At 41.3% G+C, this 54,309-nt stretch overlaps 4 protein-coding genes across 4 annotated transcripts; 1 reads left to right on the forward strand and 3 right to left on the reverse strand.

Moving 5' to 3' along the window:
* Nucleotides 1-12,978: 12,978 nt before the first annotated feature.
* On the reverse strand, nucleotides 12,979-20,810 carry gja1b (gap junction protein alpha 1b). The gene is made up of 2 exons (XM_041958250.1): nucleotides 20,714-20,810; nucleotides 12,979-17,692 (listed from the first exon to the last, which is right to left on the reverse strand). The coding sequence occupies exon 2, from the start codon at nucleotides 17,674-17,676 to the stop codon at nucleotides 16,510-16,512; it is 1,167 nt and encodes a 388-aa protein (XP_041814184.1). The 5' UTR covers nucleotides 17,677-17,692; nucleotides 20,714-20,810; the 3' UTR covers nucleotides 12,979-16,509.
* A 3,487-nt stretch (nucleotides 20,811-24,297) lies between these two features.
* On the reverse strand, nucleotides 24,298-26,557 carry LOC121621772 (gap junction Cx32.2 protein-like). Its single transcript, XM_041958390.1, has 2 exons — nucleotides 26,428-26,557; nucleotides 24,298-25,457 (listed from the first exon to the last, which is right to left on the reverse strand). The coding sequence occupies exon 2, from the start codon at nucleotides 25,439-25,441 to the stop codon at nucleotides 24,572-24,574; it is 870 nt and encodes a 289-aa protein (XP_041814324.1). The 5' UTR covers nucleotides 25,442-25,457; nucleotides 26,428-26,557; the 3' UTR covers nucleotides 24,298-24,571.
* Nucleotides 26,558-27,855: 1,298 nt separating this feature from the next.
* LOC121621725 (gap junction Cx32.2 protein-like) lies at nucleotides 27,856-29,641 on the forward strand. Its single transcript, XM_041958311.1, has 2 exons — nucleotides 27,856-27,887; nucleotides 28,702-29,641. The coding sequence occupies exon 2, from the start codon at nucleotides 28,711-28,713 to the stop codon at nucleotides 29,467-29,469; it is 759 nt and encodes a 252-aa protein (XP_041814245.1). The 5' UTR covers nucleotides 27,856-27,887; nucleotides 28,702-28,710; the 3' UTR covers nucleotides 29,470-29,641.
* Nucleotides 29,642-33,079: 3,438 nt separating this feature from the next.
* mcm9 (minichromosome maintenance 9 homologous recombination repair factor) lies at nucleotides 33,080-47,613 on the reverse strand. The gene is made up of 15 exons (XM_041958751.1): nucleotides 47,568-47,613; nucleotides 46,375-46,568; nucleotides 45,923-46,088; nucleotides 45,288-45,394; nucleotides 44,276-44,482; nucleotides 44,037-44,118; nucleotides 43,485-43,685; nucleotides 43,252-43,377; nucleotides 42,519-42,638; nucleotides 42,147-42,321; nucleotides 40,187-40,389; nucleotides 39,558-39,761; nucleotides 36,645-36,727; nucleotides 36,233-36,378; nucleotides 33,080-35,693 (listed from the first exon to the last, which is right to left on the reverse strand). The coding sequence occupies exons 2-15, from the start codon at nucleotides 46,537-46,539 to the stop codon at nucleotides 33,731-33,733; spliced, it is 3,948 nt and encodes a 1,315-aa protein (XP_041814685.1). The 5' UTR covers nucleotides 46,540-46,568; nucleotides 47,568-47,613; the 3' UTR covers nucleotides 33,080-33,730.
* Nucleotides 47,614-54,309: the final 6,696 nt, after the last annotated feature.

A 54,309-nucleotide genomic window follows, 5' to 3' on the forward strand; every position in this document is an offset into this window, starting at 1 on the left:
GTTGGAGTGAAGGACCTGTAGTAGTGTTACATTAGATGCAGCAGTCTGTTAATGAAAGAGCTGCTGAGAGCCCCCACTGTCTCATGCAGCGGGTGAGAGAGGTTGTCCATGATTGATGTCATCTGGGTAACATCCTACTGTTACCCACCTCCTTGATGGTCTCCAGAGGCCAGTCCAGGACAGAGCCAGCTCTCCTGACCAGTTGTTCAGTCTCTTTCTGTCCCTCTCAGAGCTTCTGCAGCCCCAGCAGACCACTGTGTAGAGGATTGCAGTTGCAACCACAGAGTCAGAAAATGTTCTTAACAGTCTCCTGCACACTCCAAAGGACCTCAGTCTTCTGTGCAGATGGAGTCAACTTTGGCCCTTCCTGTACAGGATATCTGTGTTGGTATTCCAGTCCAGTTTGTGGTTGAGGTGAACACTGAGGTATTTGTGGGAGGATGCAGGTTGTTAAACTGTTGATGTCCTCCCCGTGTGGACTGCATAATACTTCCCAGTCAGTGGTGTCAAAGCAGTGCCTACGTGATGGTTAGCACTGTTAGCTCTTCCATCGCTGATACAGCAGAGGCTGTTGTTCCGACGGTAAACAAACCGACCTCTTAAGCTGTTGTAGAGTCCTTCCTGCCCACATCTACTGCTGCTGTTGCTCTTCTACTCTCTTTATATTTTACATTGGCTTCATCATAATCTGCCTCCTGTAACACTATGATTTTCTCATCTGTCCTGGTGACCAGCTCTAGTCTCCACTATCTTGCCTTCTCATAGGAGACACTAACCAAGTCACAAGATTCAAGGAAAATGACATGGCTACTTCATGAAAACTACTGTATACATCCATGTCAATGCTCATTTAGTAGGGATATGATACAATAGCTGAACAACAACAAATCTGTATCAGGTAGCTAGTTTCTATGCTGCTTCTCATCTAGCTACACGCCCACAAAGGGCTACATGCTATAAGACATGTTCCCAAAGGCTGACAAAAGTCTAATTTGATTTCCAAATTGAATGATTCTGAAAAACAATATTAGTCTTAGTGAAGCTACTTGGTAGGTTCAAGCTTGCTGAATGTATCAAAGTGACAAACGATGGGGAGACATTGAAACTGCTGTCACATCCTACTAACATTTGCTAGTTTTTCGCAACATTTTAAGGTTAGCCAGCCAACAAGCTACAAGCCGGCGGTGACTTGTGTCACAACGATTAGTGTCAGCACCACTGCCAACTAAACCACTAGCACCACAAACATTGCCTGGCATAAATGGGTGTTCATTTGCAGCTAGGAACTGGCCAGGCACAGAAAAGGATCATATAAAAATGGTTTTGAGGCTGCACTGGTGATACTGAATGTTTGGGGATGGTAACTGAGGAGGCAGTATGTAGGAGGCCTCTGGGACTCCTGCTGCTCACTGTTCTTTCTCTGATAAATGTTTGAGCCTCTTGCTGGGTGCAGCCTTGTATTTCATGAGGAAGTTTGTTCAATTGAAACACTAGCACTCACTGATTTAAAGCCACATAAATATTTCACCAGAGACTTAATAAGGCTCAGCTTCAAAACACAAGGCAAGGTTGAAGGTCTCTCACTGTCTCTCTCTCTCTCTCTCTCTCCCTGTTCTTTACACCCCTAGAGTGATTTAGATATTTCATCATGTTTTCTAGCAATGATGTTGGGCATCCTGAGCTGCTGGAGAGATTTATAAGAATGTAAATACATAAATGTCCCTAGTCAGTGTCAATCAAAAAGCTTAAAACAAGTATCAACTAATGAGATGTGTGTGTGTGTGTGTGTGCGTGCGTGCATGCGTGCGTGCGTGCTTGCGTGCGTGCGTGCGTGCATGTGTTTGTGTGTTTATGTGTGTGTGGCACAAGGAAAGCACAATCGTGCACTATTTCCAGAGATTCTGGGAATGGGACAGTGAAGTATCCCTCACTGCAGTGTGCAATTTGGGGCAGTGTTCAGGATGATCACAGTCAAATTCCATCCATTTCCCTCCTGTCTTTTGGAGGTTGACATTGCACTTTACAAGAAGAAGATCACACACTGATTATAAATATAGTTATATTTTTGAAGATAGTAACAAACAATAACTTAAGTGGTACCAGCATAATAATGCTTCAACATTAATTTGGTGGTTGTTTCTTCTGTGCATCTCAAACATTAACACAAGCAACTCATATTGCAATCTCAGACAGAATCTGGGATGTAGGTTAACTTGATTTTATTTCTGACATTTGCAGAACAAACAAACAAAAGCGTCAAAGTACTGAAACTCATTCAAGGTTTCAAAAGTTTTGACTCCAGCTACTGTGCTATCTCTATGAATTCTCTATGAAAAACCATAGCTTATTATGTTTGCAGATACAAAAAAAAATATTTCAATGATTTCTGTGGATAATGATTAACATCGGAAAGGCCAATGTCTCACTGGCATTGTCAGTTCCAATTTACAGTTGCCCCACCACTGGAGGAAAATGCCATTTTTCCCACCATCCATAACTTTTCCTAAATATCAGTTTGTCATTTGAATGAAAAAAGTCACTTAGGAAATAGATAGAGGCACCCCCTCTTGTGCTTCAGTAAGTCTGGCTTGTTGATAAATGAAAACCTGTTGAAACTAATTTCCCACAGACAACATGTCTTGCTCACTGTGCAAAGATTGACAGTAAACTTGGCAGTTTTCTCTATTGCAGTGTCAGGAGGACAAATGTGCTCTGAATACTTTGTGGCTTCCAAAATCACAGAGGCTTTTCTTTTTTGCAGGATTAGCCATTCTTACTGACAGTAGGTGACTGGAGGGTCATTTTTATAGTCATTTCTATAGTAATTTATAGGAGGAGCAAAGGTGGGGTTAGTTGTTCGTGCACAGTTTAATGCATGTAGAGATTTCTGGGCAAATGTTCTTTTCAAATTTTGTGAGTATGGCATCTTTTATTTATATGTATAAAGCAGCACCACATATTATTCGCAGTCTGTCCCTGAAATCTTTACAAAGTACCACAGAGCTGAGCATAAATATAACTGAGTTCAAAGACAGGCCTGGCTGCTGTAAACAAATGAAGAGCCAAAATGGACTTCCTGTCACAGGACATGTGCACTCTGCCACCTGACCTCAGACAGAAGCTCCGTCAGAGTGTTCACTCTCTTTGAGTTGGGAAAAAGCTGATATAGAAACACAAAAAGTCTGAAACTTATAGATGTATCTAAGCAAGTCCTTCCAGCTGACAAACGGATACTTCTGGTATGTTAAAAAAGTTTATTAAATCCCTAGACTATTAAAAAGAACAATCAAGAATTATTTTTCGTGTTCATCCAGACAACTGCTGCATGTGTACTTTTATTCAAGTATAATGTTAACTTAAGGCTACAGTCAAACAAAAATAAACACATGGAAATGCAGAAATCACGTAACTATGAGGAGCTCATGAATTATATCACCGTGTTCAACAGTGTGAGCTCATTGGTTTCTTGTGTGCGCACCATGTGCACACTAACAGGCTGCTTCATAATGAGGAACATTAATAATGATCTGTGATTGCTGTATTAATAGGAAACAATAAAGCAAATGGAATACATACTTCTGGGCTGGGAGGGTGTTTGTTTTAGAACCTCCATAAAAGCATCCAGTGTTGGCATGCACTTTAAGTATGTGTCAAGGTCTTTGTTGGCTTCAAACACAGAGCCCGGCAGGCCAAAAGAAGGGTGGAGGAATGGAGGGCGAGGAGGAAGACATAAGATGTAAGGAAGAAGGAAATTAATTTTGTTATGTGAGAGAGAGGAGCCTTTTGAGCCTTGATATGGAAGAGAAGTCTTACTTGAAAATAAGACAATCAATTTTTCTACAACTTGTAGAAATGTTGTGTCACGAATGGGAAGCTGACAAAGCTTGTCACTGAACATCCATTCATCCATCCATCCATCTTCTTCCGCTTATCTGGGGCCAGGTTGCAGGGGCAGCAGTCTAAGCAGGGACCAGACTTCCCTCTCCCCAGACACTTCCTTCAGCTCTTCCGGGGGGACCCCGAGGTGTTCCCAGCCCAGCCGAACACATAGTCCCTCCAGCATGTCCTGGGTCTTCCCAGGGGCATCTTCCTGGTGGGGTATGTCCAGAAACCCTCCCAGGAAGGCGTCCAGGGGTCATCCGATATAGATGCCTCAGCCACCTCAGCTGGCTCCTCTCGACGTGGAGAAGCAGCGGCTCTACTCGGACCTCCTCCCGAGTGACAGAGCTCCTCACTCTATGAGAGCACCCGCGCCACCCTGCGGAGGAAACCCATTTCAGCCGCTTGTATCCAAGATCTTGTTCTTTCGGTCATGATCATAGGTGAGGGTAGGAACGTAGATTGACTCACGCTCCATCCTTTCCTCACTCCTGAACAAGACCCCAAGATACTTGAACTCCTACACTTGAGGCAGGAGCTCTCCTACAACCCAGAGGGGGCAAGCTACCTTTTTCCAGTCGAGAACCATGGCCTCGGACTTGGAAGTGCTGATTCTCATCCAAGCCACTTTGCACTCGGCTGCAAACTGCCCCAACACATGCTGAAGGTCCTGGTTCGAAGGAGCTGACAGGACAACATCATCCGCAAAAAGCAGAGATGAGATCCGACCCTTGGCTGTGCCTAGAAATTCTGTCCATAAAAATGATGAACAGAACCAGTGACAAAGGGCAGCCCTGCCGGAGTAACATGCACTGGGAACAGCTCTGACTACGACACCGGCCGTACAGAAGCCGAACAGCCCGAAGTAGAAGGCCCCGGACTCTATACTCCTGAAGCACCTGACACAGAATGCCACGAGGGACACGGTCGAATGCCCGAAAGTTCACAAAACACAAACCCTCGAGCACCCTGCGGAGGGTGTAGAGCTGGTCCAGTGTTCCACGACCAGGACGAAAACTGCATTGTTGCTCCTGAATCCGAGGTTCAACTATCGGCCGAATTCTCCTCACCAGTACCCTGGAACAGACTTTACCAGGGAGGCTGAGGAGTGTGATCCTCCTATAGTATACTAAATAGGGGGACTACCACCCCGGTCTGCCAGTCCAGGGGCACTGTCCCCAACTGCCACGCAATGTTGCAGAGGCGTGTCAGCCAAGACAGCCCTACAACATCCAGAGACTTGAGCTACTCAGGGCAGATCTCATCCACCCCCGGTGCCTTGCCACCGAGGAGCTTCCAAACTACCTTGTCACTGAACATTGCTGAGTAAAAAATCCACAGATGTGCAAAAGTCCTAACTTTACCCAATATATGAATCAATGCACATGTGGTTTTAGCAAATGCTTTGCAAACTAGATTACAGAAATGAGAAAATCCTAAACCACTGTAAAATTAACATTGTACTGATTAAGTTACAGTTATAGGTTCCAGATACATGATGACATGAATACAACAGCACAGCTCTTACAAGTGTATTCTGTATACATTAGTTGATTTTCTACAACTAATCTGACTGGTGAATCAAGGCAGCCCAGACCTTCTTTACTTTCTTCCTTTTAGCACTTCCATGGGGATTGAAAGATGTTTCAATGCAATGATCCCTCAAGGGGGATTTGAGTCTCCTTACAGTTTTACATACCTGGTCCTGGTAAACTTCCATACGGGGCAGCCAGGAAGCATCCTAATCAGATGCCCAAACTACCTTAACTGAATTCTAGTCAAACTTATTCAGCATGTCTGAGCTTCTCACAATATTCTCATTCTTTCAATCATTACCTAAAGGTCATGACCGTAGGTTAGGACTTTAGCAAACAGGTCAACTGCTTGATCTTTACCACGACAGTGTGGTATAATGCCTGCATCATGGAACCCTGATTCAATGTGAATGGGGATGTAAGTGGGGAAATTAGGAAGTGGGAGAGTGTTTTGATATTTTTCCGTGGGTTCCATATTGCTAAACAAGTTGCCAAAAAACAGCAAGACAAGTGCATGGCCTGTGTGCAGGACAGGGGTGAAGTACAAGACCTCAGGCGGATGGCCAGGGGGCAGTTGCAATTGATGGTCACATCCCACTCTAGTGTTGAATGTCAGAGACCCACCTGGGGACTGTGCTCTGCCCCCTCCTATTCACACTGTACACCCACAACTGCTACCCCCATCATGGAGAGAGCTGTTGATGACACCATCATCACAGGCCAGATACAATCAACTAAGAGTTCATATCAGGAGGAGATCAATAATATTGCAGATATGCTCACAGAGACAACATACTGCTGATTTTAGAAAAAAAGGACATGAAGAGACACACCCATGTTTACATCATGGAAACTGAAACATTGATTTATAAATCGGAAGATTTTGTCATCAGAATAGTCATGTGGTGGATGAAAAAACTTCAACAATTCATTAAAAATATTCTAAATGTAATGAATATCAAGGAATTTGAAGCAATAATGATATTACTTTTTTTATCAAACTGATATTCTGCAAGACAGCTTCCATAAGTAGCTTAAACACAAGTGGTAAGTGAGTCTGATGGAAGCTACTCACATTTGCACAATGCTTCACATTGTTCACAATACTTGACCAGAAATGGATGTCGCATATTAGTTTTGTGATACAAAGTATCAGTAAGTTCAGTGTCAGTGTCAGTGTATTTCTTCAGAGGATGGGCACTGTAGGACTACTCAATTTAATTAAATTAAAATGACAATAAATAAAAACTACTATGGACCCTACGGCCAGTGCAACAAGCAATATTTGGCTCAACCCACACAACATTATGTTGCTAGGCAACAGTGGATGTATTCACCTGTCTGGACTTGTGCACCACAAAGTACTCAATCAATCAATCCATTCTCGGTTCCACTTCTATATTTGACCATTTTCAATTAATCATATTACCAGTCCTCTAAGCCAGTCTGGCTCAACTCATCCCATTCTCCCCTAGCTTGCTATCACAATACGGCAGAAACATTCCTGCAACCTATAAAGTTGGCGTAATCCTTGCAATACATTAATACAATAAATGTTCATTAAGAATTATAATTAATAATTAATAATACCAGGGCACCAGCCTGAGATCAGGGCTCAATAGACAAACCATGGGCCGTTCACTTAAAATGCCAAAGTGTAAAATACCATTTTACATTTATCAGGTGAACAGTAAAAGGTTGACCCTCAGAACCAGCTGTTACCACAACACATATGCGCAAATATTCGCAGACATTGGCTCTTTCAATGAACAATAGTGTTTATTTAACTTCAGCAGTACCGATCTACAATCAATAATCCTTCAATCATCTATTGTCCAGCTACAACTACAACACAAGCAGCTATAACACGAGCAACAGCACCAAGAGGTACAAAAGCAGTAAGCAAGCGTGTGCATGTGGGAATGCGCATGTGTGTGTGCGAGTGTGTGTGTGTGTGTGAGAGAGAGAGAGAGAGAGAGAGAGAGAGAGAATGTGAGAGAGTGTGTGAGGGGCAGAGGGAGGAGAGCGAGAGAGAGAAGGTAAGATGGTGGACGTGACCACGTCTGTGGTTACATCACAGACTGTGAGACTTGACAAAAAGATATGACAAGCACAATGAGGATGTGTTTGCACGTCTTTGATAACGAGATGGCGGTGAGCAAAGCTGATATTATACTACCACAATGTGCACTCAGAATAGTCCCAAGCGTGAAGCTATGGAGAAGTACATTCAGGATTCTGGCTGTAGGTATTATAAAACCTTCTTCTTCTCCAGTGGGTGCTGGAGAAGAAGAAAGATGTACCTTTGAGACCATACATTGATTTTCATGGACCCAACAACATGAGAGTGAAAAACAAATATCCCTTGCCACTAATCAGCTCTACGTTTGTGCCTCTCCGTGGAGCCACAGTCATCACCAAACTGGACCTTCTGAACACCAATCATCTCGTCCACATCAGAGAGGGGGGGCGAGTGATAAACAGCATACAACACACCATTAGGCCACTTTGAGTAGCTGGTAATGCCATTTGGTCTCACTAACGCCCCTACTTAGTGAATGATTTCTTAAGGGATATGACTGAATGTTATGTGTGTGACTATGTGAATGACATCCTGGTCTTCTACAAGGACCCAGAGGTGCACCAGCAACACATGTGCCAAGCTCTCCAATGGATGTTACATGATGTTTGTAAAAGCAGAAAATTACTGAATATCATGCTTCACCTGTGTCCTTTTTTATCCCTCACTGGACCTCAGCACCAGTCCTAATTCCATTTCATTGTGGAGGCGGATGCTTCCGACACTGAGGTTGGTGCTGGGCTTTCTTAATGTTCCCCTCTGATCAAACGCTCCATGGATGTGCATTCTTTTCTTGCAAACTATCTTCCACAGAGCAAAACTACTACAACATAACATAAATTGTGTCACTGGCTGAAAGGTACTCCCCTATATCCAGACAACCAAATAGTCTGGTTAATGATTAATGTTAGCTGTAGTGAACACAGGTGATGATGTTCCCTTAACAGCAATGCTAATATAAGCAATGTTTTTTGGTTTATGTGCACAACTGCACAAAGTGGTCATTGTATGGTCACATATAGATGGTATAAAAATGTTACATGTAGTGACTGTTGTGCTTCTCAGACATGCAGAAATGCAACCTTTCAGTGGTTCACCAGGTGAACATGATAAGGAGCTAAAGCTGACAGCCAGGTAAACAGTTCCCATTCATTCTCCAAGTTACAAGAGATGGTAAAGGGACACTCTGATATGTAAGCACTGTGAGACTATAATAAAGACTCTGATATTGCGTTCTCACACAGGATTACACTGTTCAACCTGTTTTTGACCCATTCATGCCAGACTGCTGGCACTGGTTAATTCCTGGTTAAGAGTTGGGTCTGTAACTGTAGGTCTGTGCACATAACTGGTAAACTGTGGAATTATACAAGAGCTTACAGCAGAACAAGAAAAAGATACAGGCCCCATATCTAATTTAGGGCATGGGGGAAGAGGAATAAAATACTCCTACTGCAGTTCATCATCTTTGGACACACATACACACACTCATACAATTGGCATTGGCTCCTTGTGGCAACATGCTTGTACTGCACTAAAAACACTGCTTCCTGTCTGTAGCCTGTCCTGATATTTGCTTCTGCACATGCTGGATATTCATGGACAATGGATATTCATTTGTAGTATCTGAACAGCAGTATCTTAACACAAGCTGACTCACCTCCGCATGAATCTTGTACACTCCCTAGAAAGTACCTCTTTACTAGTTTTTTTCAGCCATATCACATGGTCTTTTATCAGTCATGTCATGGAGTTGGATCTGTTGACATGAGAGCTCAGTAGCTGTTATGATTTCATCCATGGCACTGACATCCACGGCACTCCCTCTCTGTTAGTTGTTGAATGGCATTCTAGGAAACATATTGAAGCTGAAAGGAAGCAAGAAGCAGGGAGGCCGATTCTTCAGAGCTAAGGCGAAGCAGTTTCATCACTAACTCTTTTTTTTTCTTTTAAAGGAATACTTTGCCTAAAATCTGTCTCAGATAGATTACTGCCTTTACTCAGCATGTTGTGTGACATCAAAGGCGTGTGGCCTGTCCTTGCTGCCAGCTGGATCTGTTTTGAACACGACATCACAATTCAAAGAGCTAGTTGAAGGGCCATTTTTAGACAGCACACTCACAAACACATATACTATCTATGCATTTTGGCGAAGTAACCCATAGTTCTACACCAGCTCTGTGGTGTGTGGTTATAAGCCACCCAGTGACATCCTTGGATGTCTGACAGCAGCAAACCAGCTGCAGTACAACAGCTGCCACCATTCATCTACACACTAAAATGAGTCTAGTCACCAGAGAATACATGCACAGTGTATATACCATAACATGTCCTCGGAAAAAAATTGTCTTACTCCTTTGACTTGCTTGATTTTTAACACATACGACAATGAAATGTGGGGCTTCCTGTTACTATGGAGTTATGTTCTGCACAAAGCTACATTTCTCATTACAACATAACTGGCAACACAGTCTAAAAGAAGATATATCCAAAACCAAAACCATTCACAACATCGACTTGGAAGGGATCAAGGATCATCAACTGGGAGTGAACAGCCAAAGAAACATACATACATGCTACTATGTAAAATTATACTGTACTGCAGGGGTGTACAGATTTTTCATGTCACGAGCCACATGGAGAAAAAAGTATATGGTCCTTGGCCATGAGCTTATTAATTTATGCTTAATACGTGAGTTGTAAGAACAAGAAATCAAGTGCTAGGCACTTGAATCTGCAGTACAATGAGATGGTTTCATCAGTATAAATCTCACACACCAGAATCTCCTAATGTGAACAGTGTTGCTGGGCCTTGGACTGAAGAATTGCTGTCAGGTCAAATGCAGGTCTTGCCAGTAGATCAGATAGAGGTGATTGCCACTCATCTTGGACCTCAATCTGTTCTTGTTCACTGTCATAAAGAGGCGATGTTTGCTCACATATGTATGTAGTGTCAAATAACCTGAGCATCCTTTAGGCATGGTGCCTCATTCAGGGAAATGTGGACTTTTCTAAACCCCTGTTGAACTCTGGCAGTGGGAACTGCTGGTAGTGACTTCAGAGAGTATCATCACATCTCCAACTGCACATCATCCTGTACTTATTCCACATCAACAGAGAAAGCATTTGAAATGTTGAAAGTGCTTGCTAAATTGTGAAATCAGTGATCAGTCACATATTTCCCTATTGTCCCATATGTTGGTGATGTAGGGAAATTGCAGATAATTTCCAGCAGTTGGGTGTGTGCTGCATTGCTGTCACTGATTTGCTTGTCAAAAAGTCAAACATTCCACAACAAATGATTTCATGTATTCATACATTTGTGACATCCATCTTTTCTTTTTAAGTTTTTGGACAACATGTTCAAGCGGCGAGTGAGATCTACTAAAAACAAGGCCTGCCAACCACTCAGGGTAGCTCAGTTCAACATGACTGTGATTTTATTTCTTTAAGAAAACGTTCAATTTCAGACCTCAGAGAATAGAACCACTCCAGAACTGTCCTATGACTAAGTCAGCACACATCTGAGTGGTAGATTATGTCTCTATATTTTGCATCAGGTTATGACAGGAAAGTGATTAAGTGAACAGTTCTCAAGACAGTGCTCTTCTCATCACCCAGCTGGGCCACTCTCATGCGAAGTACGCTATTCAGTGGGACAAATATAATGTTCATTTTAAAGTAATCTAAAGTGTGGGGCTACAAATGGCCTGTGCAAAATGTTATATTATCTTCCAATATCCAGCATTAATCCAGTAAATGTTCAAAACTGTATATCATGCAATCGGAGAGTTGGATATGAAACCAGGTCCAAGGACATCAGAGTTGCAGCGCGTGCTGTCTGACATGTTCTGACCTGCAGAACAATAAAAATGACACAATGTTGTTTTAATCTGCGTTGACAGTTAACCAAAAAGGACATAATGTGTTAGTGTGTGAGCTTTAGATGTGCTGTAGGCAGGTCGTAAGTGTATTTTGCAAGATATCAAACTATTCTTTTATGGAGGTGTCAAAGCCTGTTACCTTTGAGGCAAAGGTTTCTACATAACATTAGTGATAGAATGTTAATGCCTTAATGCACTGTTTCATCTTTTATCTCATTAATGTGTGTATCTTGCTGATCTTTAATTATTTGAAAAAAAAAATCTTCATTGTGGACTGTGGAAATACCAGGGACAATGATGGAAATATATCTCACACTTAATTGTTCTATTCTTGACAAAGTCTGAAATGTATTTTATAAATGTATTTGAATATTGTCAAAAAAAACAAACCCAACCACATACATCCACCACTCTCCCTTGTCAGCACAAATGAAGGAGAGTTTTTGTTCTAAAATAAATAAAGCAATTATTTGACAATACTAGTGCTGCTCTGTAAACCCCACTGTCGTCTTACTGAAATCATAATGAATAAGTCATTAATGAAAGTTTGATATGCCCCCTCGCTCCTCTCCTTCTCAAACTCTGAGCCACATGTGGTCTTCTAACTGCAGCTCTGTGTTGTGCAAACATGTGGTTTGATTTAGTACTGTGGAAAGATTAAATAGGGAAGAGAAGCAAAAAAGAGCTGTGTCTTTTCATATGCTGAAATTTAATTGCATCTCTCGGAAGGTTTTAACAGAGCTACAGTACACTTTAGGACTGAGCACCTCCTGAGCCCTATCACCCTGCTTTATCTGGATCATGACTTGGTTTATGTGCTGTTCAGAGGGCCTTGCCAGTATTAGCTGGACAGAGTTTCCCTCTGTTTTAAGCACATGATGCAATCCTCTAGAAATGTTACATTAGTTAAGTCAGAAAAACTGTGATCATAAAGTTAAAAGATTTTAATGAATGCCAATATGGTTATATTTGGCAGTAGAGGTGCAGCTCTGCAGGGTGCTCGATGTACAGTATGTATCCGAGCACACAGTAAAGGTTCAGCACAAAGGACATTATGTATATAACAGGTAATTGGGAAATGCACAGTACACAACTTGTAACAGCAACATGTGGCAGTTAGAGTGAGCAATGTCATGCTGCTGGCTGTGAACCTCATACTTCAGTGTTGTTTTAAGTTTGATGAAAATGCATTACTGGCACAAACCAACAGCACTTAAATGGTTAGAGGTTGGAGTTTTTTTCCAACTCTGAGAAGCATGTAATTCTTCAGCAGTGAGTGGCAGGTAACCAGCACAGCAGTCAGCAGTGGTGTATGGCAGCTGGCATGCGAGAAACACTGAGAAGTCAAATGTGGTTGGAGAAAGTTTAGATCAGCTGACCTCAGTGTCCTGCCAAAGCTAGCTTATTTTATTCATTTCAGTAAGAAATATACTATATACGATCTAGATCAGACTATTCATTATACATTTAGGCATATAAAGTAAAAGGGGGTTTTCTCCTTTCTCACCTGTAAGACTGACAATGGCTGTTATGCTTGATCATTCTTGATCAGAAATTCTGCGTAGTAGAAGACAATATATAGTGGAAAAGACCAGAATACTGCTGAGTTATACATTTTCTTTTAATAATTCATGTGATGTCAAAAAAGATGAAGCCACAGTTCTGTCAGTTTTTACTGCAGTCTTAATCAACAAAAGCTATAACAAGTAAGATTTATTGATGACCATTTTCCACAATGAAAGTGAGACTGAAACAAATAGAAGGCATTTTAAGTTAGATAAACTTTAAGCTAACGTTACTTTTTTATAGAAAACAGATTCATGAAGTAAATATGGATTTTGACAGCAACACAACAGCTGGAACAAACATAGAGGCCAGCGTGCCAACAGTCATGAAAAGGAAAGCAAATACTAACAAAACATTATCAAGGATGTGGAGGCAACATTACTTTCAGTCAACGTTTCGTGTGTTTAGGAATGAGTGCAGGACTGCTGCAAACCATCTAATTCTTCCTGTAGATGTTTTCTAAAGGAATACAGTATGTGTGTGTTAATGTTATGGGGTGCGCAAGCTAAACCCAGACAATGGCCAGGTCAAACATCCAGAGTTTAAGAACTAAGAATTACATCAAAGTTGTGTATTGACAGTTTCAAGATCAAACATCAGTAACCTGAATGATTAGAAGACATAAAATGGCAGTGTGCCTGAACTAATATTGACAAGAAACGGCAACAATTTTTTGTCGAAAGACTAAACCCAAATCATAAGGTGCCAAAATGAAAACACTTTCCTGACTGGTGGTCCACTCAAACCACAGAGATGACAAAAAAATGACCTGCAATGAAACCAATACATCAGTGATTAAGACAGAAAAATATTTATTGGTTAAAATAGCTTTTCACAGATACAATTAATGAGTTTTTGTTTTGCTATCATGCACTTAAACTGTACAACAGTGGATCCCCATGGATTAGCAATGTCTAAATTACTGCAAAGAATGACTGTTGCTCCTGTTCTGTCAATGGAAGACATCTCTCACAGAACCAGTCAATGAAATCAGTGGTCAGATGTCTGATATTATGCACTGTAGTGATTTCTGTGTTATACAATAAATTAGTAACATGTGTGAAAACTCTTACCACTTACTGTGTGCATCATATCTCTATCACCAAGATCTCAGTGCAAACGCTATTGAAACTGAAAGATCCATGATACATGTAAGTACCGACTAAATGATGCACAAATGGCAATTTAAAAAAATGACAAAAATAAGAAAAAAGCCCAAATTGAGATTTACCCTAGTGTTTGGTAGTTTGGTAGAGCTACAATGGCATACATTTTAATATAACTGACTAAATATTAGTCCAGATCTATAAGCAGTCTTCTAGAAACTCACATTTTTTGACATAGCTTGATTTACAGTACTAAACATCTATTTCTCAAGCAGCAACAAGTTACATCAAGTCTGAAAAACAATACCTACAGAACGAAAAAATAATTCACTCAAATATGTAAAACACAGATAATCATTCTACTGTATTTCTCTACCGCCCACAAAAGCTGAAAAAAAAGAACACACTTGTCGAATCAATGACAGTGATAAAGCCTTTCTTCAAGGAACCCCCATAAAAGCAGATCAGAGTTTGCTGTGTCACAGCAGCCTGAACCCTCAGCCCTGCCATTCTCACAGACACCCCGAAAAAAGACAAATAAAACCATAAAATGAAACATAACACCACATAAATTCAAAGTTTATCAGGAAACAACAGTCCACACTGACTGACAATGTTACTTAAGAAAAAAAATGTTTTTACTGTCAATAAATATGCAGTTTGTGGGAGTTCATGTTTACGTTGAGAGATAGTGTTTAGTAGTCAATTTTTTCTCTTTGTGGTAGGTGTCCTGCACATGTAAAGCAATAAATATTTACTATAACTCATATTAACCATTCTTCCAAAAACCCTTACTGTGAGTCACATGTAAAGGATGAAGCAAGTGGTTTATATGTTCCATGTAGCAGTTCTTTGTCTAGGCGAAGGCACTGGACAATAACTCCTCTCTTTGTTGTGGCCGAGAGACAAAAAAGGAAGTTTCCAAACTGGGATAAGATAGTTATGATGTAGGTGAAAGCAGTAAAAATGTATTAATAATGTTCAGTCACACATATATTTAGCTTTATTACACAAGCAAACTCTATGAGAAACTCAATTCAAGTGTGGCTATGAGTCCATTAAACTATCTTTCAATACAAACATGTCTGGAAAACACTCAAGGGCACTGTGGAATGTGTGTGTGTGTGTGTGTGTGTGTGTGTTGTTTGAGTGTGTGTCAGTGAGCTCACCTGTCTCAATGAAGAAAAAATCTGCTTTAATATGGCCTGGTTTTGATTCTCCTTTGTCATACTTTTGGCAATCATTCCTGTTGGCTGATGATGATGATGATGTCTTATTGTATGTGCTACATACAGTTTTATAACAGAGTGCACCGAGTCGCCACACAAGAGCTCACACAGGTTTATACAGTATTACAGCGAGATACTGTCTTCACCTGAAAAACAACAGCACTGATTGTTCAAACCACTAATATGACCTGTGTTTACGTGCTCCCAACAAGAGATCTGCTCCGCTCATACATGTAATGACTGTCTCTCAGGAGCTAAGGTGGAAGTAGTGTGCTGTCATTCTGCAGTAATACCTCTTAGGGACAAAGAAAGTGAGTGACTTCAACACACTTCCATCCTATCGCCTAAAATAAAGGAGCTCTTTCCCTAACTAACCTTAACTAAATAGCTCTAGTTACTTTAATGACAGGGCACTGTGTTATGGGTTGTTTGCATGCTTTTTATACCAAACCGTCCATGGTCGCAGTTATAATTATTGCCCACAGTCTAAATTATCTGGTTCACCCTCAACTCCCTCCTTAAATTACAAATTATATGATTGACATCATCAAGCTAAATTAAGGCGCATGTGAGGATGGAGATTGTTTATTGTCCAACTGGATTTTTGTAGTTTATTTGACAGGGACAATGCTAATTGATCAATAAAAAGGGCTATAAATGAACCAGAAAAATCTAATTCTCATCTAGTCAGATGTTACAAAGATGCAGTTAAGAAGGCAACCAACTGTAAAGCCGCCATCATACCTTCAGATTCCAGCTGTGACTGTGGCCAGTAAAATGCTGTCACCAATAGGAAGAGTAGAAGAAACTATGAAACAATAAAAAAACAAACAGAATTTTCCTTAAATTTAAGCTTTGCAAATTAAAACCAAATCAGTCACTTAAACCAGTGTCATCCTCTGTTGAACTGATCAGTGACTGGTTCTAAGGAGCGCCTCTGTTAGACTCTTGCATCATTCCTGTGGCCGTTCTGTTGTCTTAAAGCTGGGTTAGCTCCACTAAAAAGTTACGGTAAACGCCATTGAAAAAATATTTGCAACTTGTACCTTTGACAGTGTTACATAACAAGTTTTAATGTCTCTTTGATTGACTAAGAGTCTCTATGCTGAAGACAGTGATCAAAGTTAGCCCCACCTCTTACATGAACTTATGTGATTGAGTGTTTCCTGATTCTCTGGCTGCAGCCACACATCCCGTCAGTCAGGCTGAGGTGGGAGGAGGAAGCAGGGCTTACACGTCCAGGTCGTCTGGCCTGGCTCGGCTGCTCATCCGGCTGCTGGCCCGGCTGCAGGGCCTGGCGTCCATCAGTGCCAGTGGCTGCAGCTCGTGTCCTGCTGATGAGGACAGTTTCTTGTGCTCGTGGGTATCATCAGGGAAGTCAAAGGCTTGTGCGTGGGAGTTTGAAATAGTGCTTCCTCCACCGTTCTGGCCGAGCCGGTTCTGCTCTGTGGAGTAGTTGGCCCAGTTCTGTTCATTGGCCTGCTTATTATAATTACGGCACGAGCCAGTTCCCCGCTCCCCTGTTGCTAGCTTGTAGCCTGGGGGGGACATGGGTGAGAGCGGGGCGGTCGGGGAGGAGCAGCCATTATAGTAGGCATATTTGGCCGTGGACAGTTCTTTCGGGGTGGGGCCCAAGGTGCCTCCACCAGGGTAGAGTGTGGGCTGCTGTTTGCCCTTCACACGATCTTTGATCCTCTTAAAAAACACATAGAAAAGCTCAATAACGTTGAGCAGCAGGGACACCAGTGAGACCACCAGCATGAAGATGATGAACACGGTCTTCTCTGTGGGACGGGACAGGAAACAGTCCACCCTGTGTGGGCATGGGGACCTCTCACAGGTGTAGACTGCAGACAGGCTGAAGCCGTACATGTACCACTGAATAACCAGGAACCCCACCTCAAACATAGATTTGAAGAAAATGCTGACTATGTAAGTTCTGAGCAGGGCCCCCTTCATCTTCACTTTGCCATGCTCCTCAATCCCATACTTTAACTTTTTCATCTCAATCTTCTTCAGTGGAATGTCAACATCACCTCCATCATTTTGCACAGCTTTAAGCTCCTCCTCCTTCCTGTTGAATTTCTGTTCCTTCCTGTTCAGATAGAAGACATGAGCCAGGTAGAGGAGTGTGGGCGTTGACACAAAGATGATCTGGAGGACCCAGAAACGAACGTGGGAGATGGGGAAGGATTTGTCATAACAGACGTTCTCACAACCAGGCTGCTGGGTGTTACATTTGAAGGCAGACTGCTCGTCTCCCCAGGCTGATTCTACTGCAGTACCCAGGACCAGGATCCTGAATATGAAGAGGACCGACAGCCAGACCTTCCCCCCAGCAGTAGAGTAGGCCTGGACCTTGTCCAGCAGACGACCCAGAGCACTCCAGTCACCCATTCTCAGGGAGCGTTAGCTGGTGAAAAAAAGGGCAATGTTGAACTGGCAATAAAATACATACAGCATCAACTATTACAAATGATTTTAAAAGTTCAGGCTTACATGGACGTAGTGTAACATATGCAAGCTCCAAACAGTGGTTTTGTTTTCTAATGCCCTAAGCATTCTTGACATTCAGCATTTTGGTAGAATTATGTGATTTAACAGCATCATTATCGAACGATACAAAACTAGATGTTTCATGACGCAAAGCACAAGCTAATCCAATTACTGGAAGCAGGGCAGAAGGCACATTTTGGTTTATACAACACTGCCCTCAAAATCCAGGAAAGGATGTGAAAATGTGAAAGAAAATTTGACTCATGAAGTAAAGAAAATCTTAGCAAACTTCAGGCACACATCAAAAGTAAAACATGCTTTAAATGAAATTGTTGAAGCAAGTTTAAGAAACCCTGAATCCCATTCAATTCTTCACATCATCATCATCAAAATAATCAAATCATTGACCCAATTCCTTGTTATCCCATACAATAAATAATGATCGGGACAATGAGGATGTGGAGGAAAGATTATCAAATGGGGCTGGTGTAATTATATTTAAATACCTTGTGCAACACTAAACATCTTAAAATAACACAAACAGCTTAGTTGGGGAAAAACAGACTTCTCTTAGTCTCAAACACAGTCATCAACCTGGCCACAGCTCCTGGAAAAAGCCCATATTTCAGTCACATGAGAGGATTCTACCTACAGCACTTTCCTGCTGCACTTCTAAACCTCTTTCTCAGGGCTTCAAACTATGTTGAGTGATCACCTGCTGTCTATTGTCTTCTACAGTTTTCAATACAGTTACACAAAGTATAAACTAAAAGTTTATATATGTGAAAGAGTAGTATTAGTCTTTAACTCTCCTACTCTTATTGTGTGGTATTAAAAGAATCGGCTGGATCTTAATCTAAATTGTGAGCCTCAGTCCTGCAGTTCCTCAGCAGCTGCTGTTGTCTGTGGAGTACAGAGTGAGGAGGAGAGCATAAATGAGAGCTATAACACAGAAAGCTGAATATCTGCAGACTGAGCTTGTGTGCTGGACAAAAATGCAAAAAGGCTTCAGAAAACAGTAGAAAATCTTCTGAATGCTGTTGTCTTAGCCAAGCGGTTCAGAATGAGGTTGCTGGAAAAAAGCCACTATGCTGCTGATAAATGTGTGGAGCAGAACTGACGCTGCAGTTAAATCTTCTCAGTGAGGCCTGCGGTGAGCTTCTCTATTCAGAAGCCCTGCAGATACGCAGAACATTTCCTGGGGGAAATTTGCCCATTATAAAAGTATGGTAATAGCTGAGTTCTTGTGGACAGTTTTCTCCTGACCATCGTGACACAAGTCAGTCCGAAGCTTCGACACACTAGCTTTCCACGGTGTTGTGCTGAAAAGACCTCACAGTGATTAGAGTAGAGTCACAGTTAGAGGATGGAAAGCACTGACAAGCTAACACTGCAGCACTGGGCTCTCTGGACTCATCCCCTGGAAACTAGCGCCCCCCTTGGTCAAAATGAACCACGTCTACTGTAGAAGCAGTGTAAAAGAGGGAGCCTCAAAACTGCCGAACAATAGAGAATTACTGCTGAGATACGACGGCCAGGCGGTTACTATTGTGAATTAGTAAAACACACTGTACAATAAATCCTCGATGAATTAAACCAGTTATATTCAGGACAAATATCAAAGAAGAGGTGCTCGAAGGGGTACTAGGACTCTTTTGGGACTTTCTGGAGGTCTTTAAGTGATTACCAGTGGGTCATTGGCAACAATGGCATTGCACTGTGGGATTTCTACTATAATTTCATGATAAACCACAAACTGTAAAAACAAACTTAATCCAGCTTTCACTGACACCCTCACAGCTCAACCGTTCCATATTCAATTTACAGTCTTATCAAGATTCTGATGGAGGTTTGTAGACTCCAGAGAGGAGCTTTTTCTCCACTCTGACATGAAAATAACTAAGACGAGTTGTTAAAAGGTTAGAGCAGATCTAATTAGGTAGATAACGACATCTCACTACAGAGAGCGGGGAGAATCCTGACCAAGGAACTTAATTTGGATAAGTAGGAACCTCTAGTCTAGTCCACACGGTGCCAAACATGTGCTGTCACTTATAATATACCACATACACTGTATGTGTATGTGGTATATTATAAGTGACAGCACATGTTTGACCTGGAAAACACACAGAATGCAGGGTCATTCTGGAGACATCACCTGACGTGTTTCCAGCCTTCAGGAGTGTCCAAGAGTAAAAACGGGACTAACTAAGAACCTTTTTATGTTGTTATTAGACAGACAATATCCCGCCACTTTCTACATGACTGAGTTTGTCTGGTGAAAATGACAAAGACAGAGCAGAACAATAGACTCCTACACAATGACTCTTTCAGCAGGCCCCGAAAATCTTGCTGAAAAGTCTGTAGAGTGGTTTTTAATGAGAAGTCAGTTGAAAACTGTCCAAATGATTGAGCATTCCAGTTCTGAAGTTTCCTGTTGTCACGGGGTACAGCAGGATACTTCAGGAGCTGAAATGTGTGTGTGTGTGTGTGTGTGTGTGTGTGTGTGTGTGTGTGTGTGTGTGTGTGTGTGTGTTTAAAGAAAGTGATCACTGGGTTATGGAGAAGCAGAAATGTTTCAATATAAAACAGGACGTTCCTCCAGCTCAGAGGACGAGCAGTGGCCCTGAAGCCAGCACAACACAACAGGAAGTTTTGGATGGAAAAAGAACAAACTTAATGCGTTCAGGACTTCAGCGCGTTTCTTTTGATGAAAAAAAGCAAAAAATCCAATAAATGAAAAGTGTATCCTTTATCACATGTTGCTCCATGTAGCTGTGAGCCTCGAGTTTTCTGTCTGATTACTGAAGTACGAACAAAGCAGACGAGCTGAGAGGAAAACTCAAACTTTGTAAGTCTGGAGCGCACTCTTCCCACAGGGGGTACTGACCGGGGGGAGTCTTTTCACACAAAATCAGAGACAACGACTTGAACTTACCTGGAAAGTTACAGTGAGAAAGAAGAGGGCCGGAGGATCTTTCTCCGCCACTTGAACGAGTCACTCTCTGGCGAAGATGAAATCCAAGTTTGGGACCAGCAGGGAAACTGAGTCGGACTTGTCAAACCTCTCTTATAGCCGTCCCGTTAGAGGAGCTCCAGTCACCTGATCGCTACGTCAAGACCGAAGCCCAGGCTGCTGGGAGGGCAGATTACGAGAAAAGCCTCCTACTGAAACGGCCAAGGTGTTCCGTTTCTGCTTCATTTTTCATACAGAACAGATCATCTGTGATGAGACACCAAGTCCAAATCCGCGAACTAATAGAGGTCATCTGTGCCTTTCTTCAAACAGAAACTGCGCTAAACTTCACAGATGTGCAACCCTGATTCTGACAGTTGGGACACTGCGTAAAACTTAAATGAAGATAAAATTAAAGCATTTACAAACGAACTTTTTCTGACAACAGATTTCTGAAGTGTTCCAGAGTCCATGTATTAATCTCTTTATCCAATCATGTGTTCCAAGAGTGGTGAACCTCGCTCCATCCTCACTGTGAACCACTGAGCCTTTCAATCATGATACTCTCACCTGTCAGCAGTCAACCTGTTTACCTGTGGAATGATCCAGGCAGGTATTTTTCCCAGCCTTTTGTTGCTCCTGTATCAACTTGTTTAAAACGTGTTGCTGCATCAGATTCACAATAAGCAGATAATTATAAAAAGCAATGAAGCTGATGAGGTCAAGAATTGAATATATTGTGTACTGTTTTCAGTTGAGTATATGTCAAAAAGTGAGTATTTTTTGCATTTAGGTATTAATACTTAAGTACAATATCTGGATACTTTGTCCACCAGTGTAATGAACTGGCAGATATTTTTAATTACATATTGTTGATTAAGTCATTCCACTAGTTAATGAGACTTCTTTTTCTTGAAATAAGACAAAAGATTTGATGGCCAGGTTTTCAGCTGCAAAGGATGTCAAGACGTTTGTGTCACTCTTTTGATTTTAATCAGTGCCCAGCCTTGTTTATTCTTGTTTGTTTCATGGAAAGACCTGGAGCAAAACATTTATCACCAGTTTCAAAAAAAAGAAGTCTTAAGGGCTGCTTATATTAGATGGTTCCATGTTAAGACAGATGTTTCTTGCAGTGTTGAAGCATTACATATATTACAATACAATGTTTCTATTAACATTGCATCCACTATTTAATTTTAATGTGCTTTTAATGCTTCATTATGTCAGATCACACTATTCTGTCTTCCAGTGTTGCCTTGCCTTCTTATCTTTATAATGCTAAAAATATTGAAATGATATGATTATTATTATGAATTTAAATATACTTACCAAGCACCAACTGTAGACTCAAACTAAAACCTGTTGATACTGAACCGTTCTTGTGCATTTTGTAACTTTCTGTTAAACCGCTCGGCTCTGCCATATTGCACTTACCAGTGCACAACACCACCTAGTGGTGGGAATAGTGTAATGCAGGTGTATGTATGGAAACAAACCAGTATTTGCATGTTGGGCTACATGATATGAAACAGGCTGTATGTGTTTTAGGGTTTAACAGGGTCATTGGCTTAACAAGGGGAGTAAGAGCACAAGCCACTGGCCTCTCGCACACACAAATTGTGAGGAAGGCAAAGCCAATGAGTGACTTTGTTGTTGTATGAGGCAGCAGCAGATTTTAGCCTGCACCTCATTAACACTGTAAGCAGTGAGGGACAGAGGCTGTTTGTGCCTGATTAGTGAGTGCTGTTTTGTGAGTGACGTTCCCTGTGTGGGTTTACTAATACCATGTGAGCCAATTGCAGTTATGTTTGTTCAGATTTACCCACATAATAAGATTTCAGTTCATTTTCTCTTAATTATAAGTAAACTGGTAGAATGTGACAGTAGCATGCAATAATAAACTTAACACACCTTGATTCTGCCAATCACGATTGCTAAACTTATGGATGTTGTTACAGTGTAATTGTAAGTGTGTGAAGTGTAGTTTGATAATAGCAACGAGATCCCATTCTTTGAGCAATTTCGTTGCAAATATGGGGGGACAAAATCCACAGTCCTCGTTTTGTGTAAAAATGCATTCTACAGTTCAACTGAAACTGATGTGAGGCTTCAGCACTCCGACAAATAAAGAGGGTATCATCCAAAGTTACAATATTTTTAGTCTGAAACTCATTCTTTGTGCTTACACTTAGTGTTTACATTTCCAGATGTAACACAAAATGGCAATTTGGTACCAAAATGACTGTAACTTTGGTTTGTCTAAGTCAGACTGCCTAATATTGGTTTTGGTTACTTAACAACTTCAATTTACATTGAAACCACATTAGGAAAGGATTTTTTCATTAGGAAGACCAAAAACAGTTTCAGTGCACATACGAGGGCATGTGAATATTGCCTTAAGACAATCTTGCAACAATTGTGAGCCTATCCTTTAATGTGTAGCTGGCTCACACTCAATCATGCACTGGAGGCGCCATCTTGTGATCCTTCTTGGCAACTGCTTGGGAATTCACAAATACTGTGGACTAAGATAAGATAAGACTTAATTAATCTCACAATGGTGAAATTCACTGTTACAGAAGCTCTTTAGACTACACAAGTGAGGGGGGGGGGTAGTATGGAAGGTGCAAATAAGAATAATATAATTGTGCAAATTGTGTATGTAATTAACATGTAGCTGTATTCCTTAGTTTTCTTGTAGCTGTGCTGGTATTCAGCAGTGAAGTTAACAAGGCACATTGACTGGATGTAGTGAACTGCTTGTAATTGATGCTGTTATGACTTTGATTGCCTGGACTGAAGCTGAATTCTACTGCTGGTGTTTTTACTGACACACTAGTGTGAGCACCACACTATTTATCATACAGTCCTTCGCCTCCTCCACACACAGGGAGAAGAGTTTTTCCTGTAATGAAGACTAGGCTACTTTGAAACAGTATGATAATAAATCCATCCATCCATTATCTATACACCTCTTACTCCTCTGCAGGGTCATGGGGGGGCTGGAGCCTATCCCAGCAGTCTCTATATTTCCACCATGTTTCTGAACATAGTATTGCAATGTATATAATGTATACTTTTTATATGTAATGTTGAATGTAATTTCTTATTTTGTTCATTTTAAATGTGCCTTTATAAACTGTTTCTTGTGCTGCATCTCTCCCCTTACCACCTCTACCCCTAAATACCACAAATCTCTATCTACTCCACTTCTCACCATCCATTTTCATCTCACATCTCAGAAGTTACAGAATCACCTACTATGTTGTGGACCAAACTTACATAACTATCCACCAATCAATGGAGGCCCAGATCAATTATTTACTGCCTATTTAACTGATGAGGTACTCTGACTGAACACCTTGATCACAGCTTAAAATGGCTACTGCCATTCATTTACGTGAGAGTTCACATCAGACCTGCTGGTTTATAAATGACTTCCAACAGTTTGATGATTCTGTGTGGGTGATACTAATTAAGAAATGTACTTAAATTATGTGTACGATAAATGATTACTTCATTACGGTATAAACATTTATTGCAGCACAATGATTCATACCTTCAATAAAACAACAAAAAGAGCTGGTGTTATTGACCAATGAGAGTCCAGCATATTGAGGATTTTTGTTTGTTTGTTTAATTAATTCATGCAATTGAGGTTCTACAGAACACCACAGTAAATGCTATATGGTTATTTAGTATCCATGTTATTGTTCTGAATCAAAATCATTTCACACAATCCAGCCATGTACCATATTAAAAACTGTAATTATTCAAGAGTAACTTAAGCAAAATAATAACAAGGGGCAAACATCCTAAACTGACTGTATAATTCATGTATTAAGTGTCCTTTTCCTTACTGATGGAGCTTTGTTTGTCATCATTGCAGCGGCCTGTCAGACCCTGGACTGGCAGAGGCGACAGTGGGAAACCCCCATACTGGCTGTTCATGGCCCTCCAAGCTGGGTTTGATGGGCACTGCTGTGAACTGAGTGCATGCTGCTGAGCTAGAAGCTGTTTCCTGATGTCCGTCCTCCTGCTACACAGCAGGTAGATTATCTCAATGATGTTAAGGATCACTGAAATGCCCGAAACTGCAAGCATGAAGAAAATGAAGATCGTCTTCTCTGTCGGACGAGAAATGTAACACTGGGCACCGCTGAAACGGGCACAGGGTGGAGACATAGTACAGTGGAAATAGGAGACCATGAACACAGAGCCAAAGATGTAGTATTGGCCCACACAGAATCCCACCTCCAGGAAGATCTTGAAGACCAGCTGGGTAATGTAAGTGCAGAGCAGGGTGCCTTTTATCTTCACCTTCCCTCTGTCATCTATATACTTGGGCTTCTTCAGTACAGTTCCATTAGTGCCGCCCTGTAGTTGCTCCTTCATCCTCTTCTCTTTGTGGATAATGTGGACGGCATGACCCAGGTAGACCAGGGTGGGTGTGGACACAAAGGTGATCTGCAGGACCCAGTAATGAATGTAGGATATTGGGAACAACCAGTTATAGCAGGCATGTTCACATCCTGGTTCCAGGGTGTCACAGAAGAACTCTGACACTTCATCTCCCCAGACTTTGTCCGCAGCAGCACCCAGGACAAAGATCCTGAACAGGAAGAGGACACTCATCCAGATCTTCCCCACGACAGTGGAGTGAGACTGGACCTTGTCTAGCAGTGAGGACAGGTAAGACCAGTCACCCATGGCTGGAAACTAATGTCTGAAGCAGAGGAGAAACACGCAGAGATCAAACTTACTTTTTATTTGTAGGTTGAAAATTGTAAATGAAGCTTCTCTTATTAATCAAAGTGTCTGCAAGTCCTACAAAGAAAAAACCTTGTTAAAGCCAGAGAAAATGAAAAAAAAAATAGTCTGCATAAAACAAATAGAATTGAAAATGATAACAACTATAGTCTGTAGAAGTCTAGTTCTGTGTGTAAGGCCAGAAAACAATGCAAGAGGTGTTAGAATTTCTAACATTCATAAATCTGAACTTAAACCTTTTTTACTTAATTACTTAAATTTCCTTATTTACCTGCATTGAGTCTTACGACGACAAATTCTCTAAACTATGTTTCCATAGTTATGCAGATGACACACAGTTGTACATCTCTGCTAAACCAAAATATGCTGCAGCCATAGACTCAATTACTGACTGCCAATAAAGAAATGGATGAGCAATAATTTCATGAGGTTAAATGAGGACAAAATTGAAATCCTACTAGTTGGCCCTAAAACAAAGAGAAAAATGTTATTCAATAATCTGGGGAAATTACCCAAATAAAATCTGAGATCATTTTGGTGTTATTGTAGATTCAGATCTAAACTCTTTTTTCGTAGAAACATAGCTAAAGTACGACCATTTAGTAATCAAAAAGAAAACGACAACTCATCATGGCTTCAATCCTGTTAATTAAATCCTAATTCATTTGTCTGAATTAATCTAGTACCACACAGACAACCACATAAATGATGTCTCAAAGCTGTGGCTCTATAAATACTGTATAACTAATAGACAAACCGAACTCTTGACATGGAAACAAGTTACTAAAATATGTTGTGGTGGTAACTTGGTAACTTGGAATTATGATGATTTGTATGAAAGAAGCACTGTTATACCTGCTGTGACACAGTAACATGTTAATGAATGAACGTTTTAATTCAAGAATAATTGAAGAGAACATACTGACCTCTCAGGCTTCACACATTAGGAATTCTTTGCCAGGAGGAGTCGCAGCGCAGACAACAAAAGACGTGATACACCGATGATACTTATATACTGTTGAGGCCTATGGGTTTGGTCTCACTGACTCAGCCATGTACAAACCAGTCTGCCGCTCACAGCTTCTTGTTTCACTCAAACTCGTGATGATTTTGATGAGTCTGATAAAAAGGTTTCATCACCCTCAGTTAAAGGAAGTAAAGGAAGACTTCAGAACCCATTTTTTCACATTTTCAGCCTGTAAATCATATTTTGTCAGCCATGCCACACCCAGATTATATGCATGCAGTCATTCAGACATGCCCTGGTTATGTGAAATATTGTGCAGAAATGTGTGTTAGTCTAAAAGGAGAGATATGAAATTGTAACATGTCCAGTATTATGTTTTTTAGAAGGACAAATGGGCCGCATGAAACCACAGAACACTATGTTATGTTGAGAAATATTGTATAAAACAATGTTAGTTATGAGGAGAGGGTCTCCTGATGTTAAAAAGCTCCTTCATTCTGTCAAATGTTTTGCAATCACTGCCTGGAGATGAGAGGTTACTTCATAACTGAATATAATAAATAATACAAAAGATGTTAATTCTACTCAAAATGTAGAAATGCATATCAAATACTCACCGCAAACCAGTACACTCTAATGCACTCTTCTTTTTTGGGCCAGGTGTCTCTTGAATTATGTTGCCTCCAAGATGACCCGGTAAATTATGAATTAAAGAAATGTCTACATAAGGAATGGGCCCACTTTCTTCTGTGTGTACAGTTTTTCTATGCTGGGATGCTACATGGCCCCAGGTCTGCTTTGAGGTTATTTGATTAAACATTCATTTAATCTTAGAACTACACTATATACTATATACTCCTAGGGAAAAGGACCCTCTTCAGGCCCCTTTCCGAGACAGGGCATCCAGATTGGGTAATAACGCAAGATCTACTTTAAGGGCCCTTTAATGTCAGTTGACAGTATGTTTTTAGTGCTACATGTATAGTACAGCATGCCAGTATGCCCAGTATGCCCAGTATTCTGGGCCCCCATCCAAACAGATGGGGGCCCAGAAAGTCTGGGGATTTCAGGGCCCCTGGATTTCTGGCCCTTAATGGGACAGATAAATCCAGCCACAGCTGCAATCTTTCAGAGCATCTTAAGCTTCAGCACGTAGCTAATGGGTACCTTTTTTATAGGAGTGAGGTTTAGTCATCCATTTTTTAACATCTGGTCAAGTGTCAGCAGTGAATAACTCAGCTTTTGTGTCTCAACATCAGTCCATTTCAGCACTACTGCATGACAGACAGTCATGTTGTGTAGGAGTGTGGGTGTGGATTCTGATGATTCTGCAATGTTAGCCTGAATTATAAAAAGGAAGTGAAAGCATCCCAGTCAAAGTGGAGGGACTCAGTGAAGAAGGCAGTGGTCATTACTGAGGTAGGAACAATTCTCACTGTAAGAAAAGTTAAGATTGTACATATTACTTAGGAATCAATTAAAATTTGAAAACCATAATGGAGACTTTAATTAGTGATCATATTTCACAGCCCTCAGCAAAATGTATTGTTGCAAATATACATTGTTGTAAAATGTTGACCTGAGAAATGTGATTTGAACTTGAAGTGTTAACTGTCCTGAGATCTGAACTCTAACTAATTCATCTGGCCAGAAATCTGGCAGCTACAATCTAGCACTGTTGGCAATGGTGTCAGCCAATCATTCAATATAAAATATAGAATAAAAAAATATAGTGGCAATTAGCATTATGGACTTTCAGATTTGTCTCTATTCATCTCACAAGCTAAAATTCTACAAAAAGATTTTTCTGAGACGGATGCAGTTTGGTGAGAAGCACTGCTGCTATGATTTGTGAGACTAAAGAGCTTAGTAGTCAGTCTAAACAACATCATGAGGTTTTAATATGAACTCTATGGACTTCTGAAGTCTCACTGCTCTGCAGCAGAATTTCCTGAAATTCGAACTGCAAATAGTGTTTTAATACACTTCCTGAAAATGCACTTTAAAAGTTGAACTTAAATTTCACTAAAAATATATTTTACTGGAGAATATTTATTTAAGTCAGTATATTTAAAATAAGTACACATTTATATAAATGTCCTGGAAAAATACTTTGCAGTATTTAGACAACTACACTTACAGTAAGTATGATTTTTTGTTCACTTGGGATTATTTTCTTGAAATTCTGTCAACTGTGTATTCATCATTGCTTTATTTGTCTTCGGTCTTGTAGGCTGCCATCATGGGGGAGTGGTCCTTCCTGGCTGCTTTGTTGGACAAGGTGCAGTCACACTCCACTGTAGTGGGGAAAGTCTGGATGAGTGTTCTTTTCCTCTTCAGGATCTTCATTCTGGCGTCTGGTGTTGATAAAATATGGGGAGATGAACAAGCAAACATGAACTGCAACACCAAAAGCCCTGGCTGCAAGAACGCCTGCTACGATCGATCCTTCCCTATGTCTCACACACGTTTCTGGGTCCTCCAGATCCTCTTTGTCTCCACACCGACTCTCATCTACCTGGGCCACGTCCTGCTGGTGATTCGCAAAGAAAACAAGCTGAGGAGACGCGTGGAGCGCAAACTTGGAATGAATGGGATGATTAAAGTTCCAAAGTATTCAGATGAAAATGGCAAAGTGCAGCTCAAGGGTGTCCTTCTGGCCAGCTACATGATGCAGCTGCTGTTCAAGATCCTGCTTGAAGTGGCATTCATTGTAGGCCAGTATTACCTATATGGCTTCATACTTATGCCTACTAAGATTTCATTCCCTGACTACCCCTGTCCAGCACCAGTAGACTGCTTCATAAGTCGTCCCACAGAAAAAACAATTTTTATTGTCTTTATGTTGGCGATGGCTGTCCTCTCAGTGATCCTCAACATCGTGGAGATGTTCCACCTGATGGTCTCAAAAATAAAAGAGAAGAAAATGAGGAGCAATGGCTCAATTCTCCCAGAGATCAAACCAGACCACAATTCAGCTGAGAGAGTTACACTTTGTTGAAGGACTGCGGACAGAGATCTTCACCTTTCACATGGATCCTGAGCTAATCTGCATAAGTTGTATCCAGTTTTAAAATCCCTGAGTACTACATCCATCTTGTGTACCTACAGCAATACATTGTATCTTTTACTTTTTACTTCAAGCTTCAAATAAATCAGCTCTGCGATCAGTAGCAGGATAGTAGACAATCCTATACTAGTACATACAAGTGGTAGATGCAATCGGACACTGTCTGATCCAGCAGGGACTGAATGTGCAGTTGTCCTTGTGTGGAACTTTAACAGACCTCTGTGTTTACACTTAAAGTGGGGGAATCTTGAAATATGATTGAAAAAAAAGACATATATCAAATGTGCATCAGGTAAATATCTATCTGGTGAGTCAGTGGCTTAAAAGGTCTTTCCTTCATCAGACTGCGCTTATTGTAAAGCCTTCACTTAAACACCATGTTGATTGACTTTGGTTCATTTCAGAATGTTGCTTTTTATATGTTTGAACTGTCACACTATATATTTTACATAATGGAGTACAATAAATTTTGTATTGCTGAGTTTCATGGGTGAAAACACATTTGTTTATTCTACTGAGGCAGTGGAATACTCTTCCTTTAGGCCTTAAACTGATTTTTAATCATGAAATCAATTGATCAATAAAGAAGTGTAAAGATTGGATGATGTACTTCGGCTTTATACCTTTACCTTTGAACTCGACAAGGGAATAGTACGCAGCACAGGACCTGGACATCAAAATGAATACCAGGAGTGAATCAAAGCCAAACTACATTATCCCACTCCTAACACTGCTAGTTACCACAGATGTGAATCACTGTTATTACATTTTGATTGACAGTCTTACACTAAAACATTCTCAGAATATTTATGGATTTGCTTTTAGGGATGTTAAAACTTATAATGCCAGGTAGCACATGGAGAAACAAGTGTACAGTTCAAGGCCGCTTTAAGAAATCTGAATGAGTTTGCCACAATTTGAAGTACAATCAGTTGATATTAGCACTATTAAAATTCACTCAACAGAAAATATAACTCCCGATGGGGGACTGAAGAACTGCTTTCAGGTCAGGTGTAAGTCTTTTGGTGGAGATACAAAGTATATCAGGAGGACTCTCAGTCATCTTGGAACATCTAAGAACATCAGTAGGAACCAACTTTTTAAGAGAGTCAGTGCACCATATAAATGAAGGTGTTGGGGTGCATGTCGAGTGTGTGCTGTGCTTTTTGAGATATTTTAGGGTACAGATCCGCCGAACAGCATCCACCCATCATGTTGAAACCTAACAAAAGTGAACTCAAGATTAGTTGCTAGTGTGCAGTTAACCACTTTTATTTACACAGATATACTTTAAAACACACATATTTGTACTTTAACAGATTAAAATTTAAATATATATTTTTTTTGATTACTTGATTATAGAAGTTAATCCTTGATCTCCAGGATCAGGATGTGTGCCAATGTTGTCAATTCAAGATTGACTTACTAGCTTTCTGAGCTTTCAACTTCATCTCGTGGTTTTCATCAGTAGAATGGACTTGGCTCAGTTGTCATCATAAATTTTACAACTTTGGTCTCATTGTCACAAGTAGTTACATGAGGGGAGATGTCTGTCTCTGGTGACCAATGTGAACGGTCTCCACTGACTCCTGGTTGATGACCTTTGACCCCTCCCCAGTCAATACTTACATTCCTTTGAAAAGTACTTCAAAAATCCTGTAAATTAATAAAAGCTACCCTATTTCTTGACTTGCAAAATAAGGGGGGAGAGAGAGAGACAGAGGGAGAGAGAGAGACAGAGGGAGAGAGAGAGAGAGACAGAGTGAGAGAGGGAGAGAGAGATGTCAAAAGCTTGGAAAGTAAGACCACAACTACGTGCATGACTCATAACTGTTAAAATCCAAGAGCTAAGTAGGAAGTCTTGTTTTTTATAACAAGAGTAGGTTGGCACTTTGAAGAAGTGTGATTTTCTCATTTCTCTAAAACTGGATGTATTTCCCCATGCAGTGTGTCTTAATAATAATAATGTACACTGCTCAAAAAAATAAAGAGAACACTAAAATAACACCACCTAGATCTGAATGAATGAAATATTCTTATTAAATACTTTGTTCTTTACATAGTTGAACGTGCTGACAACAAAATCACACAAAAATTATCAATGGAAATCAAATTTATTAATCCATGGAGGTCTGGATTTCAAAATTAAAGTGGAAACACTCTACAGGCTGATCCAACTTTCATGTAATGTTCTTCAAACAAGTCAAAATGAGGCTCAGTAGTGTGTGTGGCCTCCACGTGCCTGTATGACCCCCCTACAACGCCTGGGCATGCTCCTGATGAGGTGGTGGATGGTTTCCTGAGGGATCTCCTCCCAGACCTGGACTAAAGCATCCGCCAACTCCTGGACAGTCTGCGGTGCAATGTGGCGTTGGTGGATGGAGCGAGACATGATGTCCCAGACGTGCTCAGTTGGATTCAGGTCTGGGAAACGGGGGAGGCAGTCCATAGCATCAATGCCTTCGTCTTGCAGGAACTGCTGACACACTCCAGCCACATGAGGTCTAGCATTGTCTTGCATTAGGAGGAATCAGGGCCCACCACACCAGCATATGGTCTAACAAGGGGTCTGAGGATCTCACCTCGGTACCTAATGGCAGTCAGGCTACCGCTGGTGAGCACATGGAGGGCTGTGTGACCCCCCAAAGAAATGCCACCCCACACCATTACTGAGCCACTGCCAAACCGGTCATGCTGGAGATTGTTGCAGGCAGCAGAACGTTCTCCACGGAGTCTCCAGTCCACTCCTGTCACGTATCTCACATGTGCTCAGTGTGAACCTGCTTTCATCTGTGAAGAGCACAGGGTGCTAGAGGAGAATTTGCCAATCTTGGTGTTCTCTGGCAAGTGCCAAACGTCCTGCATGGTGTGGGGCTGTAAGCACCACCCCCACCTGTCTGTTTCTGACCGTTTGAGCAGACACATGCACATTTGTGGCCTGCTGGAGGTCATTTTGCAGGGCTCTGGCAGTGCTCCTCCTGTTCCTCCTTGCAGAAAGGCGGAGGTAGCAGTCCTGCTGCTGGGTTGTTGCTATCCTACGGCCTCCTCCATCTCTCCTGATGTACTGGCCTGTCTCCTGGTAGCACCTCTATGCTCTGGACACTACGCTGACAAACACAGCAAACCTTCTTGCCACAGCTCACATTGATGTGCCATCCTGTATGAGCTGCACTACCTGAGCCACTTGTGTGGGTTGTAGACTCCGTCTCATGCTACCACTAGAGTGAAAGCACCGCCAGCATCCAAAAGTGACCAAAACATCAGCCAGAAAGTACAGGAACTGAGAAGTGGTCTGTGGTCACCACCTGCAGTACCTGTTGTCTACTCCATTTGCACAACAGCATGTGAAACTGATTGTCAATCAGTGTTGCTTCCTAAGTGGACACTTTGATTTCACAGAAGTGTGAATGACTTGGAGTTACATTGTGTTGTTTAAGTGTTGCCTTTATTTTTTTTGAGCAGTGTATATAGGTCATACTACAACTCATACTGACAATGTTAACTTGGGTGTGGATGTAGGTGCAAAGCAAAATGTGGCATTAGCTGCTGAGCGACATAGATAAATGGAGTATCAGGCCTTATAGAGCCTGACAAAACTAAAAGTTAAAGTGGAAAAACACCTTTTAACTTTAGCATTAATTCAGCAGGAGCAGGAGATGATGTCTGTAGGGCATACAGAACTCACAGAACAGACATTGTGTGACACGACACCTACGGTACACCTACACAACTGAGAACATCCCACAAGAGATATCACGCATTCAGATCAGGTACACTGTATATCAAAAGTGAAATGATGTATGTGCTGGAAATCAAATCGTTTAACTGAGCTAATGTCATGCAAATCACCAGCATTTTTATTAAACCACAAGAAACACGAAGACGACTGATGTTGGGGAAAATATTAGATATAATAGCTGATGGTCTTATTTGTTTAGGTTTAATATTTGCAACTAAACCAGCCAAAACTCACCAAACTCACCATCATGCAGCTAATTAATTTGTCTGGACTCTAGCTGCTGTAACTGAGATCCACAGTCGAATCAGGCATTAAATTCTCCAATGATTTAACATTTATTCTCAGGCTACAGAAGGTAGCTAAAGTCATACATCAGGCACATGCCCCACAGAAAAATGTGATGTAAAATACTTTATTTATTCACATACACATAGTTGAGACTTGCCTATGATTTCAGATTTTAGCTTTCTTTGAAACCTCTTGGTCCCAGTCAGTGTCAAGAACATCATTACTCAAGTCAACAGAGCCAAACAGAGACAGTCCTGAAAATGGACCCTTGGAAACACCAACACTAGTTGGTGGAGGGCGCAGCTCGAAACACTTTCTTTTCTTCTGACTGACAGTGTTTTGATAGTGAACAGGACCAGCATTCACCATTTTAACACTGTTAAGGTTTGCAGTATAAATAGGCTTTGTCACATTTCCCTTGCACTCAGACATTGCTTTGGTTGGTGACTCTGTCCCTTGTTCATGTTTCTGCCCTGGTGTGAACTCTGTGGCTGTGGGGTGATGTAATTTGTCCTTTACTTTGCCCATGATGACTTCAGTTTTGGTCTTCTTTCCTAAGAGGCTGTGGTCAGGGGAATTTACAGGTTCGTTGTCTTTAGAATTCCCTCTCAGGCATTCAGCGTGGTCTCTTTTAAGTGGACTTTTTTCCACTCCAGTAGGAGGATTTTTTTCCTCTTTTGTTTGAGCTGTGCTCATGGGTTCAGTTCTGCAGGTGAACGAGAATCTTGAGAGTTTAGCCGAGGCTGAGGAGGCCACAGTGGACTTGGTGCAGCCTGATTTGGATGGTGCTGGGTCAGTGATGGAAGTGTTTGGTTTTAAAGGTGGGATGCAAGTAAAGCTACTAACTTTAGTTTCATCACCCGTGTTGACTCTGGTTCTTTGTTGTTTACAAAGACTTTCTGTATAGTCTCTCTCCTTCATTATACCTACAGTTTTTCTGCATGTCACTTCATCCTCTCCAGAGGGAAAAGCACCCTTATCAAGCTCTTCTGATGTAAAACAAATACTGGCTTCAGACCTACTGTTTTCCACCTCACTGGCACAGCTCACCTGTTTTCTCCTGCTTCCACTGCCGGAAAAACTTTGGTACTGGTCCTGTCTTTTCTTCTTCTTGGTGTCTGTAAGTGGTCCAGCTGAGTCATTACAACTAACTGGCTTGTGTTGACTTCTGTTTTCTGTGCAGGTGTGAAGGCCTCTGCTGCCTGGGTTAGATCCAGTCTGGAACTCTGTGCTGATGTCGGAGCTGGCATTGAGGTTGTGGTTGTGGATCGGTCTCATCTTCCTTGGTTTGAACATAAAGTCTGACAACTTTGCATGCAATTCTTTACTTGTTTCAGCTTCAGTGGTTATTTTTTCCCTTTGTGCAGCACTAATGTTCTTAATCTCAATCTTGTCTTCTTTTGCAAATCGACTTTGTTTTCCAGAGCACAGGTTATCCTGACCTAGGTTTTTTGAGAGGCAGTTCTTATTGGATGACACTGTGCTGCTAGTGTGGGATTCTGAAGTAGTCACATTTTTACTTGCACCATCTCCGGACACCACCCTCTCTTCACGTCCGCCTCCTCCCTCTTTGTCACGCTGCTGATGATTCAGCTCCAGCTCCCTGAGTCTTCTGTCTCTCAGACTCTTGGAGACTTTCTGAAAGACACATCCCAATGACTCTGGATGACGTTTCTCTTTCTGTCTCTCAGAGTGCATCATCTCTTCTTGGGTTATAGAGCTTCTTCCTTTAATGTTTTCATTTTTTTCACTCCTTTGGTTTTCTTCCTCTGAAGCAGAGGTTATTGTTCCAAAATGATTTGAAACGACATCATTGTTTAAGATCAAGTCAGTATTGCTCAGAATATCCCTCCCAGTTTGACAGTTTGGCTGTTCGGTTCCTGCAGACATTTCTGATGAACTAGAGTTTGGTTTTCTATTTAGGTTTTCTTGAGTTGAAGTAATTATGGGCAAGGCCACATCATCTGGCAGCAGTGGTGGAGTGATGGAGTGGAACCAGTCCAAGCCATCACTGTTGCAGTCACTGGTAATATCAAAGCTGTGTGCTTTGTTGATGGAGTTTGTGTCTCTGAGTTGATGCTGGTAACCATCAGTTGGTGGGGAGGCCTCTGAGGTCCTGTTCTTTAGCCTAGTGAACACAGAAAATGCAGATTAAGTCCTATGGCATGATGTTAAATGCTATAGGAACCCTGATCTATGTGCAGTTATGTGTCAGAGAACTCTCCATGGTCATCCAAAAACTACTGAAAACACATTTAACATGACAATGCACCTGTGCACAAAGCCAGGTGCATAAATGATGGTTCTCTCAAGTTTGCTGTGTAAGTATTAAGAAGAGAAAATACAACCACAAGATGAGACAAAAACTATACTGATCATGTTCATCCCAGTAAAGGAACATGTCACCCAGTGTAACAGTATGGGTGTTTTATGGTTTATTTTCATAGTTTTTGTACAACTGCAGAGTCTGATGGCAGGGATCATGCTACATGGACAATACACAGTTGGATTAGGAAGCTGTTAGGCAGTTTGGCTTTGGGAGCTTTGTGATTTCTTGACAGGTATAAAAAAAATAGAGCAAAAGGCACATCCAGGAAGCACTGATGGGCACAGTGGGAGCACTATAACTAGGACTCAAAGGGAAAAACCTTAAACACTGTTACTCACCTGGCCAGTCTGTCCATCTCCTTCTGAAGGAGCAGTGGCAGGTTCAGTGCCTCTAGCAGTATCTGACACTGAGTTTGATACTGCTGACAGGGGTTAGCAGGGAATGAGGTGAGTAATGCATTTACATTTCCCAGCAGTGCACCGCCCTAAAGGAGGAGTACATCACATAGTCACGGACAACCACAGGATTATTATTAACACTTTTCTTAAAGTTTAAGTGTGTTGTGGCTGTGCCTTTTTTTGGCTAGTGGCTGAAAACTGACACGTATCCCATAATGGACAAAACACATCACTAACACTGCAAGGTGTAAAACCAACGGTTTCAAATAAGAAACAAACAAAAAGAAGAACGGGAAATAATATTAGTGATCATTATTTGTGGAGCAAAGTATGTCTTTTGTTTTCTCCCCACCTGCATGGAGCACTCCATGACAGACACAGCCATGACAGCATCCTCTATGGTCACAGTCTCTCTGTACATGAGCCTGGCATGGGCTGTAGGGTTAAAAACAACTGTTTAAGTGGTACTGCTGGTTTCAGCTGTTTCTACACAATTCAATTCATTTGCATTTTTGTTTTGCAGTGTTTGCTTTTACATTTAAAGAAATGAACTAAGTTGATTAGTCAGCAGGAAACCTACCACTTGGAAGAAGTTTTTCCACCAAGACAATGAGCTGAAGCATAAAGTTAAAGCAACACAGGAATGGCTTCAAAACAACAACATTCATGACAGAGCTTGAGCAGTTTTGCAAAGAATGGTTAAAAACTGTAGTCAAGCTGACAGACACTTATACACGCAGCCTCAAGGCTGACTTACAGGGGTGAATGCTTCAACTAAGTACTTTCAGGCCTGGAATTTAAGGATAACTTTCGTTTTTTACAACCTGGACCTTATTTGTAGCATTAAATAAGACCATTTACTCACCCAGACAACTTTGGTGGCATTTGGAGTCGTTTTGAAGAAATTAGCCCCAGAGGAGCGGCGCGTATATCCGTATATCCGCTCCTCTGGGGCTAATTTCTTCAAAACGACTCCAAATGCCACCAAAGTTGTCTGGGTAAGTAAATGGTCGTAATTAATGCTACAAATAAGGTCCAGGTTATAAAAAACGAAAGTTATCCTTTAAGTCAATTTTAGGGCAAGGCCACTTTGGCCTTTAATAAATACAAATTTATAAGGGGTGATCAAGATAAATCTGTGGTCAGTAAAGTGTCAACATCCAAGCAACTATAAGCATTTGAGTCTAAGATCATAAGCAGTCACAAAAATGACTTTAAACAAGTTTTTACACATTGAACACACTGATGAGAAACTTAACTGACTGACTGCACAGCGACTTTGTGAACAATGTACATTCATAACATTTTGCAGTAACATGCTTGTAAAAATTTTATCAGTCTGCAGACACACAGCAGCTGACAGACAGAGGAGGTCAGATTATACAGAGAAATATTTGCTGTTTCTGGGTGAATACATGTGATTGTTACTTATAAAAGGGAGCTACAAATAGGGCGACAAGAATGCTGAGTTTTCATGTTTCATCATGAGTCATTAATAACTGCATCAAGCACGTCATATTTAGGACAGTAGTCTAAAAACACGTACAGAGATGGCAACCATTGACTGCATACAGACGTTAGAAACTGACTTCAATTAGCTGATAATTAGCCTGATCAGCCACCGTCACTAATCAGTACAAACACACATCATTAGACTGTAAACCATAAATCAGAACACAAGATAAAGGCGCCATATGTTAATTCACAGTGAAGCATCAGGGTAAAAAAATAGGCGGCTTGCCCGGCATGCGTTTATTTTGAGTTTACTGCGTCCTCTTGGACACATACCTATCAGTATCACTGGACATTGAATATTACTGAATGCTGCACACAGATAAGTGGCAAGTCAGATCTCACAGCGACTTATAATCTATGTACAACCGTAATAATATGCAGTAACATGCTTGTAAACTTTAGAAAACACATGTATGAATAATAATTAATTAATAATAGTGTTAAGCTGCTTGTGCTTATCACATAACGCTATGATAATTGCAATGAAAATTTCATTGACATGCTCAATGACAATAAAGACTCTTGAATCTTGAATAATTGTTTGCTAGTGTGTTAGCTGTTACCGTTTACGAGGTGAGAGAAATCCCACACTGCTGCTGACATCCAGCTGATGACGCAGACTCTGGGAAACCTGAGTCTGTTCATTTTGTGGGTCACAAGTAGCTCTGAATGAGGAAATCTGCAACTTTCTTTTGAGGGCACAATGGCCAGGTCAAAACAGGGTTTGCCAAACTGGCTGTGTGGTAGAAGGGGCATTGCAACCTCATCCCAGGGAATCCATGGCACTGTCCATTTGGCCTTGGTATAACTCCTGACATGCACTTCAGATCACTTTGTAGAGATATGTTTTCAGTTTATTAAGGGGCCTTTTTCTGTTAACCAGTGCTCAGGTCATTTTTGTGACTGCATATAATCATAGACTCAAATGCTAATAATAGCATGGGTGCTGGGAAACTTGTTCAGATTAATCTTGATCATCCCTTATAAATCTGTTTATCAAAGGGCAAAGTGGCCTTGCCCTAAAATGACTTAATTCCAGTCCTGATATCATCCTGTATAGGTAATGTTATAGTCACAGATTCGTTATAAGTAGAGGCTGGATCAGTCATCTTAGCTAAGAATTTGCTAAATCTTCTCTGGTGAAGATCAAAATGGAGTTGAACAGAGCGAGCTGAGCCACTGAATGTATTACTGATAGAAGAACTCACGCTTGTTTTGAGTTAAACTGAATTGATGTAAGATTCTTGATTTCACCATTTATTTACTGAAATGGCCAAAAAGCAAAATATTAGGATGTGGCAGAGGGCACGGTGGCCTAGATGGATACTGACATAAGCCATTCAGTTCAATCGACAGACTGTCTCAAACCTCTTGCGACCTTGCAGACTCAGTTCGTCTGGAACACAACCCTGCAATCTGTATTGGAAAAAATGATTGTGTAATGGAAGCAGTGGCATGCCCGTGGGTTAAGCACTATGAGAGGTGTTTTTGAGGACATTGTCTGTGCGTTGAGCTTAAATGCCTCTGCACGCACTTATAGCTATCTGTGAAGGCCCAGCATAAAATTTATTTTGACATTGTAGTAAAATTGACAGTGTTCAAAGTGAAAGCTGAATACTTGGAATTCACAATTAGGCAAGAATAAGACCTGACCACAACCCATAAATCAGCCTCAAAGACTGAGGTCAACTCGAGGTCAACTTGATTTCAAACTGACCGAACAAAGATTCAATCAAAACTCTGTCCTCACCTTCAGCCAGTCTACTCAGACTCTCTAACATGCGGATGGTGGTGCGGGCAGAGTTGCGGCCATCACTCTGTCTCTGCAGCTGGTAGTAACGTGTCAGGATGCTGCCAGCCTCCTCAGACACCTGTGGCTGCAAGCGTTTAATCACACTGAAATAAGCCTTCATTTTCTCCATCGACCACAGGCTGGAAGACTCAACACACAACCCTGAGAGCAAGACAAAAACAAGAGCACTGATATCTATTCTTTCATCATGAAGGTCAAGTAAGGGCTGCTTGATGCGACAAAAGTTATCCTGCAATAATTAGCACAGCATTACATCATTATTGATGTTATGATACTAAATCACAATGAAAGTATTTAAATCATTCCTTCACAAAAACAGTATCACCAATTAATCCACATCATTGAGTATATTTTTCTGTGTTCTGATGAAAAAACATTTTCTATAAATCTATGTTCATTGGTATTCAACATCTATGTTCAGTGTACATGTTCTACCTTGAATGATGTTGAATAACATTTTCAATGTACGGATGACATATATAATAAACAATCATTAAAATATAAAAGTCAAAATTAAATCACTTAACTTAGAATTTAATTTCCAAATTTAAAAGCACATCCACTACCTCTGTCCTCCAGAATAAAAGAGGAGATGATGCGGTCCCACTCTGTGTTTCTGGTGTCCATCAGAACTAGAACAAGGTCAAAACGACTCAGCAAAGGGCTGGCCAGAGCTACATTCACAGACAACGGCTCGTTGGGATCGTACTGTCCTTTGGGGTTGGTGGCTGCCAGGATGGTGGTTCGAGTGTTCAGCTTACACACTATACTGTAAAGAGGAGCAAGAATGTAAAGATAGGGAATCTTCATGTTAACAACCATCTTAATCTTTCTTACCAACAAGAATATTCCGTGTGCATCAAGTTTCTCAAGAGAAACAGCTGGGCAGTACTCAGTCTTTGACTATTAGCAGCTTATTTCTAGGATAATGTTGTGGGGGACTGCACGAACAATCTAACCACTACCACAAGAGATTACCACAATCATCTCTTGCCTCAAGCTGGTGGCAGCACTCCAGTAATCCTTTTAACAAATACTCAAGGGATTAAGTCTCTTTCCCCCCCACACATCCAGCAGGGATCTTAAATAATCAATTCAAGGTTGAGTAGTGGCACTGGAAATACCAGGAACACTGTTTTGGCCGTGTGGAACATTGGCTGTTCACATCAACAGCATGTCAGTCTGTAGCATTTGACTAGGAGCAGGGGTGCTTGTTAGAGTTCAGAGTTCATCTATACCATTACAATTCCCTTAACAATCCCTAACAACCAGATTATTCAAACATACCAGCAGACAACACTACACTAAACAATGTACCCGCTAAATATCAGCATGATTGTCTTGATTATTAGCATGAGTAAATTAGCATTTAGCTCGAGCACCTCAGTGAATCACAAAAAAATCATAATGACAAAAGTTAATTAGAGCTTAGATCAGTGGCTTCTTTGTCGAAAGGTGCACCTATATGAAGATGAAATTCCCACTTTTTTTTACTCAAAATATTCATGTATGCATCCTCATGAATGTAGAATATATTGTGTTATAATGTACAGTATGTAGAAGCTATATTGCATCTCAGATAGACAAATAAATGACTCGATCACATTTTATCAAAACTAAAACTACTATTAATTGTCTTGTTTTTGTTTTTTGCTACATACGTGGGACGAGCCAAGTGATAATGGGTCCCTGTCTGTGAAAGCAGAGTGTGTTGAGCCGAGACAGAACAGAGGACAATGCCATTTGCATGTCCTGCTGCATGAAAATATGTTCCCTAATGCTCTTTTTCATGTACATCATTGACAAGAAGGCAAGCTTTTTTAAGTATGTGCTCAGGAATGGTAGTAAAACGAAAAACGGCACCCTACGACAGATTGGAGCGTTCTTTGCTACCTGCAACCAGAAGGTATCACCTGAAAAATCTGTTGTGTGAAAACTGTAGACTTGTCGATCGGCAGGGAAAATTTGCTGCTGACTGTGACTGACTGGCTGTAGTTGTTATTAAGTTTTCCATGGCAAATGCTTAAGGTGTATCGCTATAGATCTAGTTTTTTGGTTTAGAGTGTCACCAGTGTGCAGCATCTGCTAAGATGGCTAACCTACACAGAAAGATACAGAACATTAAAGCCAGTGAGAACCAGCTGTGCAACAGAAATAAAGCTCAAACTCATCAAATTAATGCCACTGATGGCAATTTTCCATATCTAGCTGTTGTATTTTTTTTTCCATTGAAACAAGAACATGCTATCTGCGTGTTCGTAAAGGCCTAGCAGTGGGGTGGTATGCATGTTTTTCAAGACAAACTTGCACTGCAACCTCCATCAGTCACATAACACTCACCAGACGTACTGGTTCCTTAAGAATCTCCCATTAAATAAAAAAATATTTATAAAACTCAACGATTCAACAATTACATTGTCAGGATATGGTGAAACAGAACATGCTGTGGACCTGGCTATCATGCCTGGTGGTATTTTGTCTGAAGCAGAATTCTATTCTTCGTGTGCACATGTATGCATGACTTACCCAGCTTTGGCCACACTGATAGATTGCTGCTCCATAGCTTCATGGATGCTGATGCGGTCATGTTCCTTGATGCTGTTGAATTCATCAATGCAGCACAAACCACCATCTGACAGGACCAGGGCTCCTGCCTCCAAATGCCAATCACCTCCGTCTTTCACCGCTGCTACTGTCAGTCCTTCAGAACAAATTCAGCTTAATACAGTAATACACAAAACTGGATATGTTTATATGTGTATAGTGCATATGTATAGCATGTACAATTCTTAATATGAGATTATTGATCTCTTGATGACAAATTCCTGATAAATGGTTAATATGAGGCACTAAAAACAAACTCCTTTAACCTGACAGCCAAGAGTGAACATGACGTACCTGCACTTGTTGATCCAATTCCAGCTGTGAGTACAGAGCGAGGCATGATCTTAGCTGCATATTTCAGGAACTGAGACTTCCCTGTGCCAGGGTCACCAACCAGCAACATATGACACTCACCTAGAGAGGACAACTCCACATTGACACAACATTCCACAAAAGACTGCTTTTTCCAACGACAAAAACCAACAGAAAGCAAACATTTGTCACAGTTGCCATATTGTTTTGGTCATAGGTTGTCATTTCTTTTTTATTTGTTGTCATTTTCAAAAGTGCAGGTCTTACCTTATGAGACTGCTAGAGGGCAGACGCCAGAAAGATGATGGACTATGAATGACAACCCCATTCCAAGCATTCCAAGTATTTGGGTATGGACTGTTTCTGTGTCTAACTGTTAACCTAAACAAGCTGAAACTGACTCAGAGCCTAGTGCACAGATGTTAACGCGAAAGGGGACATGAACAGGGCCAGTCCATCTGCACATTCAGGTGGATTGCATTTTCTTGTTGAGTGGAAACACAGGCTTTCACGCATGCAAGTTAGTAGCTCAACTAAATCCCCCAGAGTGAAAATAAACCATTTTACCCGTACTGCCCATGCTGTGACAATATATTTTATAATAAAGATGCAAACTCTTTGGCTTGGAGGTCATAAAATGTGCTAAAATGTAATTAATTTAACTGTCCTTCTTTTCAGATGCCTAATTTAAATACATAGTAAATGAAAGACATACCTCTGATCTTGGTCCCAGAACAATCTATTCTCTGCACCCCGCCAGCCAGCACCATGGCCACTGCCAGTTTAACCAAATACATGCCAAACACCTGTGGGCACAGGCTCAACAAAACCTGGTTCCTACCTACAGAGAGAGGGGATGAGAACAACATTTTAAAAGAGAAATAAAAATAAAACAAGAAATAAAAATGTAGTTAAGTTTTTAATGTTATGAGGCAAATTCTTACATACCAGCTATGGGATCATGTTTGTAGCTATTCCAGAACTGCTCAAACTCTTTCTGAACATCCTTCATGACCAGAGCAGCAGCAGCCTGCTGGTTGTTCACTTCTATGTTGTTAGCTTTGAGGACCAGCTCCACATCACAGCAAGTGCCATCAAAAAAGGGCTTCCAGCGTTGGCACACCACCCCATATACAGTCACATCATCTCCTAGGAGCATCCCGTACAGTCCAAAATTACTGAAAGCTACAGCATGAGCACGACCATTGCACAGTCATGATTAGGTGAAAATGAATATAGGTCCAATAAGGTATTTTGTATTTTATACTGGTGTTCTGTCATCACCAAAAGGCAGTTGGTGATGTGACTGTGGATTTCCACACCATCATCACGGCCAGTCAATATAATGACACAGACACAGCTTTGCGTTGCTTTGGTACTCATGTGCATGGATGTTTAATCTGATTTGGACCTCACCTTGAGTTGCATCTATTTTATTGGCTGTTAAGCAGAGCTGGTAGTATGTGTATCTTGCCTAACCTTGCTTTGTACAGTTCTTACCAGATTTACAACTGTCAACCAGGTCATCCTCCAGAATCACAACCATAGAACGAGGAATACTGCCAACTGACAGCCTCTGTGCCTGTGGGGGGAGGGGGGCAAGATTTATACTGACCAAAGATGCAATCCATACTTCATACACTCCACCAGTAATCTCTTTATCTGGAGAAAACAATCATAATACCACAAGACAAATCAATTTGGGAAAAAAATTAGGATCACATGCATAATTGTCCTACTTGTTCTTGTATCTTGATTTCCTGGTAGTCCCTGCAGGCAGCAGGTTCAGATCCTTCAGACAGACAGGTGAATGTGTAGGAGTTACAGCCATCAGGATTTGGACAAGCCACCAGTTTGACAAAGGTGTAGAACTGGTCAAAATCAGCCTGCACCGTGAAAACATGACGACACTTGGTGCACATGTAATCCCGTTCATATTCCAGAACCTATGAGAGATGGAGAAGGCACAGATTCAAAGTACAACCTTAATCGTAAAAAAGGTGGGATGCGGTGTAAAACATAAATAAAAATAGAATGCAAACAAACTGTTTCCATAAATAGTGCAACAGGAACAAAGAGTTCCTGAGCCCATGCAGTAATCTCTTTTAAACAATCATTTGTTCACAAAGTGGTGAACCTCACCCCCACCCCATCCCTGCTTGTGAACAAGTGAGCATTTGGAGAAAAGAGGTAAAACATGAAATATATTGTCTTTGTACTGTTTTCAAATTAGTATTTGTACAGTATTAGTATTATTTGATTTACACAGCGTCCCAACTTTTTGGGAATCAGGATTATACAACTCAAAAAAAAAGAAAAAATAATTTAGACATGGTAACACTCACATCTAACAGCACATTTGTGGCCTCATTGTTAAGACACAGGGCTACAGTGGACACTTCATTTTCAATTTAAAGTGAACAATTTGAATTACAAGCAATTTTGTTCCTCACTCATCCAAAGTAAAAAAAAAACTAACAAACAAAAAAACTTAATTTTGTTCAAATTTATGATTTTATCTATTTTCTTCCTGCTCAAAAGCAAAACATTCAAAACATGATGGTGTGGCCTTAACCACCTGCACATCGACGCCAGGAACGCTACCACAGGTCCTTCATACCAACAGCTGTCAGAGTGCTCAATTCCAGCACTGCTTAATGTAGCACTGGGTCCATGTTCAGACTGTTTTTTGCACCGATGTGTGATTTATTATTCAAGAATTGCCTTACTGAACATGTGTCATGCTGTTACCTTGGTAACACTGGTGCGTATGACAGTACCAGTGACAGACAAAAAGTGCCCTACATCTCTGGACCTGGGAATGGTGTCTCTGGTCAGCTCTGGACACACTGGCAGACCTGGGCACACATATAGGTCAATTAATAATCACAAAGTACATGAATTTAATGTATTTGTTTGCAGAACAGGGTACATCAACTTCTATGTGGATAATGTTGTTCTAACAGAGATTGCAACACTGTTTTCATAACAACAAACTCTGCATCAACAAAGACATCTAGGGCCTGTTGAATGAAAAGAAGGACTTTTGGAAGGGGGACAGGGAGGACGGCTAGAGTAGAAAGCTAGAACAACTTTCTCATTTCCATCACATTTCAGAAAATAATGTGACTCCTGGAATCCAGAGACTCCCCTAAATGCTGCGTGAGTGTGACAAAAACAACAACTATTGTCTAAACACTGCTGCCAAATAGAAATTTTGTGCTTATGTGTTGTGTTATGGTGTGCAAACACCAGACTTTCTAGCCCACTCTGTGACCCTCTGCTTTGGATAAACCAGCTAAACCAGATAATCATTTCTTTAGTAGGTACAAGAGTCTGGGCAACATGCAGGAACATCTGACATCATTCCTAGTTGGATGTCTAACCTGTAATGCGGGCATGAGGAGTGTGTCTCATCCTGTGCTCCTTTGTTCTTTGTCCTCCATTGTGGATGGGATAGGCATTCTCTGATAACTCTGTGGCTTTTCTATGTAACACTTTATCAAATATAGCCAGGACATCGTTGGGATAGGCGTTGAAATAGTCACCAACCTGCCATAGATAGTAGAAATACCATGTGATTAGTGCAAACATAGATTAAATGAGTAAATACACTAAAAATGACTCCTATAATACATGAAAGCTGTTCAGAGCTTAATGCAGGTCAGCTGCTGTGCAGGAGTACAGTGTAACTGAGCAGAAGAGATTTTTTTTATTTTTTTTCAGAACTGTTTGACTGAGTTTGTTCAGTTAAACATAATCAAAATCTTAAATCCACCAATTTACTTCTATTCTTTTTTCATTCAGGAAATTGTGTTTTGAATTGCGTTGACATTACCTCCATATTGGCTTCAAACAATGTCATGGCATTAACAACAACAGGATGATGGGTCTCTTCATTAGTATCAGCAATAAGCTGGAGAATGTCCCCATGATGATGCTCTGTCAGATAGGCTTCAAACACTCTGCTAATCAGGGCTTCCTGCTCTGGGCTTATCAACATAGTGAAGTGAGGTGATGTGACCTGAACCCCTGGAAACATAGAAAAGAACAATGCAGAGGTCAGGGTTTGACAATTATACAGTCTGAGATCACACAAGGGTCATGGGATTTGGAGTTAAATAACAATTTAAAGTCCATGTGCACTCAGGTATGAGCGATTTTTGTTTTCCGCATATTTTCCACTACTCTCATTTGAAATCAAAAAGATCACCTGTGATCATCTGACAGGATGGGCTTTTCTATAGCCTTTTTGTTGATATGTGACAAAAAGGCAGAAACTAATTATTATTTATATTATCCGTTAATCTTAATGTTTCCTTCATCTTTATATAAATTAATCTTTTATCCATAAAATGTTGTGAAAATACTCATGACACTGACACTGTCTTGTGAGCCACCTGCTGTTCGCATGATGTGTTCCAGTCTGTGTTTGATGTGGACATAATTCTCTAAACGCTAAGCAAAGGTGCTTAAATGCTTCCTTTCTTATCTTCGATAATCAGCACATTAATCACAACACAGACGTCTGTCTCTCAAGAATATGTGAGACATTTTAAGCGTTATGTCAGCTTCAATAAGTAATATTTTTCACCAGGCTGTCGTTTCTATAGAACAACAGGGGGGAAAACACACGGTGCGAATCTGCTTTTAGTATCCCACATAGTTACCTTTCTATCTGTCAACCTGTTTCACCACGGCAGACCCGAGTCAGTAACATCCGCAGTAGCCTAGCATCATGTTAAGCGTGGTCGGACTCTATTTTTACTGAGGTTGCTCAGTCCTCATGAATTCTCCTTCACAACTTTCTTTGACCTCATGACGTTTTGCATCGAAGTCCAGGAAAAGTGTTTAGGAAAAGACATTAGACGATGTGCCAGCGTTTTCGCCATAACAATTAGGACATAAATTTGCTAATGAATGGAGTCTTTAACGTTAGCTGCCTGTAGCCACACAGACTCTCGGCCGTGACATCAGCCTACTCAGCTAACTGCAACACTGTTCTAATACAAACAAAGGGGGTTTTCGTACCGTATCGTCCACGGACAGAAACTTTTTATCGTAGCGCACCTTCGCTCCCTTCACTGATATAAACAAGAGACTTGCATTGCGCGGTCATAAGTGTGGGCGGGGTCTGTCCTGAACTCACTCTAAACGTCACTTCCTCTTTTTTTCTTTCAACTTTATTGAGTATAAGCAAGAACCAGAAACAATCATGTGAAGGCTTACAAACGACACAGAAGAAATACAAAGACAAAGATATCTAAATCTAATTAGAATAAGAATAAAGATAAATGAAATAAAATAAAACAAGTACATCAAAAAATAACCCTCGTTTTAACGAAGGATTTATTAAATGTTCTGTACGTATAGTTCACATTCTAAGAAGACAGGTAATATGAAACTTAGCTAAAGTATAAGTAAAATTATATATATATATATATATATATATATATATATATATATACTTACTCATCCCTTCACTTGTAACTTAAAACCCAAACAGAACATGTTGATACAATTAAGTCAAATCATAAATATAACATATGTAAACTTAGAAACCTCTTTCCACAGTCTTTTAGTGTAGTAAGAATGTTAAAAAAAATGAGGTACAGTTCCAGCAAAATCAACATGAAGCATTAATATTATTCTTAAATCTTTTAAGAAAACATAAAATGTTCTACAGGATAGAATTGGTGTATAAGCTGTTAACTGACACCTCCTTATCTAATTGGTGATGAGATATTTGTCAGGCAACAGCAAAACCTTTTGCCATCAAATATCACTTAAAATTTATTTCAATGGGTGGTGACATGAGGGATAGAAATACTCCATACAGCTCTGTTATTATTTTTAGATGGTACTAAACAGATTTTAACACAAAAGGGTGTAAATAGGATGATGTAATGAGATTTCAGTTTGGCAAGGAACAGCTTTGTGTAGAGCCAGAACCAATAGGAACCACTCTCATTTCAAGGTTACATTCCTGAGGTCGATACTGGAAAATTGAAATGGAAGATAAACTCAATGTCATGAAATTTTGAGTTGAGCAGCTGACCCACTAAAACAATGTTCCTTTCAATTCAGTTTCAGTTCACTTCAGTTTTGTTTATATAGCGCCAAATCACAACCAAAGTTGTCTCAGAACAGTTTGCATATAGAGCAGGTACAGACCAAACTCTTCATCTACAGAGACCCAACAGTTCCCTCGTGAGAAAGCACTTGGCGACATTTCCTCGCCAAGTGCTTTCTCACGAGGCAGAAACCTTGAGCAAAACCAGGCTCTGGGTGGGCGGCCATCTGCTTCAACCGGTTGGGTGAGAGAGAGAGAGACAAAGAGACAGACAGAGAGAGTGAGAAGTTCAGGGATGGACAGAAATCACAGTATTGACAGCTCTAATAGATTTATAGCTATATGAAGTACATTTGGCATAGTATATGAATATATATGTATGTGTGATATATTTATGCATGTGATGTATTAGCATATTAATAGCAGATAGTATATGAACATAGTACAGCACTAATGATCCAATAATAATGGTAGCAGAGCTAATAGCAATAAAAGTTACAGTGCATGTCTGGCAGGGCCACGACAGGAGATGCAGCTGTAATCAATAGGTCGGGTTCAGCTGTTCTCAATTCGGACCTGCAAGACGAGAAAGCACAAAGACTCCAGGGAAGAAGTCAAGTTAGTAATATGACTTGGTAAGACAGGAATGCATACAGATGGAGAGGGAGAGAAGAACACAGGAGCTTTGCGTGTCATTGGAAGGCCCTCTGCAGCAGGGCCTGGTCTAAGGCAAGCCTGAGCCAGCCCTAAGTGTAAGCTTTGTCAAAAAGGAAAGTTTTGAGCCTGCTCTTAAATGTAGAGAGGGTGTCTGCCTCCCGGACAACGACTGGAAGATGGTTCCACAGGAGAGGAGCTTGATAACTGAAGGCTCTGGGTCCCACTCTGGTTTTAGAGACTTTAGGAACCACGCGTAAAGCTGCATTCTGGGATCACAGTGCTCTACTGGGGTAATAGGGTACTTTAAGAAAAGGATGGTGCCTGACAATTTAATGCTTTGTAGGTAAGCACAAGGATTTTAAATTCTATTAAGGATTTTTACAGGGAGCCAGTGTAGAGCGGCTAATATGATCTCTTTTCCTTGTTTTTGTCAGAACATGTGCCGCAGCATTCTGGATTAGCTGGAGAGTATTTAGCAACACAATAATCCAGCCTGTAAATTACAAATGCGTGGACTAGTTTTCTGCCTGCATCGTTTTGATACAGGAAGAGCCTGATTATTACAATGTTAGGTAGGTGGAAAAAGGCAGTCCTTGAAATTTGTTTTACGTGGGAGTTAAATGACATATCCTGATCAAAGATGACTCCCAGATTCCATACAGTGGTGCTAGGGGCCAGCACTATGCCATCCATAGTTACTAGCTCATCGGATAGCGAGTTTCTAAGGTGTTTGGGCCCAAATACGATAACTTTAGTTTTGTCTGAATTTAATAACAAAAAATTGCATGTCATCCAGGTCTTTATTTTAGTCAGCTAAGGATGGGAAGTCCCAGGGCATCTATCGTAAGCTTAACCCTCCAGATTGGACGTGTGTGATGTGGTCGAGATCAAGGCTCTTTGCCAGGCTCATTGTGACTGGCTAGAAGCAGCAGAGTCCAGAGCACTCTGTTTAGCCCAGCATATCCAGCAACTGTCAGGTGGACAGGATGTATTGCCCATGTTTTCTGTCCAGGAGCTACAGTTGAGTGTGCATGGATTTTTTGTCGGCAGAGGACAACAAGCAGCAGTCTGTGGATGTCCTAATTGTCACCGACCACTTCACCAAACTTGATCATGCATTCTCGCCAAGAAGCTCTGGGATAACGTGTTCTGTGTTTACAGTTCCCAGAGAGGATACATCCCGGCGGGCTTGAAGTCCCTTTAGCAACTGCTCTCCAACTGCTACAGGTGTGTCTTTGTATATCTAATTGGTGCGATTGAAACAGTACCACGTTGCCATGTCATTAACAACTGATCTTAGGATTGCTGTGCCTGTTGGATGGTGCCACCCCTTGCATTTTGAGCAATGGACCATCATCTCTCAACTGTGTGCAGTTGTGCAGAGACAGTATACATGAAACACTTTTCTTTCCCATTTGTTTTCTCTCTTTTTCCCCCATATGGAAACTGCTTCTGACAAGTCCAGTGTAGCTACAGTTGTTCTGGAGCTGGGCAGGAGAGGTAAGTACTTCCTTCCGTTTACTTTAGGCAAAAGCCTGATTGCAGGTTTACACAGGTACCTGTTTTTGGGTGTCTCTGATTTTATTGTTGCTGTGTAAACATTTGCGCTTTGCAGTGTTTATCAAGCCTGTTTGCGACGTAGCTGTTTTCATTTCTTATGAAGTGGTAGACAACTTAGTTATAGTTAGCATTACTTTATTGCTCCAGGACAATCGCTTTCGCTCATTAGAGCGTGTACCTTATTAAGTTAATTGCGTCGGCTCCCCAGCCAGTGTTTTCTCCTTGTGAGTTGTACGTCTTTTGTTCAGTGTTTCGTAGTGTGTGTTGTGCCCCCTGTTTTCATATTTAGCATTGAGCTTGTTTGCTAGGGAGTTGTTTTGGTGGAGCAGAGGAGAGCTGGTTCAGGTTACGAGTGAGTGCTTCAACTCCCGTGTAACCCTTTCTCTTGGGCTGAGCGCCCATACATTTTGGGAAGAGTAAAGAGGGGATAGACACACCACAATGCTAGGGTCTCATCTCTGTCGCTGCGGCATGGCTTCACTGTTAGCTACTGATGGCCATGATGAGTGCTCTGCATGCCTTGGTTTTGTCCACCTGAGGCAGATGCTGTCTGACAGTCAGTGCATGAATAACAGTATCATGCCACAGGAGCTGAGGTGGGCCAGACTAACGGAGGTGAAAGGCAGATATCTTGTCGATAAAGAAGAAAGGAAAGAACCGCTGCCACCATCTAGCTTAGCTTCGTCTGCACCTAGGGACCAGAGTTGTTCCCCATCTGCAGGTGCCCCACCTAGGAAAAGGCCAGATGGGTTGATGGGTGAGCAGTACACTGAAGTCAGTGGTCCATATGGTGCTCGCGTGCTTAGGCTTGGATAAGGCCCCGACTGCAGCTGTTTCAGCTAGTACTTCATTTAGGCGGGTCCCACAGCAGGCAGCATTTTCGGTGCCACCTTCCAACCATACATTGAGGAGCTTCACAATTGCTGGCCAGTACCCAAATATCTTTCTCATCACACAATGACAATGGCAATCCATCCAATGGCAGGGTCTTGGCCTCCCTCATTGTGTCACCTGAAGAAGCACTGAGACCTGATGCTCACTGTCCCAGGCATCAGTGTTGCGTCACAAATGACTAAGTGAAAAGATGGTACAGCGATGCTCCTCTGTGTCACACCGTGGTGAGGTTTCTCTTGTCTTGGGTTTTCTGTCTGGTCATTTCCTGTTTTATTTTGAAAGTCTAACTGTCCTCTCGTTTCAGAGCACTTGCCCTTCCTCATGTGTCACCTGTGTGTCTGCCCTGATTACCTATTGTCTGCACCTGTTCCCCATCACCCTCCACATGTATAAATAGTCTGTGTCTCCCTTATCTTGTGCCAGTGTGTCTTTGTCCGATGGTCGATTCACCTGAGCCTGTCCTTGTCCTTTGCCCACAGCCACAGAGTTTGTCTACGTAAGCCTTTGTTCCTCTTTGTGAGTGTTTTTCATTTGTAAGTTCTACAGTCTAGATTTTGCCTACTTGTTTTGTTTTGTTCATAGCCGAATCAAAGTTTAAGAGTGTTTTTTGTTTGTTAGTCGTAGATATTAAGTGATTGTAGATCCTCCTTTCAAGGAGTGAAATTTATTTTGTTATCTTTACTAGTCAGGTTCTTTCCTTTGTAGTGTCATTTTCATATCCTTTTGTGTTCTTGGTACTGGACTTATGAGGGCTGAGCAAATTTCAAAGATGTTGCCCTTTCACATGCTGACTGTGGCAGATGTGTTCCAAGCCATGACACCACAAAATTGATTCACAACCATCGATTTGAAGGATGCATATTTTCATGTGCAGATAGCATGGCATCAGATAGTACCTGTGCTTCGTGTTCGAAGGCTAGGTGTAAGTTCAGGGTTCACTTTCCCTAGCCCCACAGGTCTTCACAAGGTGCATGCGGGCAGCACTGGCACTGATGCAGGCCAATGGTATGCCTATTTGGATGATTGGCTGGTCTGTGCTCTGACCAGAGAATGGGTGAGAGGAGGCCATACTCCAACTTCCTCCATTTCTGGAGGAACCAGAGGTTGGCTTACAGCCTCTTTCTCAAGCTGTTGGGTTTGTTGATGTCAGTGATGTCGGTAGTATCACTGGGACTCCTGCACTTGTTGCCCTTCAAAGTTTGGATCAGTGGCCTGCATTTAGATCTGATGTAGCATCGCTCCAAGAGAGTCAGGGTGTCTGCAGGGTGCTTTTGGGTGCTGCAGCCGTGGAAGGACGGGGCATTTCTGACCAGCAGTATGTCATTGGGCTCAATCCCCTCCTGACACGAGGTGGTGTTTACTGATGCTTCACCCTTGGGGTGGGGGGCAGTGTGGAAAAACAGAGCAGCGACGGGGCAGTGGACCGTACAGGACAAGCTGGAGCACATAAATATGCTCGAGCTGTGCATCATATATTTGGCTCTCCTGCCATATCTGAGGGAGGCATGTTCTTTTACAGTCCACTGCAGGTGGCGCTCCTCATTTAGGCCTTTCTCCACTTTGCCAGCCTCAGGGCCATGTATCTGCCAGGGCCACAGAAACTGGTGCTGGTTTGTCTCCCCCGCTTTGAGCTTCTGGAGCAGCTGGGGCTGAAATGGTTGTCAGTAACTGAGAAAGCATAGGTGTTAAGAGGTCTGCCTGTGCTGATAAATGTCAGGTGCCATTCCACTCGGAGTGTAGCCACATCCTGGTCAGCACTATGTGGGGTACCTCTCAGTGAGATTTGTGCAACAGAGTGCTACACCTTGCACCCTGCCCTTTTTTACAGGGTCAATGTTGCCGTTTCCCATGCAGTCGCGGCAGCTGTCTTTCAGGACCCCATGGGCCTCTCCAGGTAAATTAAGATTCCTCATGACATTGTAGATAATCATCATCCAGTGTTAACACTCCCTCTGGTGGTCAGGAGGAATGAAATAGAATGAGTGCTACATCTCTAATCACAATTATATGAATTCTGCAAGATGATTCCTTTATTCACATTCCAAAATGAGGACGAACTCGCTGCACTGTTTACATTTATTGTTTCACTGTTTTTGCCCATGCCCTTCCTCAACATTTGGTTTTTATTTCAAAGTCTCAACAACAAGCTTCAAACTAGTAGACTTGTCAGTACAATGAAAGGAGAAAAACCAACTGGCATAACTTAAAATAGCAGGTAAATACTGACCTGGTATCAGAACAAAACACAGGTCACATATAATGTTTGGCAGATCAAAGAAAAACTTTCAGTAGGCTGTAGTGATTTCAAATCAAGGCTGAAACAGGCTGCTCACACTGCTTAATGAAGTGAAATTACATTTCCCCTCTGATACCAACTTCTTCACATCAGGCAGCTGTCAGACTGGTCTGTCGGTTCCTCTCATGTTTTTTTTTTATCAAGTTCATCTTGGAGACGCAGCCTCGCAGGTGGAGGTTGAACTGAACACGACACAGACACAGCCAGCGTCTTAAATGTGCCACAGTGCTCAGGACACCAATAGGTGCTCAGCTTTCAGCACCGTGGAGTGCAGGAATGTGTCTGTTCAGTGT

This window comes from Chelmon rostratus, chromosome 18, assembly GCF_017976325.1.
Source record: "Chelmon rostratus isolate fCheRos1 chromosome 18, fCheRos1.pri, whole genome shotgun sequence".
Taxonomy (NCBI): domain Eukaryota; kingdom Metazoa; phylum Chordata; class Actinopteri; order Chaetodontiformes; family Chaetodontidae; genus Chelmon; species Chelmon rostratus.

Coding starts and splice junctions, on each gene's coding strand:
- gja1b (XM_041958250.1), bottom strand. CDS start 17,676: ATGGGTGACTGGAGTGCTCTGGGTCGTCTGCTGGACAAGGTCCAGGCC.
- LOC121621772 (XM_041958390.1), bottom strand. CDS start 25,441: ATGGGTGACTGGTCTTACCTGTCCTCACTGCTAGACAAGGTCCAGTCT.
- LOC121621725 (XM_041958311.1), top strand. CDS start 28,711: ATGGGGGAGTGGTCCTTCCTGGCTGCTTTGTTGGACAAGGTGCAGTCA.
- mcm9 (XM_041958751.1), bottom strand. CDS start 46,539: ATGTTGATAAGCCCAGAGCAGGAAGCCCTGATTAGCAGAGTGTTTGAA. Junction 42,639..43,251: donor TTCTGGGACCAAGATCAGAG/GTATGTCTTTCA, acceptor TGTCCTCTCTAG/GTGAGTGTCATATGTTGCTG. Junction 36,728..39,557: donor TCTGAGTAGACTGGCTGAAG/GTGAGGACAGAG, acceptor TTAACCCTACAG/CCCATGCCAGGCTCATGTAC.